Raw genomic sequence first — 72,089 nt, forward strand, 5'->3', positions numbered from 1 at the left:
GACATTATAAGGCAAGATGCTTGTCTCCAATTTACCCAGCTGTATAAAATATTTATTTGTCTTCCCTTGTTAATAATTACATTATTTGTGGTCTATGGTGTTAGATCTTCAAAAACAGACAGTTATGGAAGGTAAATAGGAGAAGATAATCCTTCTATTCTCCCTAAAGTACTTTTATTGAACATCCCTTGACTTTATCTATCAGCCAGCATCAGAAATCTAAAATATTTGCTTTACTGGTGCTCACTTTCATATTTTATTTTACAGGAGAAACTAGTAATGCGAATGAAATCTGTATGGAACAAGATCCAAGAAAATAAGAGAAACCTGAATGAAGAGAGCACAACAATTAACCATTGGATGGTAAGTGTGGGACTTATTTCCACCAGAATCAGCTTCAGACAGACATGCTAGAACCTTATCCTTTAAGAATGAGCTGAAATCAACTTAAGTTCTGACATTCTACACATCAGTAATTTTATAGGAAAGATAACTGGGTTTTTCAATGTAGGGTCACATTGCCCTTAGTATGTCTAGACACTAAGATATCATCAGCAACTACAAACAAAAAGCATTCCAAACAAAGTTCAACAAGCAGTAAGATGAAGGCACATACAGGGATCTGAAGAAATTCAGTAACTAGTGAACTTTGCCAAAATTTCTCAATACAGATTTAAAATCAATCTGAGGTCTGAGGGAAAAATAGGTGTTAAAAGTCCATGGGTGTTTCAGGCCAAGATTTATGTATGAGCTGAGTTCTAGAAAGCAAAGAACATATAATTGGTTATTACAGGCATTTCATACTGATCAGTACAATGAGCCCCTGGGGGTGGAAAAGGTATAAATGATTTCAGAAGTGTGCCTGCCATGATAAAAACTGATAGCACAGCAGCTAGACAATGATACTGATTACTGGTAGGACAATTAAAACATTTTGGAAAGCTTAAAAAGGGCAAAACTAAAGCCAAGAGATTTAGTGGAGTGAGAGAATGAATGCGTGAATATTGGGAGGATATGCAGTGAAAAGAAAATGATTGTTCTTAAAATGGATGGGCAATATGAGGACTGTGGTCACGTACAGGAGGAAGATAGAAATTAGGATAACAGAAATCCTTTTAAGGGCTTACGTTTAGATAACTTAGAAATTCTGATCTTGTCTGATAGCTTCTAATTCTACATATAATATACAATATTTCTTCTAATTGTAAGTGGTCAGGTTGCAGAGTGGGGAGACTAATGTGTTAAATAGATCAGAACATTTCATATCATGATTTAGTAAGAAACCATAAATTTCAACTGTTTGAATGTAGTATTTCGGATTTCAGAGGATAAGTATTAAAGAGATTAACTCTAGAAGATAATTCTCCAGCTGTCTCAGAAACTTATGAAGTAGATAAGAATAGGTTACTCTCTTTAAGTTATTAAAGAGAAGAAAATAAGTGAAGGAAGAAGGAGAGATGAATTATGGATTCTGAGAAGTGGAGGGTACAGATTTAAGGTGTGAATAGCTAATGGGTGGAGGACAGGAACCAAAGAGAAACAGATGAGGTGTACGTGCAGGACGGTAAAGCTGGCCTGGAAATGTGACCCAGGAAACCCATCTCCTTACAGGCTTATGTGTCCCTACTGACAAATGTTACCAAGAGTGAATATAGGAAGCTTCATCCAGTTCTCTATAAGGAAGAAGAACAACATTTGGAAAAAATGAGAGAGGAAGGTCAAAACATTTTACAGCAACTCAAGAGAAGTAAAGCAAAAATGCATCAAAAGAGTAAACACCTAAGAAAAATGTATGAGGAACTGATTGAAACATGCCACAAACCGGATCAGGAGCTGCTCCAGGTCAGAACTTTGTGTTTGCTGATGTCCACATCTTTACCCTCCATTATTTAGTTGGTAGCTCAAATATATTTCCTCATTTCCTTCATCTCTGGTGGGGGTCACTTTCCAACCAGATATGATAGAGATAAACTAATTCCTAGCCATGAACAGCAAAGCTGTATGAGTTGTAGATGGTTATTTCAGAGAAATTCGCCTCCAAAATTCTTATATCATTTTTATCTAACTCTTATTTCTAATGAACAGAAACAAACAAGTTGGGCATTCCATTTTCGTCTCTAATGGAAATATGGAAATATTTGGGACATGGTCACATTGTCTTACTCATTCTCTGAGGATGTCCTAGATTGAATTGCCCTTATTTGGAAACCCTTAGCCTTCAGGGAAAACCCCTAGAAAGAGCACTTGGCAGACAGTTGATGGTTACAGGAAGACATGGTGGCTGTGGTTCCTACCATGTCCTTCTCTCTCCTCATTCACCCTCAGGTTTCTGAATTTATCAAGAGTTTGGAGTCCATCAACAGGCTGTACTGGGCTTATCCTTTAGAGAGGAAAAGGAAAACCAGATGATTAGAAGGTTTAGTGAATGGTTGTGATTGGTAATTTTCTTAACTTTGTCAAAACCAAAGACTGGATTGGCATAACACCCAATGTCTGAAGAATTCTAAGTTTTCATTTTTTTTTCTTCACAGGATTTGGGAGACCTTTTTATGAGGTAAGTTTGGCCTTTAGTGTACACTGGGGTACCATGAGGGTTATGAAAGAGATCAAGGTGTTTCTAACAAAGTCAAGCTATTGTTAATATATATTTTAATATAGCATTACATTCTTTATGCATCGACATATTTGTGTATGGTATTGAATATGATTTCTTGTGCTTCTCTACCCAAAGTTAGTGTTGATCCCCTGTCTGGTGGCTCAGAGGTATGTGTTGAGGAGCTCAAGGCAGAAGTTGCTAAAGGCAGCTATCTATGTATTTAGGATTCAAAATCATAAATATCTTGAGGTGCAAGAACTAGAATTTCCCAAGTAGTAGTTAAAAGCAAGTGCCTCTGAGAATGGGCAAGTGGAAGCAGTTAGGCCACGAGACAGTAAGAGAGATTCCCCATGAATGGTAGAAGCCTATAACAGGTTTGTGGAGGCAACTATGATTTCAGAAGAAATTTTTGATGAAGCATTTTCCGTTCAATATTTATGTCTTTATTTTTTTTTTTTTAATTTTAAAATACCATGACCCAGAGCCACGCCCAGCAGGCCATGATCAATTGGATTCCTATGTCTTTTCTTAAGAACTATGACAAAGTGTTTGGCACCCAAATTATTAACTGAGTCCTTCCTCTTCCAGGAGTGGGTCAGTGCAGCTGCGCATGCCCCAGCCTGTCCATCCAGAGCTCAGTGCCAGACCCATCACTGGACTGATGTACAGACACCGCCACTTCGGAGGTAAGTGTCAGCCTGCGGTGTGACTGGGAATTGGTAACGTCCCATTCGGTAGTGCTTTTCTGTAGCCAGTATTTCTTTCTTTACTGACCTTTCATTTAGGAGAGAAAACAATCCTGTCAGTAGGATCGATGTTTATAGTCATATTTGTTTATACTAATATGGACAAGATACAAGATAGCTGGTGAAAACATGAGAAAAAAGGAACACTGAGAAACAGGGCTCCTTGAGAACTGGAATCATTCCTAGAGAGTTTTTCAGTTCAATGAGTCCTGCAGAATTGCAAATTCATTCAGGAGTTCCCAATTTCTAATTATTAATAAATGCATTTAGTGATGGTGATAAGATGTTTCATTTAAAATATATTTCCTTTAAAATTTCATATTTATTGAATGTTTAATAATGTGCATTTCAATTGATATTATCAGAAATTCATGAATAAACTAAATAACTAAATGCAGACAGACAGTAGAATTTTATGAACAACAAAAATAAAGTTGGCTATTCACGAGGCAGGACCTAGAGCTCTATTGCACAACTATACCTAGAGGGTAGCCCAGCAGGCAGAGGAAGATTAGACATTAGAAGAAACCATTAGATAAAACCAAGCATAAAAGGCATCAAATTCCCAGTAGGAAGACACTTCACAAGAGCATATTTGGGTTTTTTTCTTAAGTATACAGTAAGTAGCATAGAATAACACTGACAAAGCAATCACCATTTCATTAGGTCTAAGAATCCTCTCCTTTCCCCACTCCAGGAAGGGAAATGAAGGTAAGTTTTATCGCTGTGGAATTACAGCTATACACAGGTCCCTAGTTTTTCATTTGCTATGAGAAGTAACTAGAGAGAAGTAGTCATGGCCTCCCTCTTCATGATCTCTGAATTTTAAGGAATTTTGTCCCATTGTGATTAGGTTCTTCTTTCTGCTAACGGTTTATGGGTAGCACATGAATCTAATATTTTTTCAGCCAGAAGTGCCTTTGTGGTCTGGCCAATTTTTCCACTTACTATCCAGGTAGACTTTCTTATCTCATAGATAATTTATTTTTAAAATAGATTTTCACTGAAATATTGTCTTCTTTCCACAGTGGAGATTTCCTTCAATACTGCAGTAATCAATCACAACGTGTTTGACAGTGTGAGAAACTTCAGGTTTAGATCTGACCATCAAGATGCATCTTTGAATTCTGGCAGGTCTATCTATTTTGCTAAGTGGGGAGCCCAGGCCTTCACCTCAGGGAAACATTATTGGGAGCTGGATGTCAATGACTCTTGGGACTGGGCTGTAGGAGTCTATAAGGATTCCTGCATTAGCACTCTTGGCACAGTGCTTGAATCTGAGGGTGTGTTTCTTCTTTTATGTGTGAAGGAGGATCATCACTGTAGCCTCTTGACCACCTCCCCAACGATTGTGCACTATGTGGAGAAACCTCTGGGCCGGGTTGGTGTGTTTCTTGATTTGGAGAGTGGAAGTGTGAGCTTTTTGAATGTTGCCAAGAGTTCCCTCATATGGAAGTACCCTGCTGGCTCCTTCTTTTCCCTGTCAGGCCTCTCTTTCTCACTGGCCACAGATGAGCAGGGGTGAGTCAGGGACCCGACTGCAAGTCTGGGAACTCCATGTGCTGGGGAGCCCTTCTCAGTTGAAGCAAATCAATTATACTTTACCGTCTTCTAAGTTTTTCTACTTTAATGCAACCTCATTATATTGTTATTAAATGAGAAGACAGTGGGAAATGCAAAATTTGTTTGGCCAATTCCTTTAAATTAAACCGATCTCTTGTGTTCCATTACCTAATATATACTGTGCTTGTTCACCTGTTTTGTGAGCTTCCTGGGGTTCTGAAAGTCTATGGGTGTGTGATTCCAATTTAATGAACACAAGTGGTACATTCTGGACCGTCCTGGTTAGCCACACTACATATACCAATCTGATATTGTCTCCTTCTTGTCAGTCTAGCACATTCTACACATCAGTTCACCTTTAGGGAAAAAATTTTATTTTACAGTGAAATCTCCATTGACCCTCAGGAGAGGATAGCCTTTGTATATGTAAACACAGAATAGCTGCTTACTTTCTAGTACTATAAATTACAAAAGAGATAGAAAGTATCTCACATTGTGGCTATATTATCCGTAGGTCATATAATGTCTAGGACATAATGAGCACTTAACAAACATTTGATGGGTGAATAAATGAGTATGAAAGCTACTTTCTATTCAACAATGTTGGCTTACAGCCTGTTGCTCCATAGTCTCTGCTTTGTCACAATAAATACAGTATCTTCACTGAATTACATTTCTGAATAGAATGTTATTTCTGAAAAAAACATGGTTCCTATGGTTTCCAGTTAATCATAGAGAACAGTAATAAAAGAAAATGATTTAAAACATTAAGCAGTCTTCTACAAAACATTAAATGCTATTAAACATTAAATACAGGGTAAACCCATTGGGTAGAAAATGCTAGGGACAATGTGGAACAAATAATGGTTGAGGCTAGTGGTTCTCACAGTTTGCTTTCAGCTCCACCAGCATCAGTATCACCTGGAACTGTTTATGAATGTAAATTTCAGGGCCACACCCAAGACCTACTGAATCAGAAACTAAGTGGGTGGGGCCTGCAATCTGTGGTTTAACAAACCTTTCAGAGGATTCTAATGAATGCTAATATTTGAGAAACACTGATTTAAGCTGATTTACAGATGCAAAGCTTCAGTACATTTCTGACACCTGAGAACCACAGTGTCACTATAGTCAATTTGATTCAATAGGAGTGATTAAGTATGTCTTAGTGAAAAAAATATAATAGGAGAGATTAAGTTCTTACCCAGAATTTTAGGGATTCAGAAAGTAAGTGAATCACTTTGGATAATAGAATCTTTTCATGGAGCATACACATGGTCTGTAATATTTTGAGTCATTCATATAGTATTACAAAGGAAATATCTCCTTTCTTCAGTTTAGAAAATATAGGAAAACCATAGTAGTCAAAAAACAATACAGATGTAAACAGACCAAAGAAGGAATGAGTTCAATTTAATTTATTACCTATTTTTTGCTTTTTTTTAAATTTCAAAATATTACAGGGGTACAAACTTTATTTATTTATTTTTTTGTTGGTAACAATGGGCGTCTCACTATGTTTGTCTATGCTGGTCTTGAACTCCTGTCCTCAGGGAATTCTTCTGCCTTAGCCTCCAAAAGTTCTCAGATTGCAGGTTTTAGCCAACATACTTGGCTGTTTTTTGCATTGTTTACCTGTCTGAAAATGCCATTGAATTACGAGAGGATTCCAAGGGCTTGCTTTATGCATATAAATGTTCTACTTGATATGGATGTCAGCAATGTTAGAGCAGTGTTCTATGAGTCGAAATATGAAATGTATATTCTCAGATATCAGTGGCAGATGCTATGGTCAAGGTGCTGTTACAATTCATCCATAGGCCCTTGGTGCAGGGACAGAGAAGGAAGTCCCCAGCAACTATAGAGAAAGACTCAGACTCTCCTGATATATGACTGATCAATCAGGTATTGCAATGGGTGTCAAAAGAACGGACTTCATAATAAATATGCTGTGATTCTGACCTGATACCCACAAAAACAACTTCAGATGCATCGAGTTAGTTCAACGTGAAAGGCAAATTCACCATTTAATATTAAGTGGATATTAGGAATATATTCTTTTGACCTTATGTCACAAAGGTATTTCTAAATAAAGAAACAAAAAGCATATACCAAATAATGCAAATAATGATATATTTAATTTGCCTAGAAAAAAATAAGGCTTTCTTTACCTAAGACACAACAATAGAAGAGAACTGCCAGGAAAATACTATGATACACAAAACCAACAAAGTACAAGTGTCCAGAATGTATAACTTGCAAACTAACAGGACAAACAAATAGAGCCCTCTCTTCCTAGTACAAGAGTCCAGAAGAATTAGTTCACAGGAAAAAAAGTTTGAAATACATATAAAAAGACGGTCAAACACATTGGCAATCAGATAAATAAAAAGTATGAAATAAAAAGTTAGTACCTTTAGATGAATACTGAAAAACTATAAACAGGAAGGTTTGGTGATGTATGGAGAAACCCACATTATCTCTGGTTGAGGATGTTTAATTTTGTCCAAGTGTTTTGCAGACCAATCTCTAGTAAAGTTAATTTTTTCTATTTTAGTAGAGAGGAGTCTCCCTCTTGCTCAGGCTCCTCTGAACTCCTGAGCTCAAGTGATCCAGCTGCCTTGGCCTCCCAAGGTGCTAGGATTACAGACCTGAGCCACTGTGCCTCAGCTAGGAACACCTTTGTAAGGCCTTGGTAACTTAATTACTTTGAGGGAATAAGTGTAGTCTTTAGAGAGTCTATAAAGCTGTGGTCCCCTCCAGGTCTGTTAGGGACCAGGCCCCCAAGTTGTGACCAGCCCACATCCCCCATCGCCCCCTGCAGTGGAGGTTAGGAAGGGGGCGGGGCAGAGGGGGAGCCGCACAGCAGGAGGCCAGCAGCAGAGGTGGCAGCCAGGCAAGCTTTGGCTTTGCTGCAGCTCCCCATCCCTGACATCACCACCTGAGCTCTGCCTCCCCCCAGGCCCCACCCGCATCCACGGAAATATTTTCTTCTATGGAACCAGTCCCTGGTGCCAAAAAGTTTGGGGATCCCTGCAGCATAAATCATCCTGTAAACAGCTACTTCGTTCTTCCCAAAACCTCTGTTTGGAGTTGGATGGGCTGTGGAGACTTGTGAAGTTTATAGCTGTCTTGAGATGAGCACCTAATCCCGGAACAAAATTTCTCAGAATTACTTCTTCAAAAAGAATGATAAAGTCCATTAATATTATCCTGTAGTGTTTACACAATATACATAAAAGCAGTTTCTGCTCTCTTCTATTCAAAATAGGAACTTTGGGCTGGGCGTGGTGGCTCACCCCTGTAATCCTATCACTGGGAGGCTGAGGCTGGAAGGTTGCTTGAGATCAGGAGTTGGAGACCAGCCTCAGCAACAGGGGGACCATCTCGACTAAAAATAGAAAGAAATGAGCCGGACAACTAAAAACAGAAAAAATTGGCCAGGCATTGTTGTGCATGCCTGTAGTCCCAGCTGCTCAGGAGACTCAGGCAGGAGGATCTCTTGAGCCCAGGAGTTGGACGTGGCTGTGAGCTAGGCTGACATCACTGCACTCTAGTAGAGTAGGCAACAGAGCGAGAATCTGTCTTAAAAAAAAAAAAAAAAATAGAATCTTTAATCTGTGTGTCTGTCTGCTTAGGTTGTCTGAAAGAATTTAGTAGTAGAAATGATTTTATTTCTTTAAATATGTTCCATCATTTTGTTAAATTAAGTTTAGTCTAAAGCTGCCTCCTTATACATTTTAACTTCAACTGAAAGATTTCTCCACACCTAGTAAATTTTACCCTAGCTAGATGGGTAAACAGAGTATAACCTACTCTTGTATCGATCACCAAGTTTAAGCCAATCAAATGTGGCAAAGTGTTCAAACCATGTTCAAATAAAACCAATGGCCAAACCATAACCAATTAGGCTGTTTCTGTAGCTCACTTCCGTTTTTTCCTTTACACTTTTCATTTTCTGCCTATAAGTCCTGTCCAACCACAAGACAACAGTCTCTCTAAAAATTTCCTGGTTTGGGGGTTGCCTGATTCACAAATCCTTCTTGGCTCAATTAAACTCAGTTAAATTTAATTTGCTTAAGTGATGTTTTTAACAATATAGATACCATATCTCTTCTTTCTATATATTTTAGGAATAGTTTTTTTTCTATTGTTTTTGTATCACTTAATTATTAGTGTTTACTGTGAGAGATCAGAAGATAATTGCTATCAAGTAGTTGTGATTTTTAGCTGGTTGAAAGCAACAAACTAACTCACTAACAAGTGATCCTTGAGCAGGTACATTTTTTATACATTAGTTTTTACATACATTGGTGACACTTGCCTAAATATATTATTAATCATTGTCACAAAATGACAATTCTATGCATCTCATTCAAACTCTGTTCAGTGACTCTTCTTAATGTTTCTTTCCTTGAGCAAAGAAACTTTTCACAAAATCCTCCCAATAATTTTTCTCTGATACCTTATTGGCCAAATAGAGTCAAATGGCCATATAACCGATCACTAGCAAAGGGCTATCTATGTATGACTGTTTCAGGTGAAACATGGCCCACTGTCTGTGACTGGGGATTGGACCTGAAATACTTATTGTCATGTCCATTTAGAGGAGGAAATGTAAATAAACAAAACTGGTGTTGTCCTAGGGAGCTAGATCACAGTGGGAAGGGCTGTGGTTGACAAATCAACACACCTGCTGAAGGTCGTGAGTATTCTCCTTGTTCCTCAGTGTCTTCTTTCTTTCGTGTGGGATCCATAACCTGTCCTGCTCTGTGCAGGAAGTAGCTTGGTACCAACAGGAAGAAAGTCATTCACATGTTTTCCTGTATCATCGATAGTTTTGAAAATACACTTCAAGTCTCAAGACAACAAAATTTTTCTTTTCTCCTCAGAAACATGGCTTCCAATACCTTCCAGAATGAATTCACCTGCTCAATCTGTGTGAATTATTTCATAGACTCAGTAACTGTAGACTATGGGCACAGATTTGCAGGTCCTGTCTCTGTATCTGCTGAGGAAGCTCAATGTTTTCCTTGCTCTATTGGTATGTAGGGAAACATCACATCCAATGGACTTTAAAACCACATTGTGTTGGAGACGCAGGTGTTCCTTGGTCAGTGGGGAAGACCCTACCATCTTCCAAGCTCTGAAGAACAATTATTAACAAACGGAATAAACATGCAGACAAAGGACTTCCATGAGATTGTCAAGCGCCTGCTGTGTTTGCTGTGCTGTAAGTATAAGGAGTGCGTGGCTGACAGACACTTTCCGCTGACTGGACTGCTGAAGAATACCAGCTAAGGCGTGGCTGTGAGAGAAGTCTGAACCTGATCACTGCTGGAGAGGTTGTGAAAAAAAGGGAAGATAATTCATGTAACAAATAAAGCAGAATTTATTTACTGAGCAGTATGTATCAGACACTTGCCTAAATTATTTATTTTCATACATTATTAAAGATATTCTCAGTCTCATAAAACTTACATTTTTACAGGTTAAAATCTTACATCTTATATTGTTGATGATGATGTTGATTTTGGTTGGAACTGTAATTATTTAGTTTAAGACAAATATGGACAAATCTATTAATTTCAGTGACAGTGCTAGCCGCTATCACCAAAATTGCAAAAACCTTAATTAAATCAAGTCTATTTAGAGATACTATCTTATAGCTAAAATAATAGGATTGTAGAGAGGGATGAGAAATAGCACCAGGACAACTAAAATTGAGAAAAGTGTCACGTATGAAGATTGGTCAGGTAACATAAAGTTCAAAGGCCATTTTCTTCCATGGTGGAAGATCCTTTCTAATTATAAATTTATTCTGTGTTTGTAAAAGTTCAAAAGACACCAGATTTGACCGTTAGGCTTAACAATGAAAATGCACTGGCTTTTTGCCCACTTTAGTGCTGACTTTTCTCACATTCCTTGCCCCTTTCCATCTTTTGGGATGTGAAATTTGCAATATCAATTTCTCTGATGCTCACACTAGTGGTTCTTTTGCAACAGAAGCTTCAGAAGCAAATGAGTTCTCTGTGGGTTATAAATAAAAAATAATCTAAAGAGAGAAACCAGAACAATCAGAACATAAAAAAGAGGCAAAGGATTCTGTGTCCTTCAACACCAACTCAGGACACATAGTGATTATGCAATCAGCACTTGAGCTACAATCATGTATGTTGGCTTCTGTGAGCAGCTGACCAATATCAGAAGGGGTCCATCTAACCAATTTAACAGAGAAGCATGTCCCTTTGTTAGAATCTCTTACAAAAATCAAAATAGCCAGATAAAAAATTTTATTTCCTGGGAAACAATATAAACACTGAAAAAGTATAAGAAAATGTCCCATCACCATGGAAGACAATAATTAGTGGGTTCCACAGAAGTTGAACATTAGCTGAAAGATTAGGAAGAAATTCTCAGATTATTTTGATGATAAAATACAAATTGCGGGGGCGGGGAGAACAAATTGAAATTGGAAACTAATGGAAATATTAGGCAGGTCATTCTCAGAGCTGGAGACTAGGAACGAAAGAAATCATGAGGCTGTTGGGATTCCACAGAGTTCATATCACTTAATACACGGATTGGGAGGGAGACAACACTGAGAGATATAGGTGGAAATGTAGCATGGGTTAGTTCAAGACGAGGCCTAAATGCATAACTGAGGAAATCACATTTTACATTTATTAATTCAAAAACATAAATTGAAGCCACTAATAGAAGAGATGAAATTAAAGTGTATCTACATTCTCATAGAAGTAAAGATTTCCTGGTGAAACGTAGAAACATGAATATTAAAGGCACTCCTAACCACTAGAAAAGGAATCTAAACGGGCCCTTTCGAATCACAAAGATAGATATTATTATGTATTATTTATATTATAAATCATCTTGACTCTTTAAGGGAGATATCCTTAAGGATATAATTTATGATCTTTTTCTTTAAAATATCAAATGCCTGCTGTGCCTTAGGAACTGTTCTTGGCCAAGACAGAAATAATCAACATAGACAGAATTACTTTGACCCAAGGTTCTCATGAAGCTGTTGGGGGAGACAGACAATCCAGAAGTCAAAATATAAAATTTTGAAAGTGTGATACATTTTGATATGGGCTTTGGAGAAAAATACAGCAGAAAAGGGAAATAAGGAAAGTATCTTGACAAGTTGACAAAATTGAATTTTATTAATAAATACAGTAGTCAAAAAAGATACAGTGTGGAAGGTCATATTTGGGCAGATACTTCAATGAGGCTAGAAAACAAGGCAGGTGGCTATTTGAGGAAGAGAGAAGTGTTTGAAAATAACTTAAGCCAAACGTGTCATTTCCCCACACCATACTTGCCTTTCATTCTCCACCATGAAGGCTCTGATATGAAGGAGAATAAATGCGAGTAGAGAAATCTGAAGGCTGGCCTAAACGACGAGAGTGACTTATTTATGAGAAGTATAGTCTCATAATAAGTACAGTCAGTTAAGCACACTAGGTAGATGGACCTCCATGTGAAATGAACCAAAAACTTTTTTGCAGTAGTGAAATTAAACATCACTGATATATAGAGACCAAAGAGATGTATTATACCATCTTTGGGCCAGGCCACAGGCAACACTCTGACCCTCCATTGCGTATTTCTGAAGTTAAGAAGAGAGAATGTTCTGTCCAGTGACCTGGATAGAAAAAGTCTCCTCCTGTAACTACTAGTTTCTCACTTCCCTTCTTCCAGAATTCCCTGGGCCCACTCCTCCTCCATGTAAGGGGTTCTGTGCACTGGTGATAGACTCATGAGAATCTGGGGAGCTTGTGGTTCCTAGAAGGATTAATATATACTCTGCTTTACCCACACCAGGCCCAGTGAACATAGGCTTCAGCTTGACTGGGTCACCTTCTCACAGGGACACCTTCTTGCTGAGTCGCTGCCGTCTGCCTGTAGAACCAAATGCCATCTCCTTTCCTATCCCTGGATGAGAAACTCCCTGATCCCAGAGGAGTCAGACAAAGGGATACTGGCCTTGTGGCTGCTGAGCTTCTTCTAGCGATATAGGGGGAATCCTGGAATGTAGATCTCCTTCCTTCCCTGCTCCCTGGAAGTTCCTGATGTTCCTCAGGACCTCGGTCTGTCTCTCACCCAGCTCAGACTGCTGCTGGGCCAGTGGTCTCTGCATAGCCAAGGTGGTTCTCTAAGGACTCCTGTCCGCACAGGGTCTGAGATGCTTCTCCAGAATTCACAGCTTGGTTTTCCATGACTGCAGGAAGGATATCTCGAGCCAATGGTAACTAGGAAGAAGATTTTCCTCAAGGGTCCCACATGGCACCTAGGCAGTGGAATAAATATATTGAGTTGTAACCTTGACATCATTACTTTCTCAAGTGGAAATACATTCCAATTTACCTGAGTTCAGCATGTTTTATGCTACCCTAACCCAGGGGTCCCTGATGTGGCACTTCCTGGCTTTTCTCTGCTGTAGCTCCGGAGCTGGCTTGGGCAGCATCAGGGCATATAGGAGAGAATTCTGTGTTCTGCATGAGGCCCCCATTCTGGAGTGTGAGACCACAGTGTTCTTACATTAAATGCTCACATTAAAATATAAAAATAAAGCAATAAATAATATAAATCACCCCTACATGACAGAATATAATTAAACATTGGACAATATATTTCACAGTTTTCAAAAACATTTGCTGAAATGATTAACTGATAAAATCCTCTACCTTTTTTAAGTTAAAATAAGATTGTTTGAATCTCAGGCCTGTTATCTTAGCACTCTGGGAGGATTAGGTGGGACTATGGCTTGAGGTCAGGATTTAGATATCAGCCTGAGCAAGAGTGAGTGGCCCTCTCTACTAAAAATACAAAAACTACCCAGTCATGGGGGCATGTGCCTATAGTCTCAGTTACTCTGGAGGCTGAGGCAGGAGGATCCTTCGAGCCCAGGAGTTTGAGGTTGCAGTGAGCCATCATGAGGCCACTGCACTCTACCCAGGGTGACAGAGCAAGTCTCTATGTCAAATAAATAAATAAATAAATAAAATTAAAGTAAATGTCTTCAGTCCCCCAAATTTTGTTATAAGTCTGCATCAGTTTATTTGCCATGAAATTAGTGGCTGTTGATGAGATAATGTTTGTGAAGGTTAATAGGGATTAGTCAGAGGTGTTAAATCAACACTTTCCTGTTTTGAAGAAACTTAATCATCTACACTCACACCCACCTAAAGACCACCCAAATGCTATCACTGGAAAGAGGTGGGTGTGGTCTTCAGGGACTCATAAAAGGACAGACACTCCAGGAGTCTAGCTCATTCCTCTCCAGAACTCACAGAGTGTCTTTGGAGCTCACTGAGGAGACTTCTGAAACCCACCACCACCACAGTTTGAGGTCCTGGTCCCTGAACTGACTTCATATTATTACTTCTACAGCAAACATTGGTGAAAACCTTCATATATTTTTTAGGTGAGTACACAATTTACAAAAGAGCAGTTCCTGCTACTTCCCCCACCCCTCAAAAACAAAACAAAGCAAAACAAACCAATTTTCTGAATCTTAATGTATCCGTAAAGTGTGAATTTTTTAATGAAATGATCCATTTCTTTTAACCCATTTACAAACTATTTTGTCATCTGTCTTGCTATATGTTTTTGGAATTAATCTGATGATCCATTTTGGTCTGTAACTTGATATATTCCTTGTCTGTTTACATTATAAAGACTCAGAAAGTAGTTTCAATATAAAACGTTCTGTAATTTTTTATTTAGGGTAGATCTTGTAAATGTGTTTGGAGTATTTTATTTTATTTTACTGGCATAAATGTATTACATTCTACTATACAAGTAGTAATGTATACACAGAAAAGAAAATATTTGGCCATATGTAAGTAGATGATTCATGGAATGATTTGGGAAAAATTTTGTTCTTGAGTTCTTGTAAATATCTCTCTACAGAAACCTCAGTGTGACTTACAATTAAAGAAAGGAGGAAATGAATAGTTCTGCAAAGTCTCACTGGCAAGCATGCAGAAAAGTCAGACAGAGAGGAACAGCATATTTTTATAGTGTAGAAATAAGAACTCAATTTTTGAAAATAATTTCAAAGGCAGTAGAAAATAATGCTATGCTCTTCTCCTTAAATTTTTTACTTTTATTTTTTCATTCGGGAGTGTTGATAAAAAGCACAGCAGAGCAAACGTGAAAGCTCAGTGCAGTTGTCCCTTGGTGTAGGCAAAGGATTCGTTCCGCGTGGCCTTCTCCCTGGTCCCACACTGTTCTCAGGGCAGAGCCTGAGTACATGAAAAGTTGGCCCTCCATATACTGGGGTTCCTTCTACCATGAATACAGTATTTTGGATCCGTGTTTGGTTGAAAAAACCCATGTGTAGTGGAGCATGGCAGTTCTATATCCCCTGTGGTCCAAGGATCAACTGAATGTTTCTATAGAAAGATTTTACGTGAAATTTGATCGAGTTTTACAAACTTAAATTCTATTAACACTTTTGTATTTAGAAATTGATTCTGAGTGGTGGTTTGATTGAGATAACAAAAGATATCAAGGGGGAACATGGGTTTTGTGACTAACTCTTGCATATGCACATTTTTCATGCATTTTTGTCAATAGTTACAATAAAAACATTTTCTGGATCATAGTGACAGACAGAAGACATACAGATAATGGCCTTTTGTACATTTTTGCATTTCATCAACTATTTTTTTTAACTTTTATCTGTCTCATAAAGACGTTGCATTAACCGCTATATCTCAAATGGACAAAAAATTCCTGGAGTAGTAACCATATCAGAAAATGCTTGTTGATTGAATTCACATAGCTGCTTAGAGAACAATAGTTGTTTGAATCGCCAGTGTTATTTTAGAGATGGGAAGCTAACTCATTTTAATTTTGGTCAGAGTTATGAATAATTCTGCTTCAGCACTGACAACAAGAGTGCTTTCAGAAAAGTCAGATAGGATGATTTTAATAATTAAAAAAAAACCAATGAAAGTGGATAAGCTTCATTAGCTGCCCTGCCCTAAACCAATCCCTGGCAGGTAACAGTGTGGCTGATTTCCAGACCACTCAGTGCTCACCCCTTGGATCTGGACGTTGGCTAAATCCTTGAAGCCCAAGCAATTTGGGGGACACTAACCCCTCACAATATCTGAAGCTCTTTTATACAGGAAAAAGGAGTTTGGGGAGGTGGATGTGTGTTGATAAGACCACACACAGATCACTGTACAGAGCGTGATCTTTCTTTTTGTCTTAGTTTTCTACTACGGTCCTCTGTAAACTGACGACTTTTGTGCTCCAAAGTGAAAAATATTTTTAAATCACAACCTGATTCAAATTTACCTAGATATTTGTCTCTCCAAGGCAGAAGATTAAATTCTTCCGATTTTCTTCTCTCAGGAAAATGGACTCAGAAATCACACAAGTCTTCCAGACAGAACTCACCTGTCCCCTCTGCCTCAACTACCTTATAGACCCAGTCACCATAGACTGTGGCCACAGCTTTTGCAGGCCCTGCCTCTGCCTCTTCTGGGAAGAAGCCCAGACTCATGGATCTTGCCCAGAGTGTAGGAAGCCATCACAGCAGAAAGACGTCAAAACCAATATTGTTCTCAAGAATCTAGTGTCCATTGCTAAAAAAGCCAGCCTCTTGCAATTCCTGTGCTCTGAGGAGCAAATGTGTGGGACCCACAAGGAGAAGAAGAAGATGTTCTGTGAAGTGGACAAGAGCCTGCTGTGTTTGCTCTGCTCTAACTCCCAGGACCATGGGGCTCACAGACACTGTCCAACTGAAGTGGCAGCTGAGGACCACCGGGTAAGTGATGCCTCTGAGAGCACGTTGACAATGGGTAGGTAGTAGAGTTAAGAGACTGGAAGGAAGCTGAGGATCATGAGGATGGTCACCCCACTCTTCACGGAGTTTCAGATACTATTTTAGGTATGAATGATGAAATTGTGAACAGTATGCAAGTATACCTGCCTTCATGAAATTTGCACCCAAAGGGAGGGTGATTAAATTAATGGTCATTTTTCTTTTTTGAGTATTAATATATTGTATCATGCTTAAGGCACAGTAAAGTTACCAAAACTACAAGCACTCAGAGACTTATTTTGGAAACATATTTAAAATACTGGACAAATAAATGGAAAGTCAGTGCACTACAAAAGCCGGACACTGGCATCAGGAGAGGCAAGTTCTGAAGCAGGATGCTTCACTGAAAATGAGCCACATTACATGAAATCTTCTTGCCAGTTTCCTGCATTATTCCACATTCTGAAATCTCTCAGAATTGATAATTATGATCAAGGACAAGCAGTACAACATTTGACTGTCCCACCCTCCCTAATGTACTTCTGTGTAACATCCCTTGCCTCTCTACACCGGTCAGGGTCTGAAATCTATGGTATTTCCTTCTCTGCTGCTCAAATGTATTGTTCCTTTGCAGGAGAAGATCTTAAAGCAGATGAGTTCTTTATGGAGAAAGATCCAAGAAAATCATAGAAATCTACATGAGGAAAAGATGCTAATCCTCCTGTGGGGGGTGAGTATGAAAACATTGCTCCTTGACAACCACTTTGAGACCAACATGCTAGAAAACATCCACTAAGTACTCGAACTGAAATTTTCATAAGACACAAGATTCTGTGGTATGTGTATTCATAGGAAAAACAATTCGAATTTCTTAAAATAATTGTTCAGGTGTTCAGGAAATGATTCTCCAGATAGATTTAAAATCATCTGAATGCTGAAGTACAAGTGTTTGAAATCTATGGTTATTTCAGGCAGAGATTTCTGTATGACGTGAACTGTATAAATTAAAGGGTATATAATTGGGGCTGAAGGCATTTCATAATGCTGAACTCAGTGATGGGCAGAGGGAAGAAAGGGGGTGTGAACAGTCCTTTAAGAAGTGTGCCTGTGAGGGTGAACTCAGGGACAGCAAGGAGCCACCTGATGCTGCAGGTTTGAGTAGGAGAAAACTGAACATGGTGAAATGCTGACCAGAAATGGGGGAGGGGGATACCAGGGGGAGTGAGAGAATGAACAGATAAATATTGGGAAGATTGACACAATGGCATGAGGATTAATGTTCTTAGAATGACAGGGCACTATGGTGCCTATGACCTTAGATTCCAGGAAGAAAGAAAGCAGGATAGAAGTCAGTTTGAGGGTTTGGCTGAACATTTTCCTAAGATACCCTTTGTGTGATGGCTTTTTATCCTGAACATAATATATAGATGGTTTTTCTGCCTAGACTAATTATTGAGGCTGTGAATTAAGGAGGTTTGAGACTAGAGACTCATTTAGTAACAGAGATCAACAAATTAGGTACAATGATTTAACAATCAATCAGAAACTTCAATTGTTTTCAGGTGGTATTTCAGATATGTGAGGATAGATATAAAATATTTGAAGCCTGAAATCTATCAGTTTTTCAGGAATTTATGAATTAGACCTATGTTGAAAGAACGGCTGGTTTATCTCTTCATATTTTTAAGAAAGAATGAAAAATAAGTGAAGGAAGGAGCTGGATGAATGTGTGGGTTCTAAGAAATGGGAGGACGAGAATTAGGGTGCATGTAGCTGATTAGTAGAGAACGTGATTCAGAGAGAAATTGATGAAGTTTAAGTGGAGGAGGCTGAGCTGGCCTGTGTATGTGATCTGAGAAATCCCTGTCCCTGCAGGGCTATGTGTCTCTACGGGAAAGGATAATCAGGGAAGAGTACAGGAAGCTGCCTCCAGCTCTCCAAGATGAAGAAAAACAACATGTAGAGAGACTGAAAAAGGAAAGCCAAGAGATTTTTCAGCAACTCAATACAAGTGAAGCCAAAATGGATGAAAAGAGGAAACAACTAAAAGAAATGTATAGGACACTGGTGGAAATGTGCCAGAAACCAGCTGTGGAGCTGCTTCAGGTAATAAGGGATGATGTGCCTTGAAACATTTTACATTAGCTGACATTTACATCTTTGCCCTCCAGTATTTCTTTGGTATGGAACAAATTACTCATGGAAATTCAATTTTGTCTCCATTGGGAAATGAGTAGAATTTTAGGAAAAGCTAACATTTTCTTCATGCTCCTGTTTGGAAGTCCTCAGTTTCCAATGCCCTTAATTTGAGGCACGCTGTCCTTTGGGACAAGCCCTGGGAAAGACCAGTTGCAGAGGCTGGTGTTTTGCAGCAATGCAGTCACTGCCGATGTCTTTCTCTTCATTCCAACTCAGGGTTCTGAATCTGTCAAGAATTTAGATTCTCTGATTGTGTTTACTGGGATAATGCCTAGAGACAAAAATGCATTTATTAATATAAGGAAGTTTGGGGTGATAGGTTTGATACTTTTCTAAACTTTCCCATACCCTAAAGTCAGGATGGGAAGAATAACTAATATCTGAAGTTGTCTAAACTTTCCTTTTTTTCTTTATAGGATTTCGGAGATATACTGACAAGGTACGTTTCACCTTCAGTATGAGCAGGGGCACCAGGGAGGGCTGTTACACAGGTCTAGTGTTTTCTTACAAAGTGAAAACATAATTTATTAACAAATTAAAAATCACGGGTGTGTGAGTGCATGTCCGTGAGTGTGAGAGTGTGTTTGTGTGCTATGTTTGACATTTTTTCTATGCCTTTGTATCACAAGTTAGTGTCCCTCTTCCCTCTCCTGTGACTCAGGGGTTATGTGTTGAAGGGCTGAGTAGAGATGTTACTAGAATACAGTGGCCTGTGTTTTTAGGATTCAGAGTCACAAACATACAGAGCTAAACAAGCCACCCAGTTACAGATAGTAGCAGAAAGAGGCAAGTAATTCTTTTGAGGCAAGGGTGGAAACAGAAGAAGACTAAGAAAGATTTCCTAAAAAAGCCCCAGTCCATCCCAGGATTGTGTACACTGCAATGTCAGAAAGGGGATTTGATGGAGCAGTCCCAGTTGGAATCTGTTATTACTTAAACACGGACACCGGACAGATTAACTGACTGAACCTGCCTCCTTGCAGGAGTGAGTCCGTGCACAAGCACCTGCCCCAGCCTGTGAAGCCAGAGCTCAGTGCAGTGCCCATCACCGGACTGCTGGACAGGCTCAACTGCTTCCGAGGTGAGTGTCAGCCCATTGGAGGGACCACCATGCAGTGTCTTCAACAATGGTTTCCTATGGGCCAGCTGTCCCCCTGCAATGATCTGTCATTGAGAGGAGAACAGCCTGTGAATAGGCTTCTATAGCCACAGTTGTACTAGCATTGTGTGGACACAAGTAAATGAAGGTTGGTGAAAGATAATGAGATTCAGCCCAGTAATAAATTGGGTAGAAAAAGACACACAGAAAAAAAAGACTCCATGGAACATAGAACCATTCTCTGATACACTGAGAGTTCATTGAGTTATACAGAACTGATTATTAACTCAGGACAGTGCACATTCAAATCAAGTGCAGTGAATTATTGTGGTAGAATTGCTAGTCTTTTATTTTTAAATATATTCCAGTTAAAGTTTCATAGTCATTGAATTTGTAGTAATGTGCGCTTTAATTGATATAATTAAAAAGACAAGAATGATTCTCTATAACTAAACATAAAAACTGTGAACTTATGAACAACAATAAAGTGATTGGGCAGTCAATGAGGCTTTATACAGAACTCCGTGATAGACCACAGTTAGTTCAGCAGGAAAAGGATGACCAGGCCTTAATCAGGCATAAAAGCCAAATAATGCTTAGAAGGAAGTCACTTCCAATAATGTATATTCAGATTTTCTCTTCATCTTAAGTATCAACTTGCTGGCTGAACTGGCAGAGTACAATATCCCTGGCAAGGTGCTAATGTCCTATTTAGAGCTAAGAAATGCTCTGGTCCCCCACTTCTCTGCCCCGAAAGAGAAAGGGCAGTGGAGGTAACTTGTGTTGTGGTGGACTTGGCTGCATGCACAGGCTTCCAGTTCTTCAGGTGTCAGGAAAAGCTGCCAACCAAAGCAGGCATCGCCTCCTTCCCCTTTGTAGTTCCTGAGCTTTTAGGAATTGTTTTCCTTGGGTTAGGTACTTACTTCTGCAAATATTCTGGAAGCCTTTGAATTCAGTGCTTTTCCAGGCAGAAATTTTTATAGCAATTTCATCTGTTGTTTTCCAGTGAGGCTCGATGTCAGTGCTCCCATCTCCTGTATTTCACTGAAAAACTGATTTTGACTAGACTGTTCTCTTCTTTTCACAGTGGAGATTTCCTTCCATAATGATATAACCAATCACAGTATCAGGCTGTTTGATGATGTGAGAAGCTTGATACTTAGACCTGATTATCAAGATGCATCTTTGAATTCTAATGGATCTAACTACTTTGCTATGAGGGGAGTCCAGGCCTTCACCTCTGGGAAGCATTACTGGGAGATGGATGTGGATGACTCTAACAATTGGGCTCTAGGAGTCTGTAAAGATTCCTGGATAAGGAAGAATGCCACATTGTTGGAATTTAAGGACATATTTCTTCTTTCATGTGTGGAGGAAGATAATCACTGTTATTTCTTCACCACCTCCCCGATGGTTCCTCACTATGTGGAGAAACCTCTGGGCCGGGTTGGTGTGTTTCTTGATTTGGAGAGTGGAAGTATGAGCTTTTTGAATGTTGCCAAGAGTTCCCTCATATGGAAGTACCCTGCTGGCTCCTTCTCTTTCCCTGTCAGGCCTCTCTTTCTCACTGGCCACAGATGAGCAGGGGTGAGTCAGGGACCCGACTGCAAGTCGGGGAACTCCATGTGCTGGGGAGCCCTTCTCAGTTGAAGCAAATCAACTTTACTTTACTGTCTTCTAAGTTTTGTCTATTCTAACATAACTTCATTTTACTGTTATTAAAAGTGTAATGCAAAAACATTTTTGGTCCACTTTAAGTCGAAATCATCTATTGGGGCCCATTATCTAAAATATATACTGTGATGTTTTCCTTGCTTTGTGAATCTATTGGGTGGAGTTCTGAAAATATCAAATGTGTGTTTCCAACTTAGTGGTCTAATAGAAGAACTCAAGTGTGAACATCATGGACAGACCTGGTTTGTTTATGCATCATTGGACAGTTTGATTTTTTTCACAAATAGCATGGAGTGTGCTTACACAAACCTAGATGGCATAGCCTACTGCACCTAGGCTATGTGGTGTTGTGTATTGCTCCTAGGCTACAAAATTGTAAAGCATGTCACTGTACTAAATAACATTCAACTGTAGCACAATGTCATGTATTTGTGTAACTAAACATATACAAAGAAAAGGTACAGTCAATTTCCGTACTATAATCTTAGGGGACCACCATCATATGTATGGTTCATGACTATATATGATTTCAGAATGGCTGGCTCTTTTCTTTTAGAGCAGTATAAGTTGCAAAAATATAGGAAGTGACTCATAGTCAGGCTATATTTTCAGCAGGTCACACAGTGTCTAGGACATAATGAGCATGTAACAATATTGGAATGGAAAACATAATGTAACAACTGTCTTTTCAATAATTGTCATTTACAGTGCATTGCTCTGTAATCTCCACTATGATGTCATCTAAAATGCAGTATTGTCACTGAATTATTATTGAGAGGATGAAATTTATTTCTGAAACAATATGGTTTCAATGATTTCTCACTAGTAGGCTGGGCACAGTGGCTCACGCCTATAATCCTCCTCCACTTGGGAGGCCGAGGCGGGTGGATTGTTTGAGTTCAGGAGTTCGAGACCAGCCTGAGCAAGAGCGAGACCCCGTCTCTCTACTAGAAAATAGAAAGAAATTATCTGGACAACTGAAAATATATAGAGAAAAAATTAGCCGGGCATGGTGGCGCATGCCTGTAGTCTCAGCTACTCAGGAAGGCTGAGACAGAAGGATCGCTTAAGCCCAGGAGTTTGAGGTTGCTGTGAGCTAGGCTGACACCACAGTACTCTAGCCAGGGCAAAAGAGCGAGACTCTGTCTCAAAAAAATAAATAAATAAATAAATTTCTCACTAGTAATAGAGAATAGTAATACAAATAAATGCTGTAAAACATTAAACAGTCTTTGAGATACAGGGTAAACCAACTGGATAGGAAAGGTTAAGGGCAATCTGGAATAAAGAAATGATTGAGGCTAGTGTTTCTCAAAATTTTCTTCCAGTTCCAGCAGCATCAGTATCACCTGGAACTTTTTATAAATGTAAATTCTTGGTCCATACCCAAAACCTAACGAATCAAAAAGTATGTGCATAAAGATTACAATCTATGGTTTAACAAATCTTTCAGGTGATTATGATGAGTGCTAAAGTTTGATAAACACTGATATAAGCTGATTTACAGATGCAAAGCCTCAGTGTATTTCTTACAGCTGAGAAGCAAAGTATCACCAGATTCAATTTGATTCAGTAATAGTGACTATGTATTTCTTAGTGAAAAAGCATAATAGCAGAGGTTAAGGTCTTCAGTAGAATGTGGTTTGTTTATGATCCTAAATAGAATGATGATAAGTCAATCATTTTGTATAACAGATTATTTTCATCAACATGCCTACATTGTTTTAATTTTTGAGTCATTTACTTATAATGCTAGAGGAAAAATCTTTTCTTCAGTTTAGAAAACACAGACAGTAGACTAAAAAATTCAGATGTAAGTAAAAAAATTATGAGTTCAATTTACCTTTTTGATTATTAGTCATAAAAACATTGCAATCAGATACACACTTATGTTATTTTTGGATTTTTTAAATTGCTGACAATACCATTGTATGAGGAGAAAATTCCAGGGGCTTGTTGGATACATATATATTTTCTACTTTATGTGGATGTCAACAATGTTAGAGCAGTGTTCTTTTATGGGGCAAAATATCAAATATGTATTGTGACATATCAGAGGCAGATTTTATTGTCTCAGGACAATGTATAAATTAAGCCAAGGGCTACTGATATAGCAATAAGAAGATAGAACACAGAAATCAAAGGGCAAGGCCTCGATTCCCCTAATGTATAGATGCTGATTTATGACTGAATAGGCAAGCATCGCAAATACATGTTAAAATTAAGTCTTTCTAAGTAAATATGCTCTGATATTTATTTAATATTGTACACAAATATTAATTTCGATTGTATCACATTCAATGTATAAGGCAAATTGATCATTTTTTACAGTGAATATTAAAAGGGTATTCTTGGATTTTTTTTTAAGCTATGTGGTTTTTCTATGTTGCCCTGAGTTCAAATTTCTGGGCCCAAGTGATCCTCCCACCTCAGCCTCCCAAGTCGCTGAGACTACAGGCACTTGACACTGCGCCCAGCTAGAAGAATGGCCTTTTGCTCCTATGTTAGAAAGTGATTTCTTAAAAAAGAAGTGAAAATTCAAATTCCAATAAGGGAAAGAATGATCTAATTCTGGAAATCACCAGGCAAGGCAGGGTTATGATGGGCCTTATTGATGGTGATCCTGGAATTCCCTTCTTTCCTGCATCATTTCCTTAGTAATGACCTAGAAGGGCTCTCTTCCCACTTGGTACTTCACATGGGTCGTGATCGGGTGGTACTTATCCTGCACCCACCCTTTAGGGGACCTACTCCTCAGAGTGATCCAAGAGCCTAGAGCCTAGTTTTCAGAATAAGATAGGATCCCCTACCTCAACACAACCAAAAGCTGGCTTACATAATTTATTCAACAAAATAACCATCTAGCAAAGGCCAATGTTGATACATAGTTACCTGAGAACAGGGTAGGACAAGAAGGGTGAGAGGGAGGAATGAGTAAAAGGGATGAGAAGACTTTCTGCAGCAATGGATGTGTGCACTGCCTCGATTTTACGGATAGTTTCATAGGTGTATACATATGCCAAACTATTAAATTGTACCTTTTAAATATGTGCAACTTTTTGTATATTATGTATATCTCAATAAAAAATAATAATAAAGAGCATTTTCTGTGCATTGGAAGAGCAGAAAAATCTGTAAACCAAACTCTAGATTTAATAGAGTTTCAAATGTTAAAGATAATTGAACATCCAGTGAAAGTAATTCATTTATGGGAAAACCTGAGAGCCTGATGATCCTGACGTTTGTGTGGATGCCCCTGAAAATGTTGGTTTCCACGATTTCTCTGGACGCACAAAGACAACGGAGGTGGCCCACGCTTCCTATCAAACCTAGAATTCCTGTGTAAGAAGACACTGCAGAGACATCCACATTAGGGAATATCCTCAGGGTCTGCCCAGATCTCTCCTAGCTTCTTTAATCTCTACAAAACCCAATCAGGAAGACATTGGGCCTCAATGGGAATGAGATAGTATGCTCCAACATGGCTGGGGGAATGATCCAGCATGTTCTTGCAGGGGTAGTGGGAGTCCCCTTAGGCCTGGATTTTGAGGGTACTTAATGAAGGGAATCAGAACACAAAATGGAAAAAAAAAAAAAAAAGAGTTTACTGGATTGGGTAACTGTTTACCTTATATACACCCTGACAAAGCCATCACAGGATGGGGCACACTTGCTGATTGGTGGCTCCAATAGGTCTGAAAGAAATCAGTGGTCTATGCTAAACACCCTTGAAGTAGCTAAATTGCTGTGTCAGTTGGAAGAGGATAAGATTAAAGGCAAAAGAATATTTATATGATGGAGGAGATACATTATGAGTCTCAACAATCAACCATAGGAATATGTTTCTCTGGAATTTGAAGAGGACCCATCATTCAACACTGTCCTCAAGAAAGTGCTGCTGAGAAAGAAATTGTTATCATTAAGAAGTTCAGTGGAAGCCACCCTCTCCTGTGCTCAAGTGGTCCTCCTGCCTCAGCCTCCTGAGTAGCTAGGATTACAGGCACATGCCACCATGCCGGGCTAATTTTTTGTAGAGATGGGGGTCTCACAATGTTACTCAAGCTAATCTAAAACACCTGACCTCAAGATATCCTCCCACCTTGGCCTCCAAAATTGCTATGATTACCGGTGGGAGCTGCTGTGCCTGGTGGCATATGTGACTTTAAATTATGTCAGTCTCCATCATTTTAAGTCTTTTTTTCTCCTTTCCTAAAGCTTTATAGAGGATCTTCACCTTTCCATAGTTTACACTGATCCTCCACCAGAAATATCAAAATCAACACTATGAAATAAAATTATGCTAATTTTAAGCCTCAAAATAATGAAATTTTCTTAGACTGTGAATCTAAAATACTATCTATTTCTTGTGTTTTCTTGACATGATCAATTAGTACTTGTTACCTACAATTTAGGAAATTTTAATTCTCACAATATTTTTATATTAACTCATTCATTTATGCATCTATTTGTTCTCACATATGCATCCTGCACTATGTTCTAAGCATTGCATTGGATAGTGGGAATGTAATAGCACATAGGACAAAAAGTGTGCTTATTATCTTTAAATTTACAGTCTATTAGCAATAAGTAACTATAAATTTAATGAAAGTTTGTTGAATAATATGAAATAATATAGTATGTTCAGAGTGTGTTCATTAAAGAAATGAACTCCTGATCTATGGAGTCAAGGAGGACTTCGCTGAATAACCTGTGTTTGAACTAAGAAGTGATCAATGACTATGAATTAGAGAAATTTAATCTGTCAGAGAGTTGGATCTACTCATCTAGGTCAGACTTGAAGAGAAAACTAAGAATTTTTCATTTTGTTTAGTAATCTGAGATATTCATCACTTCATTTTTCTATCCTAGCCCAGTTCAAATATGTGAGTAAAACACATTGTTTACAATGCGGATGAGCCCTGGAAACATAATGTTAAATAAAAGAAACAAGACACAAAAAGCCAAATACTGTACCATTTAATTTGTATAGAATGTCTAGAACACACAAATCCACGAAGATCTAAGGTAGATAAGGGGTTGTCAGGCTGGGAAGGGGAGAATGAATAGGATTAGAGGGAGGGGGAAGTGAATGGGGAGTAAATGTTAAAGGATATCGGGTTTCTTCTTGGGGTACTGAAAATGTATGAAATCAGATGTTTATGATGGTTTTATAACTCTTTATTGAAATAAAACTTAATAAGTTTATACACTCAACATGGTTTACCCATTTCATAACCATACAGTAATTACATTTTCAAAAGTTACAGTGAGATCCAAAACAGTCCTGCAGTCTCACATGAGAAGGTCTCAGGATTGAAATTTCCTCAGACGTGGGAGTTCATCAATAAATCAGCATGAAACATGACTCTTCATGTGGAACCAAGGCGAGGAAAGGCTTCAGAAGAAAAGAGAGAGAGGGAGGAAAAAGATATATATGAGGGAACATTTAGAAACATCACAGAAGCTCACAGTTGCATTGACATAATCCAGAAACACCCCAACCTGTCCCAGAGGCCTTTGCACACACTGAGCTAAGGGTGGGGAGTTGGTGCAGAGATTACAAAGATTACTCCTCTTTGAAGAAAATAGGAAAAAATTTTCCTCAAAACCAAGAATGTTATTGGTATCTCTTGTCCAGGAATATTTACAGAGTCCCAGAATCCAGTTGGAGAAATATGTCACATCCACTTCACAGCAATGCCTGCCAGAAGTGAAGGCCTGAGGTCCCCAAGCAGCAAGGCTCTCAGAGGACTGGGGCTCCCAGGGTGCACCATAATGGTCATCTCCAAATATCACACTTCTCATGGCCTCAGAAAGGCCTATATAGTGACCAGCCATCTACTTACTCAACAGATTTTCCACTACAAATAGAGGCAAAAATCAGATCAGCAAGTGCTCTGGACATTTCATGAGAGTAATAACAGACCCTCTTTTGTAGCAGAGGTAGCCCAACACATAAGCAAAGCCCTATGTTAGAAAGGGATTTCTTAAAAAAAGAAGTGCAAAAATCAAACAATCCCAAGATATTATGACTGTGTAAAGGGAATGGTGTTATTGTAGTCTAATGTACTTGCTAAAGTGTGAGAAGTGGCTATTAAATGAATATTCCCATTTGATTGATAGGCCATAGCATTTTAGATTGTGTTGGGAATTCCCTACATTGTTTGTATCTGAATTTTTGTGAGTTTTTCTACAACTTGCCTGGTGAGTTTTTGTACCGTAGTACTACTTGTATGGAATGTGGGTCAAAGTAGTGGTTGGTACTGCTGTATGGAGTGTGAGAAAAAGTGGTGGTTGACGGTCCTTGGGTTTATTTTGAGCTGTTAGTTCTATTCCCTGGAATTTGTTGTTTGTATTCTAATTTTGATTTGATGGTGCATTCTAAAGAGTCTTCTCATCTACAGCCATAACACCCTGAATGTGTCTGATCTCATCTAAAGGGTCTTCTCCATTGCCTCTAAATCCCTTAAAAATAAAGACAGACAAGGAGAATGATCCCCTTCAGGCACCCAGTTGGTTTATGGTGTCTCTACTTGCAAGAATTTGTGTAAGGTTCAAAGACATGCCAGGTATTCTAGGATGGCCAATTCTTGTGCACAAATTTTTACTAAAGGGCAAATTGTATCAAAGAAAATTCAGAGCTCTAATGGTTGACCTGCCACTACAGAGTTAAAGTGTTGAGTCTCAAACCTTCTGCTTAAGATTAACTCATTGTTTATGGTATACAAAATGATCTGCATTTGTAAGATTTTTGATAAACAAGGTCTTCCCACACCCTCCAGAACTCTGCAGATGGCCGTGGCAAGGCACTGGGTGGGACCACAGTGCAGGGGTGCACCTGGGAGGAGGGAAGACTATGCACATGGTGTACATGGCCTGCCACCAAGCTGCATGCAGCAAGGAGGAAGGAATGCCTATTGCTGCTGCCATCTCGGCACCATGGGAGGGGCAGGGTAGAGTGCCACCTGAACTAATGCTTCAGTACCACACCCAGTAAATTATGGCTCGGGGTTTAGAATGGTCTCTCCTGGCAGCAAACTCAACTTGGGCCAGAAGAAAGCCATAGCCAGGGTGGGCAATTTGCAGCAATATTAGATAGAGGGATTGAATGTGCAAAAACAGCCAAAGGGTCTTCTGAAACAGTCAAAAGGCATGGGTGAAAAAGCTACCCAGACTGATTTTTTGTAAAGAAGAAGGACCCTGAAAGGAACATTGCCCCAAATTGTAAGGGACTCCAGGTTGCAGGAAGCATCTAGGAAAGCAAATAGTTTTTTTTTTTAAGTCCAGGACTCAGATAGCTAAGGAGAGAGCCTGGAGCCCACTGCCTCTAAATATCCCCATAGGAGCCCTGCACAAAATTGACAGTGGGAATTCGATTGGCACTAGCCTGGGGGACAGAAGCTGTCTGGGGAAAGCCCCCTTCCCCTGGCCACCACCAGGATCCCTGGCACCAGCCTCATCTGGTGCTCTACGAGCCAGGAAGGGGGAAGAGGGGAAGGGTCAGGTGGCAGGGAGGAAGCCATAGACAATGGGCTGCTGAGAAACTCAACAGGCTCAGGGGGCTGACCTGGGCAAACAGCAGGAGCACTGGGGGTTGTTTCAGAAGCAGCAGAAGCTCATCTCCATGGGGGGGTGCCACCAATCTCCTGCTAGATGTGTACCACGGCCTGGTGAAGTATACAGGAGACTGTCATTATGCTTTGAAGTTTGAGCCTCAGCAACCTTGCACATTGCTTGGTCCAGGGAAAGAGGCCAAGCAAATAGAGAATACTGGTGATGGACACCATGGCCAGATAGCTACAGAGATGGTTCAACATCACCTCCTCCCACAGCAAGGATGTCAGCAGACACCATTGTCAACAGGAGCCAGGAAGGAGCACACTCTGCAGAGCCCTGGACATTTCAAGAGAGTGATAATAGAACCTTCTTTGTAGTGGAGGTAACCCAACACATAAACAAAGCCCTATACCTAGAATAGAAATTACATATATCCTGGAATTGATACAAGAAACCAGTCTAAAGTGAGACAGGTTATTGCCACTTGCCCTCCTCTGGATAAGGGTAGCCCTTTAGAAGCAGACTTAAACCCTTAAAAAAATAGTTTATGAAAGACCCTTCCTTGGATCCCAAGGTGAGTATGATAATATATCCATAAGTAAAAAAGAATAGAGTTAAACAATATGTCAAATGAGTGGGTCAGGTGCTAACCACTACACAAGAGTTTGCCTCTTTCAGGTCCCTGCCCTAGTTGGAAGCAGAGAAGTGCAGGGGACCCTGTGAAGTGCTCTAACAACTCAAATCTTGCTAAAATTGTCAGAAGGGAAACCTAGCATTCATTATACCAATGTAAAGAGGTGTAGCCCCCAGTGGAGTGGCCACCCTTACATGATCTAAAGCATCTGTTTGAGAAAAAAGGAAAAAATGAAAATGTTGATATTTTCACTAATTTTTTGGTTCTGTCTAGAGGATAGAGGAACAACTCCTCAGTGAGGATTTCCCAGGGCTATCCTCCTCTGTTGATCTGTCTTGCTGCCACATATGTTATCCTAAACGTTGTTTGATACAAGTATTTCTGTACCTGATTTCTAAATTTGCAGAGGCCAGACTCTCAGATCACCAACTAATAGCTCTGCACTCAGAAGTCCCATGTTTCTTCTCTAACCCAGCCTTGTATGGATAGTGTATGTAAGGTGACAGTCCATTTCACCTTGTCAGTCTCCATCCCTATAGTTATTGCTTATGCCCTTCGTCACCTGATAATCTGTACCTTCTGTCTAAAACATTGCACCAATGCAGCAGGAAGTAGCTTGATGACTACATGGTCCCTCCTCCCATACATACAGAAGGGTAAAATTGACACAGAGGGGTATGATGTAACAGAGAAAATGGCCTGAAAAGGGTAAAAATGTTTTCTGTCTCTCTTCTTTATTTTTTTTCTTTTTACGCTAGTCAAGTGAAGCAGTGGGAATGGAGAAGGAACAAAGGAACCTGTAACTGGTTGTGTGGTTGCCATCAATTAGTAGTAAACAGCACTGCACTGGGACCAGCCTGTTTTCTGTCTCTTCAAAGCCCCCTTACCCTTTTTTGAGAAATAAAAGCTTTATCCCTGCCTCAGGCCAGTGGTTGGGAGGGGCAGGGTATTGTCGTTTGTTCTTTGTGCCACACGAGATTGCTCAAGGGAATTGTTTGGGTGGCGGTTATGAGATTATCCTAGCCAAAGATGGGATGAATCAGAACCTTTAAAAGCTCTGTACTTCTGCTCAGAAGCAGGACCTTGGGGCTTTGAGACAGGAGTCTGCCAACCTCCTCATTTGCCAGCAAATTAATAAACTACTCTTTCCTTCTCACACACACAAAAAAATGTATTCTCCAATTTTTGACTACAGGAAGGATCATTGTCACAACCTCCAGGTTGTTCAAAGGTCAACTGTATATCTACTTTGTCAATAAAGGAATCGATTTCTCAGAAATTGGAGATCATTAGTGTAAACTCACCACCAAATCCTGCAAAGAAAAAACAGTTTTTAATCATGAAAATTATATCCTTCTATATATTCTCTGATATTCTCTATTGCTTTTGTGTTTTAATAATGCATTTTTTTCTTATTCCCCTCTAAGGAACCATTCGAGGCCATGTTAACAACAGAATCTGAACTGAGCCATGAGGGTCTTCCTCAATGAGTATTAAAAAGGAAGGAGCTTAGGAAGAGGCTGTAGTGATACAAGGAGATCTCGGTTCCCAGTGTCACTCATCATCCAGTCTTATTCCCAGGAGAGGGCTGACCACATAGGACAAAAATTAAAACAAAATGGAAAAAATAAAAACAGAGTGCATTGAAATTGCTTACCAATTTCTAAAAACCTTACCTAATCAAGGGGGAAAGCCTCAATAACTTCAACAAATTGCTTTTGTGAATGAATTAGAGGAAATAAACTGAGTGTGACCCCAAAGAGTTAACCTTCTCCTGACCTAAAGTTTTGCTGATTTTGGATAATCCTGTATGGCTCTCTCCCCGTGACATTTCTTCAGGGATCTTACTCCATCAAATTCCATTCTTTTACTTCCCTCTCGCACCATGGACTGATTCTTCTCAACATTTTTCAATATTTAAGTATACACTCTATTTTATAGATTTTTAAAAATTTACTCTATTTCTTCTCTGGGTAGTACTCAATTTCTTTTCTCTCCTTCACAGCCAGACTTAGTTCAATGCTATCTTATTCTGAGTGACTGAGAAGTTTTATCCAAAACTGTAATGAATACTTATCATGCTCTGTTTCCCCCATATGAGTATTTTTTTGCAGTAGGTTGTGTTAGTCTGCATATTTGTGATTTCTGATATTAATATATCATTTGACATGACTACATTTTTCTGGGGAGAAACCACTTTCCTTTAACTGGTAACTTGAAGTTACTTAAAAAGTCTAAGTCAGCATTATGTCAATCTGCATAAAACAAAACTTTTTCCTTCTTACCTTTCATGAATGGATTTCGCTAATTTCCTGATTTAAATTGCTTTGCATTTCCTGAGTCACTTTCCATAAAGGGCCCATTTTCTTTAGCAGTGTCTCTTGTGAAATAACCATAAGCTTTAGCAACAGGGAAAAGGGGACTGTAGATCCAACCCCCTCATCTATTAGAAAAGGCTGTGGTTGACAGAACACTAATCTTGAGCTAGAGTGGAGTGGTCAGATTTTTCACAAGCTAACCTTATCTGATTTAAATATTTGGGATATCAGAGCTTTCAGAAACATATAAGGCACCCTGAGGATACTATAATTTATTTCCTAAGAAATGGGCTTTGGTCTTCCCTGGCTATGGAGCAGGCAGGCCTGCAGCAGAAGCCAGTGTTCCTGGTGCTGGCTCCTGCTCCACACCTGCACCAAACCCACACATTTAACAATGTTTCTAAGGAAACTTCCATCAGTGAAGGCTCAACACAGCTGTGATTGGAGTGTCAAATTGATCGACAACATTGGAAGGACAAGTTTATATCTTGAGATTTACACTGAAAAATCACCACCTCTGTCATCTGCGTTCTCATCAACTTCATCTTCATAAACTCTCATCTTTCTCTCTGACTTAAGATTGTATAGATTTCAAATGGCGTCAGAGGCATCACTTACCCGGCACTGCTCAGCAGCCTGTTCTACTGGATGGTGGCCCTCAGAGCAGGACCCACAGAGCAGTGTCTTCTTGCCCTCACAGAAGTGCTCCTTCACCTCCATGTGCGCCACACAGATCTGCTCCTCTGAGATGTGGACCTGGTGAGGTCTGGCCTGCCTGGCAAGGGAAGCCAGCTTCTTGAGTACAAAATTAGTTTTGAAGTTTGGCTTCTCTGATATTTCCCTGCACTCAGGGCAGTGCATTGGATTCTGGGATTCCTCCCAGCAGAAGCAGAGGCAGGGCCTGCAAAAGCTGTGCTCACAGTAAATGGTAACAGGGTCTATCAGGTATTAATAGTTCATGCAGATGGGGCAGGTGAGTTCATTCTGCAAGGCTTGCAAGGTGCCTGAATCCATGTTTCTGAAAATAAAAAAAAAGGGAAAAATTTATATTTTTGCCTCAATGAGGGGAAAAAAAGCCTGTGTACAGTTCTATTTGTCTGCTTGAGCTATGTCGAATCTACCTATTAACTTAACCCTAGTATGAACCTAGACGTGGTGAATGTAGACAGACTGAATGTATACAGTTGTCTTTCAGTAGCCATGGGAGACAGGTTCTAAGACTCCCCAAGATTTCAAAATCCAAGGATGCTAAATTTCCTTATATAAAAAGGGCTAGAATTTGCACATCCTCTCAGATACCTTACATCGTCTCTACATTACTTATAATACCTAATACAATGTAAATGCTATGTATAATAAATAGCTTTTATACTGTATTGCTTAAGGACAACAACAAGAAAAATATCTGTGCATTTTTAGTACATAGTCTTTTTCCTCCTCCAGATGTTTTGAATCCCAGGTTGGTTGAATCCATGGAAGGGCCAAATGTGCTGTGATACAAAAGAGAAAATTAAATGAGGGAGTCCTCAGGATCTTTTTAGTTAAAACAAGCAGTGTTCTAAATCATACCTAAATTATTTAGACAAGCTTAAAGATGGGGCAGAGTGCAAAAGTGGGGAAGATTCCAGAGTTACCTGTATTAGCTGACTGGTGCAGAAGCACATCCAGAATCTGTCTCTGTCTTTTTCTGTCTCAGTGATGCCATGATTGCAGCACACTGATAGCATTTAGCCTCTTTGCTAAGAGATTATGCTCCCTGCCTCTTAACGCACTGATGGACTTTTCTGAGGACAATTAGAAATCAGTTAGGTTCAACTTAAGTTGATTAATTTAATCAGCATTAACATCAACTGTCAACTCCTAAAACAATAAACAGTTAAAATTTATTTATCCTTTTAACTTTATATCAAAACTTTTCCTTTCAAGAAATAAAACATAAAAATTATCTATTTACAATTGAGAAAAATAATTTCCCTAGAGTCAATTCAGATGATGAGAGATAACACTTTCACATTCTTAAATGGTGGATATTCAAGCTACAATAATCAGCAACAATTAATCGATCATCTTTTAAAACAATAACAAAAAGAACATAAACACTGGACTTTCCCCTTTACACTGGAGAGTCCAGAGATGCAGTTAATGGAAGCATGACCACCAACCAGTTCATCTTTATTTCTGATATTTCCCCATAGTGACCTATGCCACTTACTGGGAGCCATTAACAGTCGGTTGGATCTGTTTTGAGCACTTTTCAAATCTATTACTCAATCTGAAGGTTTTAAAGGAACGGCCAATAGGACCTTTACAACAAGTGCTTGTGAATTAATTCAGTACATTTAGCTTTGATGTCAATAAAGAGTATTACTACATGCACGTTATATTGGACATTTTAGGTACAAGTTCCATAATTGCATAAAAACTGTGGGAATATAATTTTTAAGACCTAAAATATCTACTAATACAGTAATAGAATACAAATGATCAAATAACAGTATAACACAAACCAATCAATGCTCTAGTTACAGATACTTTACATTGATGCCATTTTAAATAACTAGGAAAGACATTTATTTTCTTTCACAAGACTTAAGTGTGCTGGCAGGGTAAGCTAAAGTATTTTTACAAAAGAAAGTAAGCATGAAATGCTTTACTTTAAATTTCATACACACCAACATCTACTCTCAGTGGTTTCACCTTTGGAAGCTCTGAAAGATCTGTCCATATCCAGGTCAGCAGGAACTCTTGGCTCTCCAAAGCCCAACAGCCACAGATATCCTGAGCAAGAGCAGCTGACTGTAAGGGAATGACTTGATGTTTTCTACGGCATTTGTGTTTCCATCCTACTGGGATGGGATGAGTACTGTGCATTCATCATTTCTGGATACATCTCAAAGTTTAATGTGCCATATGCCTAATCTTGAACCAATAAGATCCTCCTTTTTCAGCCTCCCAAGTAGCCAGGACTGTAGGCACAGTTTCATCTCTTGGAGCCTAGAGCAGGAATTGAGTCCATATCAATGGCCTCCTGCAAATTTTATTTAACAGATAAAATTGCTCTTTAACATTTTAAGTCTCAAATATCTATGATGTTATAATATTTAATTTCCTGTCTTTGATATTCATATTTGTGTGTGTGTGTGTGTGCGTGTGTTTCCATTTTGGTATATGTTTGTTGGTTTATTTTATTTATTTATTTATTTTTAATTCAGGATATCATGGGGGGTCCTGCTCTATTGCCCAGGCTGGAGTGCAGTGGTGAGATCATAGCTCACTGCAACCTGAAACTCCTAGCCTAAGGTCATCCCCTGCCTCAGCTTCCTGAGTAGGTAGTTTTATAGGCATGAGCCACCAGCTGGTGGTCATCTTTCAGTTTTGAAGACCTATATTAGAATTATAATCCGGTACATACCTACAATTTAAAAGTGAAATTGAGACACCATTGGGACTCTTGCCAGTTACTTCAAAGGTATGGAACTTCTTTCTTCTCATTCCCAGAAGAGATTATTGATTCATTTACCTGCACATTTTTTTTTTTTTTTGCAGAAGTTAAAGCCTATATAAAAATAAAAACTGATATAGAGAACATATAATAAGTGTAGTTAACACCAAAGAGTTGAAATTGTAAAAGGGAGAATGTTACAAAATGGGAAGAGAACACAATCAATGATAGAATCCTAGAAAAACCAGAGAATAAAGGACACATTGAGGAATATGAGATGAGGAAGGACCTAAGATGAGTTAACAAAAGCAGTAGAAAGAAGAAAGTTGGGTGTGGTAAAATAAAATAATGCATTATAGTAGCATAAATGGAGTGCTTGCTGTGTGTCCTCAACTTAACCAGCATTACATACTTTGTCATTTTTACTGGCTATATCTGAGAATATCGAGGACACAGAGAGGAATGTCTATCCAGGTGTCCTCCTATCATCTGTCCTTTGATTCATTGTTAGTAACCAAGGCTTCAGGATGATGTAAAATAATGTTACTGTTATTAGATAATGGAAGCCACACAGCTTTCAAATCAGAAATTGTTATTTTTGTTCTTAGCTCAACTCCTCCTGATAGATATATGTGATTTTGGTCCAATTTCCTCATATCTCTTTGTTTTTCTTCATTATATGTTTGGATATTTCAAAAGAAAATATTTCAACAAATTTAGTTTAATGATCAAATTGGCTTTTATTTATGATTCATGAACCAGGAAGCATCTCATGTAAAAACAGAGAGATGCTATGCTATGGATAGCAGAATAGTAGGTTTTTATAAGGTACCTTATGCAGAAACAAGGAAATAGCATAATACAAAAAGGGAATTGCTTAATGTTAGGTTACCCTTCTTGTAAAGATTAAAGCCTAGAGGACTTCCTTATCATGCTGGTTAAACTGCCCTATTCTGGCATTTAGCTATGATGTCTCTCTCCTCATTTCTCAGAAAGTCTGATAAAGAATTTAGATTTGGTTTAGGGATGTGAAACTGTCAGGGTTCGGGGTCGGTAATCTTGTCTGTTCTCAGTTCTTGGGGTGCTCTTGGCGTGCTCTTGGCTGAATAATGATTAAGACACACCAAAAGGAAGGCAAGCATGAAACAAGGTTTATTGAGGAAGGACAAGATAGATTTACAGACTAAGAGCAAGATACCTTCCCCACAAAATGGTGATCAGGCCTCTTGTAATAAAAAAAAAAAGGCTCTGATTATGATCGGGGTCCTGTTTTATACTGTCCATATTGTGTCCTCCTTAAGATTCAGACATCACCATGGAACCACTTTGATGGACAGTAAATGATGTTATAGCCTAAGATGCGAGAAATGACCACCTAAAGACCGAATTGAGCCAAATTAGGAGTCTTTATTAGCTGGCCAGCGACCACCCCCTGTTCTGGGAAAGTCCAGAGACAGAGAATGGCCCCGATCTTAAAGTGAGCAGGGGTTATATACCTTCACCACTAACAATACTAACAATACTCATACGGCTAAAAACATGTTGATTACAATAATTCATAAGCAAGCAAACTTACAGAAGCAAATAGCAACCGTTAAATCAAGGAACATTTCCTTGAGGAACATTTTTCCAAGGAACTGCCAAATGTAGTACAATGTAACTATACACACCTAATGATTTTAAACAATCACTTACAAGTTAATCACTGTATAAATTTTTTCCTGTTATTCATGTATTTTTTTTAACTTTACACAACAGTGAGTCTGTACACAAGATGGCTGCACTAGCCTGCATACAAGATGGCTTCACTGTGGCTCACAGAGCTATACTGATTACTGTGCCTCATCACAAATGACATGATAATTAGCCTAGGTTACTCTAGGTCACTTTCCAAATCCTGTTGTGCCTGGGCTGCCTGGCCTGCAGGTAGGGGATGCCCTGCATTCTTTTGCAGTTTAGCAGGATTTCCTCCTCCTTCTTCCCAAGTGTGGCAGTTACTCAGGACAGGATTAAGGTGGGGCAGCACCAAGACAGGACTGCCCTAGGCAAGACACCCACTTTGTCCCCAAGAGAGTCTCCCTTGCTATCTACCTAACAGAACACTAGCATCAGTGACTCTGTTTTGATATGATCTGTTGGGATCTACTGCAAGAGCTCAGTACAATACAGTGGGCTCCTATAGATTTTATTTAAGAGATAGAATTCCTTTTTGACATCTTAAGTCTCAAATTTTTATGATATTATAAGATTTAATTTTTCACCTTTCATATTCATCTGAGGATTCATTAAAATGGCTGAGGCCAGGCCCAAAATACATAATGGAATTTGAGACCTCTAAACCTTTCAAACTTCAGGGGACTTAGAAATGAAAAGCATGTCCTTGTTTTAAAGGGGGACCTTAAATTCATTTTCTTATTTTAGAAAATAAGAAATGAAATATCTTTATGAAAGATAGGCAGAAAATCTAGAGAAAACTGGAAGAGGAGGGAAAAGTAATTACAATGTGTAAAGAAGATTAGTGGTGATTGTTTCGTTCAATCCAATCTTGGAAAAAGATCCTTTATGTACTCACATATTCCTTTATTCCCAGCCACTTGGAATTCTGTTTTGAGTCTCTTCCCTCAGCTTAGATTTATTTCTAATGCTATCCGGGAAACACCCACAATGAAAACTACATTATCCTAAACCTATTAAGAAAAAAAATCATATAAATAGAAAGGAGGCATCCTGCAAGGGTCAGAAAAGGACGATCAAGGAAAATTCCTGTGATTTTTGTAGCCTTGTGCATGGAAGATTGAGACTGTAAAGAGCTTCAGTAGTTCAAGGAAATTTCTTAATATATCAAGTGGTAGAAGCACTATCTCAGTAAAAGTTCGAAGTAATCTGACGTCACTTCTCAATAAATCTGTATTAAGAACTCTTCAAATGCCAGGTAAGAACAGACTGTAGATATTATTGTTTTCGCCTTACATCCTATCCTTTAACACTTGCCTGTAATTCTGTATATATCAAAAAATTGTATCTTTCCCTGTGAATTGAGTGGCTAGATTGTTACGAATTGGATCGTTATTTTCTTTCACAATATTATTTATTCCCTGGTAATATATATTTATAAGGAAATCTTCAACTGACTTGTTACTTACTGCTTTACAAGTTCGTCTAGATTTTAAGAACCAGGTAGCATGTCTAAATTATTTTTAAGGTCTTATAAACACCTCACATTTATTTTTTTCCAATAACTGTGCAGTGATCTCAACTGCTGGTGATTTTTCCTTCCTGGGGACATTTGTTGATGTTTGGAAATATTTGTGGTTGTCACAACTGGTGGTTACTATTTTAATCTTGTGAGTAGAGACCTGGGATTCTGCTAAAAATCTTACAAGGCACAGGACAGCCCCCCAGAACAAAGACTTGTCCAGTCCCGAATGTAAACAGTTCTACTGTTGAAAAACTGTAAACTACTATATGTGCACATAAGTAGTGATCAATTAATACCAGTTTGATGGTGAGTACATATGGTGCTTGTTTTTCAATTCTTGTGATACTTCACTTAGTAGAATGGGCTCCAGCTTAGTTTTCCTAGTTTCATCATCTATGTAATGGAATAATAATCGTAAAATCTCCTCATACAGTTGGGAGGAGAAAAATAAGACAATAAATGTATAACATTCACATATTAGTTTCCTAAGGCTGTCACAATAAATTATCACAAATTGAGTGGCTTAAAACTATTTACTCCTTCACAGTTCTGAAAGCCCGAAGTTGAAAATCAAGGTGTTGACAGAATTGGCTCCTTCTGGAGGCTCTGAGGGAAAACCTACCCCTGCCCCTCTCCTAGCTGCTGTGGCTGCTGGCAACCCTTGACTTTCACTGATTTGTGGCAGTACGATTCCAGTCTATGCTCCCGTTTTCACATGGCCTTCCCTGCGTCTCCAAGTTTAAAATCTTTCTGTTCTTTCTCCTCTAAGGATACCAGTAATTGGATTTAAGCCCCACCCTAAACCCAGAACGATCTCATCTGAAGGTGATCAAGTTAATTACATCTGCAAAGATCCTACTTCCGGAAGGTCGTATTCACAGGTATGAGTGGTTAGGACTTAGACATACATTTTGGGGGCCCACTATTCAACTGACTACAGTTGAAAAAAATGCCTGCCTCATAAAGGAGCCACATGACAACAAAAACAACTGTATTTGCACTTCCATTGCTCAACACACATCATCCTAACTTTTAGAACTGGGAAGATGGTGACTCTTCCTCCCTAGATTCACATTCCAAATATTCCATATCTCTTTTCTAATGTCAAGTTTATGTAATTTCATAATTACATTGAAAAAATTCTAATTTTTTTCAAAATCAGAATACATCTTACATTTACGTTTTTGTTTTTAATAATCACTACTTATAAAACAGTTGGAAGTTTAAGACAAATTTTTATCCCTGAGCCATTTGAGAGTAAGTTGTGAACATAAACACAATGTATGGAACTATTTCTTTCTTTTTTTAATTTATTTTTTTATTTCAGGATATTATGAGAGTACAAACATTTTGGTTACATTTTATGTCTTTTTTTTTTTTTTTTTGAGACAGAGTCTCACTCTGTTGCCCAGTCTAGAGTGCCGTGGCGTCAGCCTAGCTCACAGCAACCTCAAACTCCTGGGCTTAAGCAATCCTTCTGCCTCAGCCTCCCGAGTAGCTGGGACTACAGGCATGCACCACCATGCCCAGCTAATATTGTTTTCTATATATATTTTTAGTTGTCCAGATAATTTCTTTCTATTTTTAGTAAAGATAGGGTCTTGCTCTTGCTCAGGCTGGTCTCGAACTCCTGTCCTCGAGTGATCCTCCCACCTTGGCCTCCCGGAGTGCTAGGATTACAGGCGTGAGCCACCACGCCTGGCCTACATTTCATGTCTTTGCCTCACCCAAGCGAAGATTAGAGGCATGCCCTTCTCCTCCACAATGCTCACCACGTCCATTAGTTGTGAGTTTACCCCCCAACCCCCTAATCTCTGGAGAATATTACTACCGAGTGATGGAACTGTTTATTTCTTCATTCTTTTTTCTACCTTCTTATGTGAATGTTACTTTTTTCTTAATTGCCCTTTCCGTTCTATTATTGTTTGCTTTTATTTTCAGTTTTCTTAGGACACTGATAAAATAGTATTTTGTCTGATTTTTAAAATTAAAACTTCAATAACTTTCAAGTTTATTCTCTTTTCAGTCCTCCACACTTAATTTTAAAGCTTTCATTCTTTTGCGATTTTTAATTTGCTTTATTTATATCTTCATTTATTATGGAAGTACTTTTCAAAAGCCTTTTCTACATCATGGAGTCTAATATCTGGGCTGTTATTTATTTTCTCTTCCACCTCAAAAATGGACTTTAATGATACTTTTAATTTTTTAGAATATTTTAATCTATTATTTTCTGATACATTCATTATTTATGTGACATTATTATAACTATTAAGATCTTCACTCTTCCAGTGAATTTTCCAATGTCATTTGAAGGCTATATTATTCTATACTGAGAATTAAAAATAGTTCTCAAAAATTTTTTTGCAGATATTCAAAAGCTTATTCTCAGAATTTCCCCTTCCATTTGCCTCTTAAGTCTGTTGTGTTTCCCTTCTTATGCATATTTTTTTCCTCCCATAGGCCCCATGTTATACTTCTTATTTACCCTCTAGGCAAGATCTGGCTTTATTTAATGTTGTATGTATTTGTATGCAATTTTACCTATGTGAGCTAGTCTTAGAATAGAAGATTATCCTAAAAAGACTAGTGAAAGAGTTAGGACAATTTGGGGAGTGATGTGAGGAAATGTGTACCAGAGATACTACATTAGGCAAGACAAAATTGGTAAGAAAATAGTAGCCATCAGATCTGCCATGTTTTCAAGTAAACATTTCTGGTAAATGCCAGGTATTATGGAGGGACTTCCTGGAGGAGACAAAACTGTCACTGAGCTTTAAATATGACAAAGAATTAAACAAATACAATTAAAAATCTTTTATAATGCCAATTAAATCCTTGCTATTTGGAAGGAGAAGCAGAATAGTTCATCTACAAATCAGTCTTTTATTATAGGTTCATATTCCCCCCGTAAAAAGATCACAGTTAGCTGTGTGTCTGGAGGAGCTCTTAGACTTGTCTCATTGAATCTCCAGCTTCTCAATTGCACCTTTAGTCATGGCCATTTGGGCTGCACTTAGAAAGTGGTCACACTCAAGGAGCTACAGAATGAATGTTCTTTCCCTTATTTTTATATTAGGCTTCTTGAGTGAGTGGCCTGGTGTTAGTCTTATTCAGTTCTATTGAAGATAGGCTCTGGTGAGATTTGCCAGAAGGCAGGTTGAGGTGAGCAGTGGAGATATTTTTTTTTTTTTTTTTTTTTTTTGAGACAGAGTCTCACTCTGTTGCCTGGGCTAGAGTGCTGTGGCATCAGCCTAGCTCACAGCAACCTCAAATTCCTGGGCTCAAGCAATCCTTCTGCCTCAGCCTCCCAAGTAGCTGGAACTACAGGCATGCACCACCACACCCGGCTAATTTTTTCTCTATATATTTTTAGTTGTCCAGATAATTTCTTTTTATTTTTGATAGAGACGGGGTCTCACTGTTGCTCAGACTGGTCTCAAACTCCTGAGCTCAAATGATCCACCCGCCTCTGCCTCCCAGAATACTAGGATTACAGGCATGAGCCACCTCGCCTGGCCAGGAGATATTGAATATTGCAAATATAGCCTATGAAAGGCAAACATAAACTTTAATTCAGAAGTAGACAGTTTTCCACTTATTTTATAAATTATACACAGGACATATCCCAAGTGGAGTGTGATTTTTCTCATTAATCTCAATGAAGGAGAGTAACTTTTCTTTCCTTCTCCTCAGAAATATAGAATCACAAAGACTGCAAGACTTCCAAAATCAATTATCTGCTGAGTCTTGAGAGTAAAGAGTTTTGTGCTCTTCCTGACGTGTCTACAGAACCGAGAACTTAAAAGTGGCCAAAGACCTCAAAATGGCGTTGCCTAAAAGCCAAAACCGCTGGTCCAAAGAGGACGTCCTGATGTTACTAGAGTGCATGGAGAATAATCTCCCATCCAATGACAACCACATGTCTCAAACAACTCAGTCACATCTGGACTGGGGACAAATAGCTTTTAAAAATTTTTCTGGAGAAATGTGCAAACTCAAATGGTTAGAGATTTCTCGTAAGTTGAACAAGTCCTATACTTTGAAAGAATTAGTCCTGGAAGCTAAGAAACATGTTAAAAATCCAAACAGAAGAAAACAAGGCAAGAAACACCCAGACTTCCCAAAGAAGCCCCTAACTGCTTATATCCGTTTCTTCAAGGAGCAGCGGTCCCAGTACACCCAAATGTACCCTGGGCTGAGAAACCAGGAGCTGACTAAGATCCTGTCTAAGAAATACAGGGAGCTGCCAGAGCAGATGAAACAGAAATATATCCAGGCATTCCAGAAGGAAAAACAAGAGTTTGAGGAAAAACTAGCACGATTCAGGGAGGATCACCCTGATCTAGTTCAGAACTCCAAGAAATCTAATGTCTCCAAGAGGCCCCGGGGCCGAATCAAAGCCCAAAAGAATTTTCAGGGAAACATAAAAGAAGCAAGGTCTCTTCCAAAGACTGAGACATTTTCTCAGAAAGTGAAATTTTATGGAGAGCCTGAGAAACCGCCCATGAATGGATACCACAAGTTTCACCAAGATTCGTGGTCGAGTAGGGAGCTGCAACATTTGTCCCTGAGGGAGCGCATGGTAGAGATTGGCAGACGCTGGCAACGCGTCCCACAGAACCTGAAGGAACAGTATAAAAGCCAGGCTGAGGAGCTGCAGAAACAGTACAAGGTGGACTTGGATCTCTGGCTCAAGACTCTGTCACCTGAAGAATATGCTGCATACAGAGAAGCAACATGTGCTAAGCGTAAGAACATGCCTGTGACAAGAGGCCCAAACCCCAAGTTCAGACGTGCAGGTCTGCAGTGCTCATCAGCACAGAGTCTGCAAGAAAGTCTTGGAAAGGAGCAGGGACTGCAGGCTCCAGGGACGGATTCAGCAGAGACTGTTTGGGTCGACTATCATCCCTCAGAGGGATCAAAAGGGAATAAGGAAGAAGATGAAGAAGAAGATGGAGGTAGTAACACTTCAGACTCCAGCATCAGGATTGAAGATGAAGATGATTAACTCCGAGGGTGGTGGCTGTAGCTCAGCTTCCTCAGGGGACTCCTGACTCAAGACTCCACCTGAGCTTTGTTCACGCCCTAAAGGGTCAGAGAACATCCCAGCAGAGGTCATTGATGTCATCCACGTCAAAAGGAGGGCAGTCACCTCCTGCTTCTTTTTATTCCCTTGCTTTTTTGCATGTTTTAAATGCATAGACACATAGGTAACGGCATATGCTATTGAGCACGCAGAGCATACTCCGCATATTCTACTTTGTTTCTTTTTTACCTCGAGCTTGTGTTTTTTAGATTTATCCAATTTGTAACGTGTAGCGGTACTTTGCTAATTATCACTACACTCTATATTCTTTAATAGGATTGTACTTTGATTTATTCATCCATTCCCCCACTGATGGAATGGAGATTGATCCCAGGTGTTTGTTTTTATACTTGTTATTAGATCTGTGATTGTGCATTTTGTTGTTGGGATCAGTTTGTACCTGGCAGACATAGCAGTGGTTCTAGTTTAGATTATGCATTGGGAGTCTTATTGTATACAATGTGACCTTTACTAGAGATTAGTACAAAAGAGATTTGTAAAGAATTAAACTCCCACATCAAGAGATAATCCGGGTTTTTCCATACCTCACCAAACCTTCATATTTATATTTTTTTAATATTCATTTGAAGGCAGTAACTTTTTCTTTCATGCTTTTTATTATCTGATTACCAGTGAGTTTGAGCATCTTTTTACATGTAGTTCAGACTTTTTTTTCTGGCGAACTAATTCCTCTGGACTCTTGTACTTGGGAGAGAGAGCTGCATGTGTTTGCCCTGTTAGGTTGCAGGTTATGTATTCTGGACACTTACACTTTGTTGGCTTTGTGTTTTATAGTATTTTCCTGGCAGTTCTTTTCCATTTTTTTTTTTTTTCCTATCCTTCTGAGACTCATGTTGGATCTTTTCCATTTTTGTGTCTTAAAGAAATGCTTATTATTTCTACTCAAATTAAACTCATCATTATTTACATTGTTTTGTGCTTTTTGTTTCTGTATTTAGAAATAGCTTTCTAATATAAAGTCAAAAAGATATAGTCCTAATATTGACTTTTTTAAACTGATGAATTTGCCTATGACGTTGAACTAACACAATATATCTGAAATTACTTTTTGTGGGTATCAGGTCAGAATCACAGCATATTTATTATGAAGTCTGTCCTTTTGACACCCATTTGCAATACATGACTGATATTGCAAATATATCATAAATCAGCATTCTTATCAGGCCCAGAAAGTCTGAGCCTTTCTCTTTGGATTTCTGGGGTCCTTCTTCACTGCCCTCGCACCAAGGGCCTATGGATGAATTGTAACAGCACCTTGAGACCACAGCATCTGCAACTGGTATCTCAGAATACATATTTGATATTTTGACACATAAAAGAACACTGCTCTAACATTCTTGATATTCATATCACATAAAAATTTCCAAACATTAAGCAAGCCTTTGGAATCTTTCCATTATACAATGGTATTTTCAGACAGGTAAAAAATCCAAAGCTAGGCCGGGCATGGTGGTTCACACCTGTAATCCTATCATGTTGGGAGGCTGAAGCAGGAGAATTGCTTGGTGCCAGGAGTTCCAGACTAGCCTAGGCAAATATAGTGAGACTCCCATATCTACCAAAAATGAGTAAATATATACAAATAAAAACTCTAAAAATGACAGAAATGTATACTTGTGTGCAATGCCTTCTCTGACTAATATTTAAGACGGTAAATTGAACTCATTAATTCTTTGGTCTGTTTGTATCTGGATTATTTTTTGACTACTACTGTTTTCCTACATTTTCAAAACTGAAGAAAGGAGATTTTTCCTTTATTATATAAAGTGAATACTCAAAATATAAAAGACCATGTGTATGTTCCATGAAAAGAATCTATTACCCAAAGAGATTGACTTATTTTTTTTATATGTTTTCTCTTTTAACATTTCTATTCTGCTGTATGACTTATTTTCTGAATTCCCAAAATTCTGTGTAAGAACTTAATCTCTCCTATTATATTTTTTTTCACTAAGACATACTTAATCACTCTTATTGAATCAAATTGAGTCTAGCGATACATTGGTTCTCAGGTGTAAGAAATGTACTGAAGCTTTGCATCTGTAAATCAGCTTAAATCAGTGTTTCTCAAATATTAGCATTCATCAGAATCCTCTGTAGGATTTGTTAAACCACAGATTGCAGCCCCCACCCACTTAGTTTCTGATTCAGTAGGTCTTGGGTGTGGCCCAAGAATTTACATTTATAACACGTTCCAGGTGACACTGATGCTGCTGGAGCTGGAAGCAAACTTTGAGAACCGCTAGCCTCAACCATTTGTTTGGTCCAGATTGTCCCTAGCATTTTCTACCCAATGGGTTTGTCCTATATTTAATATTTAATGTTTAACAGCATTTATTTTATTACTATTCTCTGTAATTAACTGGAAACCTTAGGAATCATGTTTTATCATAAATAACCTTCCTCCATTCAGAAATGTAATTCAGTGAAGATACTGTATGTTATGTCACATAGCAGAGATTATGGAGCAACACACTGTAAACTAACATTGTTGAAAGGAAGGTAGCTTTCTTACTCATTTATTCACTCATCAAATATTTGTTAAGTGCTCATTATGCCCTAGACATTATATTACCTGCTGAGAATATAGCCTGAATATGAGACACCTCCTATATCTTTTGTAATTTATACCATTAGAAAAGAACCAGCTAATCTTTGTTCATATGTAGAAAGGCTGTCTTCCTCCTGATGGTCAGTTTATATTTCACTGTAAAATAAAATTATTTTCCCTAAAGGTGAACTGGTGTGTACAATGTACTAGATTGACAGGAGGGAGACAATATCAGACTGATAAGTGCAGTGTGGCTAACCAAGACTGTCCAGAATGTACAAATTGTATTCAAAAATTGAAATCACACACTCATAGACTTCCAGAACCCCAGTAAGCTCACAAAGCAGGTGAACAAGCACAGTATATATTAGGTAATGGAACACAGAGATGATTTTAATTCAAAGAAAATAGATCAAAAAAATTTTTGCATTTCACACTATTTTCTCATTTAATAACAATATAATGAGGTTGCATTAAAGTAGAAAAACTTAGAAGACAGTAAAGTATGATTGATTTGCTTCAACTGAAAAGGGCTCCCCAGCACATGGAGTTCCCAGACTTGCAGTCGGGTCCCTGACCCCTCCCTGCTCATCTGTGACCAGTGAGAAAGAGAGGCCTGACAGGGAAAGAGAAGGAGCCAGCAGGGTACTTCCATATGAGGGAACTCTTGGCAACATTCAAAAAGCTCACACTTCTACTCTCCAAATCAAGAAACACACCAACCCGGCCCAGAGGTTTCTCCACATAGTGAGGAAGCATGGGGGAGGTGGTCAAGAGGCTGCAGTGATGATCCTCCTTCACACATAAAAGAAGAAACACACCCTCAGATTCAAGCACTGTGTCAAGACTGCTTATCCAGGAATCCTTACAGACTCCTACAGCCCAGTCCCAAGAGTCGTTGACATCCAGCTCCCAATAATGTTTCCCAGAGGTGAAGGCCTGGGCTCCCCACTTAGCAAAATAGATAGATCTGCCAGAATTCAAAGATTCATCTTGATTGTCAGATCTAAACCTGAAGTTTCTCACATCGTCAAACATGTTGTGATTGGTTACTTCAGTATTGAAATAAATCGCCACTGTGGAAAGAAGAAAATATTTCAGTCAGATCTATTTTAAAAGTACATTATCTATGAGATAAGAAAGTCTACTTAGATAGTAAGTGGCAAAATGGCCCAAGACCACAAAGGCACTTCTGGCTGAAAAATATCAGATTCATGTGCTACCCATAAACCTTCAGCAGAAAGAAGAACCTAATCACAATGGGGCAAAATTCCTTAAAATTTAGAGATTATGAAGAGGGAGACCATGCCTATGTCTCCCTGGTTACTTCTCATGGCACAAGAAAAACTGGAAAGCTGTGTATAGCTGTAATTCCACAGCAATAAAACTTACCTTCATTTCCCTTCCTGGGGTGGGGAAAGGAGAAGATTCTTAGACCTATCAAAATGGTGATCGCTTTGTCAGTGTTATTCTATGCTACTTACTGTACACTTAAGAAAAAACCTAAATATGCCCTTGTGAAAGTGTCTTCCTACTAGGAATTTTATGCCTTTTATCTAATGCCTGGTTTTATCTAATGTCTAATCTTCCTCTGCCTGCTGGGCTACCCTCTAGGTATAGATGTGCAATGGAGCTCTAGGTCCTGCCTCCTGAATCACCAACTTTATTTTTGTTGTTCATAAAATGCTACTGTCTGTCTGCATTTAGTTATTTAGTTTATTCATGAATTTTCTGATAATATCAATTGAAATGCACATTATTAAAAATTCAATAAATATGAAATTTTAAGGAAATATATTTTAAATGAAACATCATATCACCATCACTAAATGCATTTCTTAATAATTAGAAATTGGAAGGTCCTGAATAAATTTGCAGTTCTGCATGACTCATTGAACTGAAAAGCTCTCTAGGAACGATTCCAGTTCCCAAGGAGCCCTGTTTCTCAGTGTTCCTTTTTTCTCATATTTTTTCATCAGCTATCCTGTATTTTGTCCATATTACTGTAAACAAATATGACTATAAACATCGATCCTACTGACAGGATTATTTTCTCTCCTAAATGAAAGGTCAATAAAGAAAGAAACAGTAGCTAAAGGAAAACACTACCAAAGTGGACGGTACCGATTCCCAGTCACACCGCAGGCTGACACTTACCTCCGAAGTGGCGGTGTCTGTACATCAGTCCAGTGATGGGTCTGGCACTGAGCTCTGGATGGACAGGCTGGGGCATGCGCAGCTGCACTGACCCACTCCTGGAAGAGGAAGGACTCAGTTAATATTTTGGGTGCCAAACACTTTATCATAGTTCTTAAGAAAAGACATAGGAATCCAATTGATCATGGCCTGCTGGGCGTGGCTCTGGGTCATGGTATTTTAAAATTAAAAAAAAAAAAGACATACATATTCAATGGAAAATGCTTCATCAAAAATTTCTTCTGAAATCATAGTTGCCTCCTTCCACAAACCTCTTATAGGCTTCTACCATTCATGGGGAATCTCTCTTACTGTCTCTTGGCCTAACTGCTTCTACCTCCTGACTCTCAGAGGTACTTGCTTTTAACTACTACCTGGGAAATTCTAGATCTCACACCTCAAGATATTTAAGATTTTGAATCCTAAAAACATAGGTAGCTGCCTTCTAGCAACTTCTGCATTGAGCTCTTCAGCACATACCTCTGAGCCCCCAGACAGGGGATCAAGACTAACTTTGGATACAGAAGCACAGAAAATCCTATTCAGTACCATACACAAATACATCGATGCATAAAGAATGAAATGCTATATTAAAATATATATTAACAATAGCTTCCCTTTGTTAGAAACAGCTTGATCTCTTTCATAACCCTCATGGTTCCCTAGTGTACACTAAAGGCCAAACTTACCTCATCAAAAGGTCTCCCAAATCCTGTGAAGAAAAAAAATAAAAACTTAGAATTCTTCAGACATTGGGTGTTGTGCCAATCCAGTCTTTGGGTTTGACAAAGTTAAGAAAATTACCAATCACAACCATTCACTAAACCTTCCAATCATCTGGCTTACCTTTTCCTCTCTAAAGGATAAGCCCAGTACAACCTGTTGATGGACTCCAAACTCTTGATAAATTCAGAACCCTGAGGGTGAATGAGGAGAGAGAAGGACATGGTAGGAACCACAGCCACCATGTCTTCCTGTAACCATCAACTGTCTGCCAAGTGCTCTTTCTAGGGGTTTTCCCTGAAGGCTAAGGGGTTCCAAATAAGGGCAATTCAATCTAGGACCTCCTCAGAGAATGAGTAAGACAATGTGACCATGTCCCAAATATTTCCATATTGTCCATTAGAGACGAAAATGGAATGCCCAACTTGTTTATTTCTGTTTATTAGAAATAAGAGTTAGATAAAAATGATATAAGAATTTTGGAGGCGAATTTCTCTGGAATAACCATCTACAACTCATACAGCTTTGCTGTTCATGGCTAGAAATTAGTTTATCTCTATCATACCTGGTTGAAATGTGACCCCCACCAGAGGTGAAGGAAATGAGGAAATATATTTGGGCTACCAACTAAACAATGGAGGTTAAAGATGTGGACATCAGCAAACACCAAGTTCTGACCTGGAGCAGCTCCTGATCCGGTTTGTGGCATGTTTCAATCAGTTCCTCATACATTTTTCTTAGGTGTTTACTCTTTTGATGCATTTTTGCTTTACTTCTCTTGAGTTGCTGTAAAATGTTTTGACCTTCCTCTCTCATTTTTTCCAAATGTTGTTCTTCTTCCTTATAGAGAACTGGATGAAGCTTCCTGTATTCACTCTTGGTAACATTTGTCAGTAGGGACACATAAGCCTGTAAGGAGATGGGTTTCCTGGGTCACATTTCCAGGCCAGCTTTACCCTCCTGCACGTACACCTCATCTGTTTCTCTTTGGTTCCTGTCCTCCACCCATTAGCTATTCACACCTTAAATCTGTACCCTCCACTTCTCAGAATCCATAATTCATCTCTCCTTCTCCCTTCACTTATTTTCTGCTCTTTAATAACACAAAGAGAGTAACCTATTCTTATCTACTTCATAAGTTTCTGAGACAGCTGGAGAATTATCTTCCAGAGTTAATCTCTTGAATACTTATCCTCTGAAATCTGAAATACTACATTCAAACAGTTGAAATTTATGGTTTCTTACTAAATCATGATATGAAATGTTCTGATCTATTTAACACATTAGTCTCCCCACTCTGCAACCTGACCACTTACAATTGGAAAAAATATTGTATATTATATGTAGAAATAGAAGCTATCAGACAAGATCAGAATTTCTAAAATATCTAAACGTAAGCCCTTAAAAGGATTTCTGTTATCCTAATTTCTATCTTCCTCCTGTACGTGACCACAGTCCTCATATTGCCCATTCATTTTAAGAACATTTATTTTCATTTCAGTGCGTATCCTCCCGATATTCATGCATTCATTCTCTCACTCCACTGAGTCTCTTTCCTTTAGTTTTGCCCTTTTTAAGCTTTTGAAAATGTTTTAATTGTCCTACCAGTAATCAGTATCATTGTCTAGCTGCTGTGCTATCAGCTTTTATCATGGCAGGCACACTTCTGAAATCCTTGTTTATACCTTTTCCACCCCCAAGGGCTCATTGTACTGATCAGCATGACATGCCTGGAATACTCTTTGCTTTCTAGAACTCAGCTCATACATAAATCTTGGCCTGAAACACCCATGGCCCTAAACACCCTTTTAACACTTATTTTTCCCTCAGAACACAGATTGATTTTAAATCTATATTGAGAAATTTTGACAAAGTTCACTACTTACTGAATTTCTTCAAATCCCTGTATGTGCCTTCATCTTACTGCTTGTTGAATTTTGTTTGGAATGCTTTATGTTTTTAGTTGCTGATGATACCTTAGTGTCTAGACATACCAAAGGCAATGTGACCCTACATTGAAAAACCCAGTTATCTTTCCTATAAAATTACTGATGTGTAGAATGTCAGAACTCATGGTTTCAGCTCACATTCTTAAAGGATAAGGTTCTGCAATGTCTATCTGAAGCTGACTCCGGTGGAAATAAGTCTCACACTTACCATCCAATGGTTAATTGTTGTGCTCTCTTCATTCAGGTTTCTCTTATTTTCTTGGATCTTGTTCCATATAGATTTCATTCGCATTACTAGTTTCTCCTGTAAAATAAAGTAGGAAAGTGAGCACCAGAAAAGCAAATATTGTAGATTTCTGATGTTGGCTGATAGATAGAGTTCAGGGATGTTCAATGCCTGTACTTTAGGGAGAATAGAAGGATTATTTTCTCCTATTTACCCTCCATAACTGCCTGTTTTTGAAGATCTAAGATCATAGACCACAAATAATGTAATTATTAACAAGGGAAGACAAATAAATATTTTATACAGCTGCGTAAATTGGAGACAAGCATCTTGTTTTATAATGTCCATCTGCTATTCCTTCTCATCTGCTAATTCCAGTATACTCAAATCTAACTTATCGGTGTAGTGTTAGTAAATATGTTTCCAATATATTAATAAAAGCCTCTTTGCCCATGTGGTTTTCATAGCCAGTAATCTCTGAACATGAGGTTTTCATGTTGCTGTTAGCATAATTCTGTATAGGTAAAACAATAATTGATTCACTTTATCATCCTGCCATTGGAATGCAAACCTCATGGAGGCAGCTATGTTTATGTATTTTATTCACAGCTTTGTTTTCCATGCCTAGAGCAATACCCAGTACATATTATGTACTGAGTTGAGAATGGAGTCACAATCCTCATTTTCATTTCCTTTCTAATCTCACTGAGTCTACTACCCTCCAGCTTTCAAAGTGCTCTCAGAGGCATCACTTACCCGTTGGTCCTCAACTGACACTTCAATGGGACAGTGTCTGTGAGCCCTGTGCTCCTGGGACTTAGAGCAGAGCAAACACAGCAGGCTCTTGTCCACGTCACAGAACATCTTCTTTGTCTGTTTGTGGGTCTTGCATATTTGCTCCTCAGAGCGCAGGAATTGCCAGAGACTGATTTTCCTGGCCAGGGAAGACATCTTCTTCACACGGGTATCAGTTTTGATGTGTTTCTGCTGTGATGGTTGCCTGCACACAGGGCAGTGGGGAGGACTTTGGGCTGCTTCCCAGGACAGGCAGAGGCATGACCTACAAAAGCTATGCCCACAGCTTATGGTGACTGGGTCTAGAAGGTAGTTGAGGCAGACGGTACAGGTGAGTTCTCTCTGAATGGCTTGTGTGATTTCTGAGTCCATTTTCCTTAGGGAAGAAAATCAGAAGAATTTATTCTTCTGCCCTGGAGAGACAAAAGTCTAAGCAAAAATTTACTCAAGTTTTGACTGAAAAAAAAAAACTTCTATCGAGAACAGAATAGGCTTTACTTTGCATGACACAATTGGAAAACTGAGGCAAAGAGATTTCTCAAGCTTTGTAGGTAACTTTGTCGGTTGCCTAACCAAAATGCATCGACTTTGCCAAGCTTCTTTCTCCTGTATAAATGTACCAGTTTTGTGGGGTGTTAGTTTCCTCCAAATGGCTTGAACTGCTGGAGCTTAACCCAGTCTGTAGCTCCTGGGGTGAGGTCTGGAGGGATCTCAAAATCCGTCAATGCTCCCTGCCAGTCATTGATTTGCAATGGCATTAGAGACTGAGATTTGACCTCATTGTTGAATTTAATTTTCATAATCCTCCTATCTTGATGACTTTTCCAGCATTACTCTATAAGTATGTGTTATAGCTGTGTCTTTTTCATTTGTGTATTTATTTATTTATTTGAGAGAGAGTCTCACTCTGTTGCCTTTGCTAGAGTGCCGTGGTGTCAGCCTAGCTCACAGCAACCTCAAACTCCTGGGCTCAACAATCCTTCTGCCTCAGCCTCCCAAATATCTGGGACTGCAGGCATGTGCCACAATGCCCAGATGTTTTTTTCTATATATTGTTAGTTGTCCAGCTAATTTCTTTCTATGTTTAGTAGAGGTGGGGTGTGGCTCTTGCTCAGGCTGGTCTCGAAATCCTGAGCTCAAAAAAACCTCAGGCCTTGGCCTCCCAGAGTGATAGGATTACAGGTGTAAGCCACCACACCCGGCCCTGTGGCTTTGGATCAAAATTAAAATCAGTTAACCAAGCAGCCATTAGTTTTTAAGCAACTATTATAATTCACTCAACAATCATTTTCTGGTATATTTACTCTTCTGGGAGCTATCTATCAATCAACTTGAAGATATGCTGTTTAATACAATAGCCTTATAAACAAAAAATAAATGTTTCAACAAATAACAAAATTGATCAAATGCAGTAATGTAGACAATTAAATTGATCTGCATGTCTTCTGTCTCTCACTCACCTCACTCAGGATCTAGAAAATGCCTTTCATTCATCTCATTGATAAAAATGCATAAGAAATGTGTGTACAAGACATATTTACAAAACCCAATATTCTGCTTTGAGGTTCCTTTGTTGTTTCACACAGATTTCCTCCCAAAATCAACTCCTCAATACATCAGAATAATAAAGACTAAATTAAACTTTGTAAAACTGGATCATACTTTATATATGAATACCCTAAGCTGATGACTCTATTCTATCTTTATTAGCTATATCCTGATTTCAAACAGACAAGTACTTTCAGAATTCAAAATAGCAATTATCTTCCAAGACTTTTAAAACTATCAGCCACATTTTGCATTGTGCAAAAATTATAATTGTCAGGTAATAGAATTTATTTAAAAAAAAATTGTGGCCCATATTTCTACATTAGATGAATACAGATGGGATTCTTATTACTGAGATTCCTTCATGATCCTCAATGTCACCCTTTCCCTCACCTAAACATTTCCTGGCTTCTTCACAATTTAAGTTAATAAACTGAAGCTTATGAAGAGGCAAAATTACCACAATAAACAGCAATATTTTCCTAATAATGTTATAAAAAAATATTTGACCCTCACTCTTCTAAGTGTACATGAATGCACCACCAATAAGGCAGTATGTAATGCATGTATAACCTCCTTATAGAATAAAATGTTCCTAGCCAATTTATAGGATCTCCAAAAAGGACAAAATTATAAGTTATCTGACAACTATTTAGAAATAGTACCATATATATAAACAATAATGAAATATATATAATAATAGGGAAAAAAATCATCAGATTAATTCCAAAGTAGATAGTAAGATCAGATGATGAAATAATTTAATTTATAAATACGTTATAGGTATGGAGTCACTTTTGCTAACTAAGCAAACAATATCACTTTATGAAAACAATCTCAGTTTGCTCATTTATAAATTAAAATTATGTGGTTTGTTTCAGTGTTAGGAAGTAGTAGAAACTCCTGTAGATTGTGTACTCACCTAAGAAATATTTCTGTGATCTCACCAATACTTGCTGTAGAATTAATATGGAGTCAGTTTAGGGATCAGGACCTCATGGTGTAAGTAGTGGTAGCTTTCTGAAGTCTCCGCAGCCCGCTGAGCTCCAACCTTAACTCTGCCTGTTGTGGAGAAGAATGAGCTTGGCTCCTTGAGCCTCCTTTTATGGGATCTCTGAAGACCACACCCACAACTTCTAAGTGATTGCATTTCCGGATCCTCAGATGGGTGTGAATAAGGATAATTAGGTTTCCTGAAGACAAAGGAAAAGATTGGTTTATCACCTCAGCTAATCTCCATAAACAAATTTCTACAAACATAATCTCATCAAAAATCACAAATTTCGCAACTAATGTACTCCCAAGTATCTAAAAAAATTGGGAGGATTGATAGTTTTTATTGTTAACTTACAAAATAGGTGGAAAAACTATTTCATCACTTAATGATTTGGGCAAGTATCTTGGAAACTTCGGGGATATTTTCCCTGAGGTTGATTTTACGTATATTTTGTTACCATAGGTAATGTTTTATTTCTTTTTCTTTTTTTTCTTTCTTTTTCTTTTTTTTTTTTTTTTTTTTTTTTTTTTTTTTTTTTGAGTCAGAGTGTCACTCTGTTGCCTGGGCTAGAGTCTAGAGTGCCTTGACATCAGCCTAGCTCACAGCAACCTCAAACTCCTAGGCTCAAGGGATGCTCCTGCTTCAGCCTCCCGAGTAGCGGGGACTACAGGCATGCGCCACCACACCCGGCTAATTTTATATATATATATATATATATATTTAGCTGTCCATATAATTTCTTTCTATTTTTAGTAGAGACAGGGTCTCGCTCTTGCTCAGGCTGGTCTCCAACTCCTGAGCTCAAACAATCCGCCCACCTCGGCCTCCCAGAGTGCTAGGATTATAGGCGTGAGCCACCTCCTCCGCTCATGTTTTATTTCTTGTATTGATTTATTTTTGTATTTTATTGTAAGAATGCAATGTAAACAAATTTAGTCTTACTTCAGAAGAGATTTCTCCTGTTCCTCGCACTCCAGAAAAAGCCACCTAAGGTTTCCTCTCTAGAACAGGACACAGAATTCCCTGCCAGGCACTCCCCAATCCTCTCCGGGGTATAAGACAGAAAGGCTGGGGAGCCCCCATTCAGGGAACCCCTGTGTCAGAGCAGGGGAAGACAAGTTGTATCCAAGTAAATCAGATTTTATTTCTACTCCAAAATATAATCAGGAGTGAGGCTTTTCCCCACAACATATTTAGTTCATTACTTACAAGATGGGAGGAGATGCCACCCTGGAGCCTTGAGAAAACCCCCTCCTACTTACAGTTAGCTCCAAATGTCTTTCTGGTAGTCTGAGAAAGCCAAACTGTGGATTTGGAAAAAGCGTCTCAGATCTGTGCACAAGAGTTTTAGAGGACTGCCTTGGCTGCACAGAGAACACTGGGACAGTGGAATGGTACAGCAAGACTCTGAGGAGCTGGAGGAACGACTGCCAGCTAGAGAGAGGAAAATGAGGCAGCCCTAGCTTCTAGGATGCCTCACTTTGTGTACACGGAAAGATGGATGATTCCCCCATGAGCTCTTTGCTGGACTCCTCTGAGATCTGGGAGTTTTCCTGGAGTGAGCCATCCGAGGATAGGACAGGAGATTTGATTCTGGGGGCAGAAGGCAGGGACTTTGGAGGGAGAATCCCTATGGGAAGGGGAGCCAGGTCAGCAGATGCTTGAATGCATGGGGCAGGATGGAGGTAGAGTGGGGAATAACCTTGTAGAACTGAAAGTCCCACAAAGCTCCTAAGTCTCCATTACCAGGGGATGGAGCCAGTCAAATGGGAGAGGGGAAGCCAAGGGAAATCTGGAAGAAGGGAAGTGAGAGACTAGAGGGCACTTTGGCTGTTCACTGGACAGGGGATCCTCTTAGTTTCAGAAACCATGAGTACAGGGTGAAAGAGTTGCTCTTGCTCTGGGACCAAAACAGTAGAGCACTTTTCTGTGGTTCCTCGAAAAGCACCCAATCCAGCTCCGCTGGCAGAGAAGTCTGTGAAGATGTGTGGCTCCTACAGTCTCTCTTGGTTTTCTAAATCCCAAATTCCCTGTCTGAACCAGGAGCTGCCCTGGTTCATTTTTCCCAGAGTAGACAAGACAGGAACTGCTCCATGCATAGGTCTGACAATTCTAAACTCTACTCCAGCCTTCCATGTGATGAAGGTATAAAATATCTCCCAAAGCAAAAGGACAAAAGATATTTATTGACAGCTTGTTAGCTATAGTTATGCATTTTAAACATTTGCACTTTTGGTATGTGGGCCTCAATTTGTTTTCTTGCCCTCGCTTCACAAATGTGAGAAGATATCTGTGGAAAAGTCCTGCTGAAAGGTTCTTTTGACAGCCACCACTTCACAGCATAGGGCTTGTTCCCAAGTTGACTTCTTTGAAAAAAAGTTTTTTTCATTCTTTACCCTTTAGTTTATACATTTCATTGTAACAAAAAAATTACAATAGTGGAAAATGACAAAAAACCTTTTTCAATGAATAACTCATATCTAAACTCTATCGAAAGTTAATAATTTAATCTGGAAGCCTCCCTTCCCTGAAGCTTCCCCCACCTAAAGCTTTAGCTCTGGCCATAAAGAGTTTTCATAGCTTTGGAATGTGTTGCTCAAAAAAAAAAAAAAAGTTTTCAAGAGGAACAAGAATTATTTCCTGGTCTCTGGACCTTCCATAATACACCCATACATATTTCAGATACATGATGTGGTTAAGTTTCTGAAATTGCTTTTTAAAAATTATCTTGGATTTCAGAAAAAGCAAAAAAAAAACACAAAACTAATCTCTTCTGAGGCCCATCTGTTTTATAAATACCCCCAAGGTTTTTTGTTTATTGTTTGTTTGTTCACCAATTAACGACATCTTTTCCTCAGAGAAGTATGCACTTACTAAAATAATATGTATTATTCACAACTGTTTATAGCTATTCTCTATGACTATGGGTAGAGTACACAGAAAAAACTTGCCCCAGCAGTGGGGAATAATTATCTCTAGATTCAACATTGCTCCAGTCCAGGCTAACATTTCTTAAAAGGAAGATCTAAAAGTATCAAACTATTTCCAAATAACTTTTATTTATTTCCAAATAACTTAACAGAGCTTCCAAATAGCACTTAAAACATTACTTGGAAAATAAAACTATACGACACCCCAAAAATATTCACTATATCTGGAATTCCAAAAAAAATTATCAATGATGCAAAGAAGTGGAAAAATAATACCAGTAAAGAGGAAAAAATGTAATCATTCAAAATGAACCAGAATTGACACAGGGATTAATGAGATTAGACATGGCACAAGATTAGATCAGTAAATGTAAAGACAAAGCATTCAATACAAAATGAAACAGAAAGGAGAATTTTAAAATATGATTGGAATATCGGTGAGCCAGAGGCAATTTCAAGGGGTCTAATATGAATGTTGTTGAAATCTGCAAAGGATAAAAAAAAAAGTAAAATAAATTAATTAAAATAAAATGAGGACAGAAAAATATTTAAAGTAGTAATGGGCCAAAAATTTTCCAGATCCGATAATCAAAAATGCATAGATCCAAGAACTTGATAAACCCAAAAGAAACGAAAAAAAATTTTTCACAACTAGAGCAATAGCCATCATAATCTATTTGCTCAAAATCAATGACAAGGAAAAAAACAGACAAGAAAGAAAGAAAAGACATGTTATATTGAAAAAAATAAATGAGAGAAAGATGTCAAAAACTTCTTGTCAGAAACAGTGCAAGTGAGCCAGCAGCTCTGCTCTGGGCTCTCCTTTCAGGGCTGGTTCAGAGAGTGATCTGTGTTCTCATAGAGCCCCGGGGCCATGAAGTGATTGCATCCTCACAATGGGCAATCCACACCTTAGTTTTACATCATCTAAACTATTTTAAATGCAGATGAATAGGGAAAAATGAGAATAGGAAATTAACAAAAAATTTTGGGAGACACAAAATCCACTCCTGAAATTAGAAAGATAACATGCATTATAAATTTATTTAATTAGCTAATATTCTTTGGTGAGAGCAGCTATAATTAATCAATTAACCAAAATCCTGAATCCCATACACTATCATTAACCATAGTTTCTGTGATGGACACTAGATATCCCGACCTACTCATCCTACATATTTGCTACAGTGTACCTGGGTCCAGTGGTTTCCCAAGGATCATTTCTTATAGAGAAAGTTTACTTTGTTCCAAGATGGGTGCATTTATTTGTGTGTGTTTAATCGCTACTTGAGGGATGCAGGAATGAAAGCTAATTTCTTCTGGCTGTTGATTATAGACCCCCGTGTTCATGGTGGGGGAAAGGGGAAATTCATGGAGCACAGTGGCCCCTCGTCCTCTGGGACAGAAGCAGCCTTAGGGGATTACTTATGTTTATCAGGAAACCTAGACCCAGGAGGAACAAAATGTAGATATTGACAGAGAAAATACTTTTTCCCCCAAATCCTAATTTGTAATTTCAGGCAGAAGGAATTTGTTTTCACCAATAAAACAAAATAAAATAAAATATATTTTATTGTATTAAAAGCAGTATATATTTATCTTGTCATCTACAACCAATCAATTCTCCTGCTCATTTGAAAAATATGGTTCTTGGTGATTTTGATCATGGTGATACCACACTGATTTATTTTGTTTCATTATAATGATGATCTTGTGATAATCTTAGAAATCAAGAATAAAACACATCTTAGATACAATCATGTTTCACTTAACGATGGGGATATGTTCTGAGAAATGCATCCTTAGGCAACTGTGCCATTTTGTAAACATTACTGAATGTGCTTCCACAATCATAGATGGAGTAGTAGCTGGGACCACAGCCCCCCACTCCCCACCCCTTTTTCTATGCTCATCGCCCACACGGCCAATGGTTACTGCCTCCTTTCTCCATTGCACTTCTTGGGGTCTGGCGCCTTTCCTGCTGGATCATAGCTCTTTCCTTACAATCCCTCCTGCTATCAGAGAGAGAATTTCTGCAATATAAGGAAATATTGCTTCACCGAAGGAACTCACCCAAAGAGGATGAGAAAACAAAAGCAATTTGATATTGTTTTCTCATTGCCTTCCTAGGAACAAAACTGTAGCCAGGGACCACAAAGACCAGCCTCAGGGTCATTTCTCCATTTTAGTCATGGAGTTCAGAAGTGAGCTTTAACTGGCTCAGAGTTTCCTTATTTTTCTGAGGCCAGAGTTCTGGGCTTTCTTCTGCCAGCCTGTGAGAGACCCAGGTGCCACTTTCCAACTCATGGAAGTCTCACAACTGCCTTCTCTGGCCTGTAGCTCTTGTTGCTCCAAAGATGGAAGATTCCCAAGCTTTTTCAGGATTTCAGCCCAGCTGAGCGCCACAGCCACTGTGTCCAAGAGTGCCCCTAAACCAGGTCTTCTGGGTGTGTGAACGCTGGTGGAGAGGGACGCAAATGCCTGGTCTCTCAGGGGAAGATACTGGAGCAGAGCTGGGGCCACCCAGCCCCCCTTGGCCACCCAGTTCCAGCCAGCACTTTGCACTGCACCTGGCCCTCCCACTGGGTGCACCCAGGGCAGGAAGCACAGGGCAGGACACCTGGCCACTTCCACGCCCACAACCCCCCTCCCCTTACCCACCACCCTCAGAATGGGGCTCAGGAGAGGGGCTTGGGGAGCCATCAAGCTTCAGGTACTGTCTAGTAAGGGAGCACAGAGATCACAGCAGAAAAGGTCTCCCCAGTGCTCACCAGGCTTGCAGGTTTCTCTCCAGTGTTTCCAGGACAGATCTTAGCTGTGATTGGCAGACAGAGCCCACAGATCCTGCCTCTGTTCTGACACTCAAACCGCGTCCCACTGGCGCCCAGTGTGGTAAGGGACAGCCAGGATTCCTTGGCACCGTGAGGCACATCTGGACTAAAGGAAGATTTCTGGATTTCTTGACAGCAGCCCACTTAACAACCAGGGTACAACAGTCTGCCCACCCCAAACTTCTGACTCCCTACAGGGCCTGGGCCACTGCTGGCCCAAGACAACCTGTGATTGTTCACAAGAGTGGGGTCTGGCACAGTGCGAGGACAGCACCCACCACGGGCTCTCCAAATTCCTAGGAGCCTGATGTCCAAGGTCATGCCGTTCCCAGAGCATCTCTTTTGAGCCCAGCACACCCATCCTATCTGAGGCAGGCACCCACCCATCTGGCGATTGCCCTGGAAGCTCCCAGCTGCTGCTGCACCGCACCTTGGTGAAAACCTATGGGTTTCTTTCAGGGAAAGCGGCTTTCCTTGGAAGGAAACCCAAGCCCTGAAGGTGAGCGCCCCTTCACCCTTAGTTGGAGCTCAGGGTCTCTGTGACCCGGGACGATGCCTGAATCAGAAAATGAGCCTAAATACCCACTTCCCACAGGAGCTCAGAAATTATGTCTCCAAGTAGCAACTTTGAACTAGAGGAGCAGCCTGGGGCCAGGATTCTCCACACCTGCAGGATCAGAGGCATCTGAGAGCAGCTTTCTGCTCCTGCCCCTTCTCACATGGTGGGGATCCCTGGGCTTCTTCAGATCCGAGGACCTAAGACTTTATTTACTACATTCATTGATTCAGTTTTTTTTCCATACCTTTACTTACATTTTTTTTTACTGGATACATTTATTTTTAAATGAAAAATTCATATTACTAGTGTTAATAAACAGAATCACTTGAAATTTTAATAGATAACACAATCCAGTGAAAATTTTATTTTTAAATTAAATAAAAGTTACATAAAAAGAAAACAATAAAATTAATCAATTTATGAAAAAAATCATACAATACCACAACTCATAAAAGAGCTTTGTAGAGATTTTCTGAAGGAGGATATAAAAATCATTAAACATTAATTAATTAAACATTAATTACAATGCATTTAAATTAATCCAGTCTGTACTTAGCAAACACTATTGAAAATGAAAGAGAAGAGTGGGAGAAGACATTTGCTATATCCTTATCCAACAAATGACTCTCTGAAAAAGCCAGGCAGAAATCCCAGTCAAAAAGAAAAAGACAAACAACTTGGCAGAAAACTGAGAGGGAGGAGACCATTTGAATGGCACTTCACACATGCATGCACAAACACACACACAAACACACACACACACACACACACACAAATACAAATTGCTAAAAAAACTACCAAAAAAAAAAAAGTGTTCAAGTGTATTTGTCATCAGGCAAATGAAAATTATACCACAAAGTGAATTGCACAAAATTATTAAAATATAAAAACAAATAATGGAGAGTGTTAGCCAAAGAAGGGAGGAAACAAAATCATCAGCTATCACAGAAAAGAGTGTAACTTGGCATGGTCACTTTGGCAAACTCTGCAAGCATCCTGTGTATATGACACAAATAGTTCACTCCTAGTTATGTACCTAACAGCAAGAGACAGGCTTTAATAAATACGTTTTAGTAAAAGAGAACATAAAAATGTATTTAATAGTCTATACCATATAATTAAGATAAAACTTTCAAATACCTTTGTCATATTGAAAATATTTTCCTATTTTCTTTACTTGTCAAAGACATTAGAAATAACCAATTGTAGATTCGTATTTTCTTTTTTGCTGATCTAGCTTCTTTATTTTCTCTCTGTTTAACAAATGGCAAAATCTGGAGAAAATTTAACAAGAAAATTTACTAAAATTGTACTAGAGCTTGGCAGGCCTATGACACCCTCTAGAGGCTCACATTTATGACTGTGTGTTGAGAAAGTGCTTCACCTTCACTGTGCAGGTGGAGAAGAGGCAGGAAAAGATCACTGAATGTAGGATGGGAAGGATGTGGGTGATCCAAAGGTTGGTGGTATCATTGCCAAGAAAGAGCATGCTCAAGGAAGGAGCAGGTTTGGGGTGTGGGATTAACCTGAGTTTTTGACATTCTAGACTGGCATTTCAAAGGAAGTATGTATGGAGACATCAATGAGATAATTACTTTATTATCTAAATTTATGTAGATTTATATGGACTTAGATATCAATTTAGGAATCCTTAGTGTAAGAATGATAGACAAAAACATGGGAACAATGTGTTCATGCTGGGAAAGGATATAAACTAAGATAAAAACACACAGATTCCCGACAAATAGAAAGCAGCAAAGGACACTGAGAAGGCCAGGTTGGGAAACCAGGAATTTTTGGTACTTTAAAAGGAAATCTTGATGAATGAGAAATGAATGAGAACCAATCTCTGTGTGTTCAGTGTCTGAACCAAATGACTCTGCATTTTTATTTCTCTTCGTTTACTTACTAGCTCCTTGAAGACTCAGCTCAAGCATCACCGGTAGGAAGGGCTACCTACCCTTCCTCTGCCCTTCATAGTACTGTGCACATTATAGTAACTAAGTGACCCCTTGTATTTTTGCCATTCAACTTTTCTCCAATTTTCTGCCAACTGAAAGAGAATAAATGTTAATCCAGTAGAGTCTGTGTGTCTGAAACTGTTTGGTGAGATTATTGCCCTAGGTTCTTCTCCCCTAACTACATTTTCTTTTAATTTTCTAGGGAAGAGAGTGAGGGAAGTCTTTGGGCTTTAATATTCAATAAGTGCCCTGTCCCTAACACACCCTAGGACTTATTACCATGGGGAAAAAAACAAAATCTAATCTGGATCATGAAAAATGAAAATTAGCAAATTTAATACAACCAGAAGCCTTGCATAAATATAACATTTCTGACATAAGGCAGGATGAAAAATGTGCCTAAATTCTAGTCACGTCTCCACAGCATAACCACATGAGTTTAATTCTGGAATGTGTCCAGGGCTTAATATGAGATAATTCATTAACTCAATTACTCTTAGTAATATAGCTAAATGTGATGGTTAATTATGTCTCAACTCGACTGGCCACAGGGCACCCAAATTAAATGTTTTTTCTGGGTGTGTCTGTAAGGGTGTTTCAAGATGAGATTGGCATTTGAATGAGTGGGCTCAGCAGATCGTCTTCCTCAATATGGCGGGGTGTCATCTCATCCACTGACAGCCTGAATGGAGGATAGAGGAAAAAGATAGAAGAAAGAAGAAGCCTCACTGTTGAGCTGGGACATTTCATCTCATCTTGTCCTGCCCTGGGACTGAGATTTACATTATCAGTTCCCTTAGGTCTAAGGCCTTCAGATTCAGACTGAATTGCACCACTGGCTTTTTCCTGGGCTTCCAGCTTGCAGATGGAGATGATGGGATTTCTCAGGCTGCATAATCTTGTGAGCCAATTCCTCATTATAAGTTGTATTGTATATATAAAATCTCCTATTGGTTCTGTTTCTCCAGAGGATGTCGACTAATACACTAAGGCAAAATCATGTTGATATATGATAAAAGGCATATGATAAAAATGAATACACATTATGGGTTAAAACTAATTAATAAAATTTGGCATATTCTTAATATGTTATAATTTTTTCCAAATGTATATATTAGCATAATTTTTATGGTTGCAAATACTGTAAATATTTGCTTGAAAGTAAGAAGGGAAACAAGAACCTATCACTGCTATTATTTAATATTGTTCTAGATTTTCTAAATGAATACACTTAATAAGAGAAACAAAGTTGAGGTATGAAAATTATAAATATTTCCATTGTTTTCTCAAATTGTTTACCTAGAAATACAAATGATTCACTAACATATCAGGAAACAAAAACACTCAAAACAATGGACATAAAAGGATACTACATTTTGATGCAAATATTCATGAGAACAAAATATGAAACTAGAGGAAAGACAGAATAATGAGCGGCCAGTGTCCTTAAATTTATAAACATACCAGTAAACCAAACTTAAATCAATGTGGTAATGGTGAATTTAAAGAGACCAGAACAGGATCCTGTACCTAAGTCTATATCTTCCTAGATATTTATGTATCTTTCTTTCTATCCTCAATGTTAAAGGTGAGATTCACTTGTACCTCAGGCAGCAGGAAGGATTCAGAGTTTCTGCCCAGAATAAATGCAGACACCACTTGTTATCAATTCTATGGAAGAGCTCATTCAGATGTAATAGATAAATTTTTTTTTTAATTTTTAATTTTAAATTTTTGAAACTAGTAAGAAAAGTCTCATTGAAATCGAAGACTTCAATATATATATGTAGAAACACTGCTGCCTATGGGACTCTACCCACTCCCAGGGGCGGGAATGGCCAGTCCTGACTTCTGGGAGTGGGGAGAGTGTTAGGGGGTCTGGTAATTCCCTTAAGGCACCTACCCTACCTCCCATCAAACACTCTCCACCCTCAATGCAGCCCCGGGAGTCCTGAGGGACAGTTCACAGAGAAGGTAAGGGTCACAGACTCACCAGTGTCCCCCATACCACCTCTGGCAGGCAGAAAATGAGGAAAGAAATTGTCTTACTTCAGGAATATTAGTCTAATTCAGCGAGCCCCCTCCAGCCAAATTCTCTCATTGTTTACTCCAAAAGCCTTAATTGCATGAAGTTTCTCCAGGGCTGGTATCTGGGTGGGGGTGAGGAGGCAATGCTGGCTAATACCAACATTTATTCTCCAATGTCCATTCCCACCTCCCAGGTTTGTACACCTGTCACAGAGAGTACTGCACCAAGTTCCCTCTTCCCGACCATCCTAATTTGTATTGAGGAGGAGGAAGAAGCAGCAGGGATGGAAAAAGCAAGGAAGTGAAAAAGGGCAGCAGGAGAGTCTATTCCCTTTGACGTGGATGACATCAATGACTTTTGCTGAGATGTTCTCTGTTAGACCCTTTAGGGCATGACAAAGTTCAGGGTGTGTCTGAGTCAGAGGAGTCCCCTGAAGAAGCTCAGCTAGAGCCGTTGCCCTCAGACTGATCATCTTCATCTTCCTCTTCATCTTCATCTTCATCCCCCCTGCTGGAGTCTGAGGACTTACTGCCTTCATTCTCCTCCCCATCTTCCTTATTATTCCCCTTCCTGCCCCCTGATGGATGATAGTTGACCAAGTAGTCTCTGCTGGACCTGTCCCTAGAGCCTGAAGCCCCTGCTCCTCTCCAAGCCCTTCTTGCAGACTCTGTGCTGATGAGCACTGCAGAATCTCTGCATCTGAACTTGGGGTTCAGGCCTCCTGTCACGCTCATGATCTTATGCTCATTAGAAGTGGGCTCTTTATGTAGAATAGGTCTCTTGAAAAAGACTCAAGAGCCAGAGATGCAGGTCCCCTTTACACTGTTTCTGCAACTCCTCAGCCTGGCTCTTATAACATTCCTTCAGGCTCTGTGAGATCTGCTGCCAGCACCTGCCATTCTGTACCATGGGATTCTTCAGGGGCCCCTGTTCACCTCCCTACACAACCGTGAATCCTTGTAGAACTTGCGGTATCCATTTCCGAGGGGGCTTCTTGGGCTTTCCATGGAATTGCCTCTTCTTGGAAAAGTTTTCTGAAGGAGATCTCATTTCCTCCACATGTCCTGAAAACAGTTTTGGATTTCAGTTTGGTACCTGTAGGGAACAACAGATTTCTTGGAGTTCTGGACTAGATCACGGTGATCTTCACTGAAGTAAGACAGTTTTTCCTCAAACTCCTGTTCTGTGTTGTTTTTTTTTGTGTGTGTGTGTGTGTGGGTGGGTGCTTTTTAGGAATTGTTAACATGTTCCTTAGCTTCTAGGACTAATTCTTTCAAAGTACAGTATTTGTCCAACTTATGAGAAATCCTTAACCATTTGAATGTGTACATTTCTCCAGAAAAATCTTCCATCGTAGCTTCCAGAGGAAACTCACCCTGCTAACACCTTGATTTTAAACTTTAGCCCTTCAGAACTGTGAGAGAATAAATTGTTGCTTTAAGCCCTTCAGTTTGTAATAATTTATTATGGTAGCTCTATAAAAATATGTATAATAATATGTAAATATAATAAAATATATCTTAGAATTATTTTCTCATTTTCTTCCTCTTAACTCTATGAGGTGGGTTAACTATTATTATTCCAGTACATAGATGAGGAAACGAAGACAAGTAGAGTTTACATAACTTCCCAAAGTTATAGACATGATAAAAATATTAACAATAACAAAGGACTTTACAAGAAACATTTAGATAATACACATTTGTAAATTAAAAATGCCATTATGAAAATTAAAATACTAATAAATATTAGGAAAATAAAACTGAGAAATTAGATTAACAACTTAAGAAGCTATAAATGCATGTTAGCAGCAAAGGCAAGAAACAGACTAACTTAGGTGAGTCAAGACATTTTAATGAAAAGGCTAATCACAATGTTGTCAACAAGGGGAAGAGAACCAAACACAGTAAAGCATCCAAGTCTAAACCAGGGGGAAGCTATTACCACTCCTAAACCTGAAAAGGCAAAACAATCTCTTGATGAAATTGAGTATCAACGAATGTGTATGCAAACATTGAGAAGAGATTTAGAAAAGAAAGTTTGAGAATTAGTTTGTGATAGGTCTGGTGAAGGTCAGACAAAGAAACTTAGAGGGGGGAAAAGTCAAGAAAAAGGAACTGTAATGGCAGTACAGCTCATGGCTCAACAATTATTTCATTTTACACAGAAAGAATTACTGACAGACTATTTTCCAATCAAAAATATGGTGTAACTACAGTGGGAAGACTGAGACAAAAGTAAATTATGTGTATGAGAGAAATCAGGGAGTTAAGAAACAATTCTTCATTTCTCATAAAGTCCATGAACATTTTTGTGTATTAAGAAATATGGGGGCCAGGCACAGTGGCTCATGCCTGTAATCCTACACTCTGGAAGGCCGAGGTTGGAGGGTGGCTTGAATTCAGGAGTTGAAGACCAGCCTGAGCAAGAGCAAGATCACATCTCTACTAAAAACAGAACAAAATAGCCGGGTGTTTTAGTGCCTGTGGTCCCAGCTACCGCTGATGGCCTTGAGGCTAGATCTACCCAGGGAAGAGAGTGGTGGAGTATAATCTCTTCACAGTTAACGTAATAGCTTGCTTGGCTCCCCAGTTGGCAGGGTTGAGTCCAGAGCAAGCCTCAATTTTGAAGTCAGGGGTTTCTGTTAACATAGCCTGAAATTTTAATAAGTGGTGATCTGGGATCCGTTTTGTTGCCCTTGTCTGGAGGAGCTCAGAGACCCAGTGGGAGGCTCTAACAGTAAGGGGAGCTCCCACAGTGAATTTAGCGGCCTCTGGTAAGAGTAAAGATAGGGAGGCTACCGCCCTCAAAGAGGCAGGGAGCCTGCTGCTGTGGGGTCTAGTTTTTTTGATAAATAGGCTACCAGTTGTAACAGTGGCCCCAATAGCTATTCCATGTCTCTAATGAGCATATAAAAAGAAGGTTCTCTGAAGGTGCAGTAGGCCCAGGGCCGGGGCTTGCAGTAAAGCCTTTTTCAATGGCTGAACAGCCCATTTTTGTTCAGGCCCCCATATTAGAGGTTCCTTATTGGTGTTTCCTTTTAGACTTTCATAAAGGGACTTAGCCAGAAGCCCATAATTAGGTGTCCAAATTCAGCAGAAGCCCATAAGTACTACAAGAGAGCTCAGGGGGGGCCAAGTGGTAGGTTCAGGTAAGCAAACTATAGGCCGGATGCACATCAGGGACAGCTCTCATGTGCCCAGGGTGAGAACAAACCCCAGGTAGGACACCTTAGACTGAGCAATTTGGGCTTTGGCATGAAACACCCCGTACCAACTGTCAGCCAGGAAACACAGGACCTGAATGGCTTGTTCCCACGCTTCCTCGAAGCTAGGGGACCAGGTCAAGAGGTCATCAACATGTTGAAGCACCACACCCTGATGGAGTTGGAAGTCATCTAGATTTTTTTTCCCAAGGCCTGGTCAAAAAGATGAGGGCTGTCCCAAAACCCTTGTGGCAACACGGTCAAGGTTCACTGGTGAGGCCTGCCATGTAGAGGAGTCCATTCAAAAGCCAATAAATTTTGGCAGTCAGGGTGAAGAGGGATTCAAAAGAAAGCATCCTTTAGGTCTAATATGCTGTAATGAGTAGTCTCTGGAGGAATGTTACCCAGTAATATATAAGGATTGGGCACCACAGGGTGCAAAGGCACCACTGCCTCATTGACTGCCCTTTAGTTTTGCACCAATGGATAAATACTGTCCTCTTTCTGGACAGGTAAAATAAGGGTGTTTCCAGGAGAGCAAGTTGGAATAAGCACATCGAAAACTAGGAATTTCCTGATAAGGATCTCAAGAATTGCCCAGGCCTTGGGTCACAAAGGATACTGATTAACACGGGGATAGCCCTGCTGTGGTCTGAGGTGGACCATAACCAGATGGGCAGTTTTAGCATGGCCTGGGGAACTGACATCCCAAACTACCACATGGAAATCTGCCTCCCAGTCCTGTTAATCTTGGCCTGAGCCCTCTGAATCTGTTAAGTGGCCTATGAGGCTGGGTTCCTCCTGAGGGTAGAAAGAAACTCTGCTCACAGTTTAGAAAGCAAGTCGCATCCCAGTATGTTGACAATACTAGCAGAAATTACTAGAAATGAATGTTCAATGATCATGTCCTCCCACAGACAAAGCAAACGGAGAGTAAAGAATTGCTCGATATGGACTCTGGAGACTCCAGTAACCACACAGGCTTGAGTGCCCAGTTTTCCGGAGTAGGTGAGGAGGACAGAGTAGGCAGCCCCAGTATCAATGAGAAAGTTTACTGATCTACCTGCCACCAGGATGGTTACCCTTGGCTCCAGTCCAGTAATAGTCATCTGCCAGGGGGCCAATGGGAGAGGGCTCCTTCATTATTGTTCCATGAGCCAGTCTGTGGACCAAGTCCCCTCCTGGGATGATTCCATAGGACAGAGTATGGCCCAGTGATAGCAGCAGTGACAAGGGGTCTTGGGTGGCCTATCCTTATTGGGGCAAGTCTTAGCCCAATGACCTTCCCATCAGCAGATGCAACAGAAAGTTCCCTTACTCTGGTGAGGGCTTTGGCTGCTGGTCCCAATGTGGGTACAAATGCTGCCATTAACTGTGCAGGCCTAGACTCCTTCCTCCATTCCTTTTTCTTAGCCTGAGACTCAAGCTCAGAGGTTCTGTCATAAAAACAAAATTAGCAGCAGCCACTATGTCATCCAGGGAGGTGGCAGGGTCCTGGACAAGCTTCTGGAGATATCTCCTAATATTTCGTGCTGCTTGGGTCAAAAACGTATCTTTTAATATCACCTGTCCCTCATAGGACTTAAGATCAAGAGTGCTGTACTTCTCTATTGCCTCCTGGAGCTGATCCAGGAAGGCTATGGGGTTTTCCTCGGCCACCTGTGTTCTGGTGGAGACCTTAGAATAATGGACTACCTTTTGCCTGGTGGCCTTGAGAGCAGCCTGGACACTTACTAAAAACTGTTCTCTCTCCCACATCTCTTCTGAGGAACTATTATTCCACCCTGGGTCAGTCACAGGCACCACTGTTTCACCCACTGGATATCTAGGATCTGAAAGGTGTAACCCAGTGGCAAACTTTTGTACCTCCATTAATACTCTGAATTTCTCAAAATCATTAAAAGTCTGGCTTACAGTAACATGCACATCTTCCCAAGCCAAGTCTTAGGCTAAACACAAATGATGGAATATCTCTATATTCTTATCAGGGTGATTGGTGCAGTTCTCCAGACCCTCTTTTATTTGTTTTAACTCCACTGAACTAAAGGCTTATGAAGCAGAGTTGGACCAGACTCCCCTGCTACTTCCACCAAGGGTACAAGCTGAGTCACCTCCCCCTTTCTAGGGACCCCTTCATAATGATTGGACCATGGAACCCAATGTCACCCAGGGCCTTCAGAAAGCATCCTACTTGTCCCCGTTAGAAAGAATGCACCCCAAAGGGGAGTTAAGAAGGATATTTGATCCCTTTGCACCCATCTAGAAAGTAAGGAGGAAAAGAGGGGAGCAGGCAAAGGGAAAGACTTTGCCAACAGGGGGCTGTTAGAGCTGGGTATCCCAGGTAATGACCCGGGCCATTTGGCCAAAGTATCAGTCCAGATGACTGCTTTCTAATTCATAGGAAGAGGGGCTGTGCATGACCCTCAAACTTATGTCCTCTTGTTTTTTTTCTTTTGAGCACCAAGACAATATCTCTTGGTATTACAAACTGGTTATCTGTAATAACACTGGTCATTGAGTGGCCAGCCATAGTAAAAAAGACATCTCCTAAACAAAGTTATCCAATTTGGAATGTTTTCATGGAACAGGAGGACCTTGTTGACCTAGACAGAGAAATCCGAGGCCCGGCACCAAAATGTCAAGGCATTCTGCTCTTAGTTCTTGGTGTGCTCTTGGCCAAAGAATGACCAGACACACCAAAATGTCAGGTCCAGCCACTTGGTGGACTGTTATCCTAGTTCTTTGGCTCCTTGCTTAGAAAAAAAAGAAAAAATTACAAGCAGGGCTGGTATAAAGGAGTGACCACAAGGAGGAAGCAGTTTCACACGAGTAACTATTTATTATAAAATAAAACTGGTCTTTCTCTGAAAGATAGGAGAGACAGACCGATGGACAGACTGACTCACTGACTTTCTGACTGACTCTCTGGGAATTCTTGAGTTGTTTCCTTTTATTGTCCTATTCTGGGGAAGAGCTTTCAGGAGGTATGGGATGGTATCAAATGATAAACAGGTGTTCTTAAGGTTCTATCTGGGTATGCAAAGTCCTTCTCTAAAAGCCCTACCTAGAAGGGGATGAACCACAATGTAGATTTAAGCTAATGACAGAATAATTAGTGTTAGGTCACTCTAGATCACTTTCCAAATCCTATCATGCCTAGGCTGGGGAATTCCCAGATTGGTTAAACTTTCCTTCCTTCCCCAGGTGTGGCAGTTGCTTGAGATAGGATTAAGGGTGGGGCAACAAGAAAGTGGAATCCCGCCCTTACCATCCTTCCCAGGTGAGGCAATTTCTTAGGCAGCACCAGAGCAGGGCACCCTTGTCTCTAGAAGAGCCAGGGATTCCATCTATCCACCCAACAGATCTACACACTACTCTTTGAGCAAACAACAGGAAATGAATCACTAAAATTTTAGCTTTTCTCTTCTTACCACTCTGCGGAAATCGTCACCTGTGAAACTATTACCCAAAACATAATTGATGATTATGGGGTATACTTATACAGCTCTTTTGTTCCCTTGTGAGTGGTCTATTTAGATGCCTGGGGAAATACCCTCAGCCTAGTCCCTTCTAAAATACAGAATGCCTGTAATAGATTGGGCTTAAGCTCATGTAATTTAATCAACAGATTTCTATCACATTCATTATA

At 39.4% G+C, this 72,089-nt stretch overlaps 2 protein-coding genes across 2 annotated transcripts; both read left to right on the plus strand.

The window, feature by feature from the left end:
* Positions 1–16,300: 16,300 nt before the first annotated feature.
* LOC138383935 (tripartite motif-containing protein 43-like) lies at positions 16,301–21,587 on the plus strand. Its single transcript, XM_069469081.1, has 6 exons — positions 16,301–16,711; positions 17,343–17,438; positions 18,584–18,814; positions 19,324–19,346; positions 19,891–19,988; positions 21,094–21,587. Exons 1-6 carry the CDS (start codon positions 16,301–16,303, stop codon positions 21,585–21,587), a joined length of 1,353 nt encoding a protein of 450 aa, XP_069325182.1.
* Positions 21,588–42,656: 21,069 nt separating this feature from the next.
* Positions 42,657–43,841, plus strand: UBTFL1 (upstream binding transcription factor like 1). The gene has a single exon (XM_069470479.1). It carries the CDS (start codon positions 42,657–42,659, stop codon positions 43,839–43,841), a length of 1,185 nt encoding a protein of 394 aa, XP_069326580.1.
* The last annotated feature ends 28,248 nt before the right edge of the window (positions 43,842–72,089 follow it).

The sequence above is a fragment of the Eulemur rufifrons genome, chromosome 6 (assembly GCF_041146395.1).
Source record: "Eulemur rufifrons isolate Redbay chromosome 6, OSU_ERuf_1, whole genome shotgun sequence".
In the NCBI taxonomy this organism is placed as follows: domain Eukaryota; kingdom Metazoa; phylum Chordata; class Mammalia; order Primates; family Lemuridae; genus Eulemur; species Eulemur rufifrons.

Bases quoted from the DNA above. Each gene is read 5' to 3' on its own strand.
- LOC138383935 (XM_069469081.1), top strand. From the start codon at position 16,301: ATGGACTCAGAAATCACACAAGTCTTCCAGACAGAACTCACCTGTCCC. The intron at 17,439-18,583 runs GTGAGTATGAAA...CTGTCCCTGCAG, and splicing joins TGCTAATCCTCCTGTGGGGG to GGCTATGTGTCTCTACGGGA. The intron at 18,815-19,323 runs GTAATAAGGGAT...TTTTCTTTATAG, and splicing joins CAGCTGTGGAGCTGCTTCAG to GATTTCGGAGATATACTGAC.
- UBTFL1 (XM_069470479.1), top strand. From the start codon at position 42,657: ATGGCGTTGCCTAAAAGCCAAAACCGCTGGTCCAAAGAGGACGTCCTG.